This window comes from Bubalus bubalis, chromosome X (genome assembly GCF_019923935.1).
Source record: "Bubalus bubalis isolate 160015118507 breed Murrah chromosome X, NDDB_SH_1, whole genome shotgun sequence".
NCBI lineage: Eukaryota > Metazoa > Chordata > Mammalia > Artiodactyla > Bovidae > Bubalus > Bubalus bubalis.
Window position 1 is genome coordinate 142,396,456 of NC_059181.1, and position 71,195 is coordinate 142,467,650.

Here is a 71,195-nt window from a genome sequence, read left to right on the forward strand (position 1 = left end):
AGGACTTGCTCCATGCTCTTCTCCAGCCAAAGGCACACATCCATGGCAAAGCTCAAGGAGCCGCCTGAGTGATTCCAGGGACCAGCAGCAGAATCCACGGAGGCGCAGATGAGAGGCCCTGGAGCTGGGCCTCCTGTGGCTCTAGCTGCAGAAACTACTCTGGTTTCACAATGAGGACCACTTTTTGCTCTTAGGAGTTGGGGTCAAACGCAGACTATCTTGGCCGGGAAACCATCCAAAACAGCTGGTGAAGGCACCTGGCGCCCCATGCAACAATACACAAAATCTGCAGGAGTCAGCGTATCCCTGGTGCCAAGTCCCAGTCCATGAGCCCAACTCCAGCTCAGACAGAGCTGTTTGAAGTGCTTTGGCCTCTGTGGGTTCGGGATGGTGGGGTGCCTGCCTCGTCTAGCTTCCACCAGCGCCTCTGGGAGGCACAGTTGCTGGCAGCTCTTTTCCTCTCTGTCTTGGACCAACACCAAAGTTTGGCGTCCAAAGACACACACACACACACACACACACACATACATCCCTAGCCCAGGTCAAATGTGAGGACACACACACAAACTAGCTCGGGCCAAATGTGAGGACTACATCTTCCGGATGACATCATTGCCTCTGGCCTGGCCAAAACACCGCTGACCACCCAGAAGTGAAAATTTGATTCCGGAGGCGGGAACAGCGAAAGACCAATTGGAAGACAAGAGGAGGGGCCATGTTGGCGACCTAAAGATCCAAGAGCTCTCTGGTGGCGGCCGAAATCAGAGAGGCTTATCAGTCCTGAATATTCATTGGAAAGACTGATGCTGAAGCTGAAACTCCAATACTTTGGCCACCTGATGCGAAGAACTGACTCATTTGAAAAGACCCTAATGCTGGGAAAGATTGAAGGCGGGAGGAAAAGGGGACGACAGAGGATGAGATGGTTGGATGGCATCACCGACTCAATGCACATGAGTTTGAGTAAACTCCGGCAGTTGGTGATGGACAGGGAGGCCTGGCGTGCTACAGTCCATGGGGTCGCAGAGTCGGACACGACTGAGCGACTGAACAGAACTGAACTGAACTTCGTCAAATCCTAGTTCTTTAAGAGGACAATACAAAGATAGCTCAAGGGCACTATGATGCGGAAGGGAAAGATCAGGGTCATTATCCCCAGGAAAGCTTATTAAAATGCGAATCCTCCAGCTCACGCGAGATCCAATGCGTACGGGTGTCGGGGGAGAGCCCAGAAAGCTGAATTTTTAACAGGTCCTCACAAGAAATTCTTCCTAAAAAGAGGTTTGAGAAGCACTGATCCAGTCATAACAGATTTCAGGAAGTCCCCAGCCGCTCCAGTTACTCTAGGGCTGATGGGAGAGAAGCCAGCGCTAGGATCTAGAACAGCAGCATGCCCCACCCAATCCCCAGGAATTTACAGGCGTTTAAGACCGGAAATGGGATCGCTTCCAAAGCGGCCTCAGGACCGAGGGAGGCCAAGGAAAATCCCAGCCTCCCGCGTCAACATCCTTCGAGACTGAGATCGCTGGGCGAGTGTTGTGGAGCCTGCCGGGAGTTGTAGTCCGCAGCGCGGCCGCGCGCCTGCGCCATGGGCAGCTGGACCCGGTGAGCCTGGGAGAGCCGCGGGCGCTGAGGCGGTGAGTCCCGGAGCGGCCAGAGGGCGTGGCCGTCCCTGGGGCGCGGGCGCGGGGAGCCGGGCTCCCATCTCGCTCGGTCTGAGCTAACCCGCCGTCTCCAGTCCCGATCGGGCGGCGGGCGTGGGAAGGAGCGACAGGCGGAGGGCCCATGTCCGGCCCGCGTCCCCGCCGCCGTCCCCTGCGACCCGCCGGGCCTTCCCGGGCTTCTCCCGGGCGGGGAGCGCAACATCCTCCCCGGGGAGCACGCTGCGGCCGCGCCGCGCCGCGGGTACCCGATTTTCAACCTGCATTTTAGCTTGTCCCCCGATCCTTTTCCCGAGTGCCCTCTCTTTACACCCTTATTCATCCACGGGCCCTGTGGGCCCGGGTTCGCTCAGGAGGGTTTGGGGAGGAGCCATCCGCCCCGGGATGGAGTGAAGTTTTTCTCCGGAGGGGCCAACGCGGGGGAAACCCGGAGGGTCAGTTCCCTGGTCGACGTGGTGTAAGGTTTGGGACCGTCGAGGGAGGGCTGCCCAGCTGCGAGGCTGGAGCACGTTCAAGGCACGTTCCTGGATGCCCCCCAGAGACATTTAGGTGCCTTGGCTGGGTGGAGGTTAAATAGAAGCTTCCTAGGAAATGACCTTTCCTGAGCACTTCCTCTGTGCCAAGCATGCTGCTGTTCCCTGCAGTGGGCTCTGCCGAGGGAACTTCTAGGAAAGAAATGCTGTGATTATCTCATGTTAAGGACAGAAGCCCTGGGTGTCAGCATCACACGGCTAGCAGGTTATCACTAGATGGGTCTGACACCAAAACCCAGACTACCATCAAGATAAAGGTGAGATGGGGACTGTGTCCATTTGGGATGATTGGCTGGAATCATGAGTATTTTTTCCTTGTCCCACTCCAAGAAGGAGGACAGGTACATGAGGTGTCCCCAAAAATACAGGCAAAGAAGAGCCACAGTGCCCGGGTGGGTACTAGGGTTGACATCTGTGGAGACATGGATGTGAGGGCCTCTGTGACCTCAGAGATTGCACTGAGAACATTTGGATGTTTTTAGACTTTAGCATTCGGAGAAGGCAATGGCAACCCACTCCAGTACTCTTGCCTGGCAAATCCCATGGACAGAGGAGCCTGGTAGGCTGTAGTCCATGGGGTCGCTGAGGGTTGGACATTACTGAGCGACTTCACTTTCACTTTGCTGCTTTGGAGAAGGAAATGGCAACCCACTCCAGTGTTCTTGCCTGGAGAATCCCAGGGACAGGGGAGCTTGGTGGGCTGCCGTCTCTGGGGTCACATAGAGTCCGACACGACTGAAGCGACTTAGCAGCAGCAGCAGCAGACTTTAGCATTGCAGTAGCAGGTCGATACCAAACTCCTCGCCACTCCCCTCTGGCATTTACCGTGTGACTTGGAGCAAGTTATTCAGTCCTCCTCATCCTTACCTCAGTCTCTCACCTGTGTTCAGGACACGGTACTAGAGCCCACTTCCTGATGTTGAGTAAGGGCTAAATGAACCAATATATGTGGGAGGCATAGAACAGTTCCTGGCACAAGGCGTGAGAAATGTCCTTGGTTATTAATGCAGACCTGATTCCTGCTGGCCTGCCCTGTTGCCATCTATTTTTCTCATGAGAAAGTCACTTAGAATGCTGTTTCAGGGTGAGGGTCATGGTGATGTTGGCTGAACTACAGGTGACCCCTAGCGGGGAGGAATAAGGGATTGGTGGTTTACTGTCTTTGCAAGGCATAAGTCTAGTAGCTAAGATCCCCATGGTTGAAGATGACTAAAGGTTCCTCAAAGGTGGATGAACTTTTAGGGTTCTTCACCATTGTAAATATTGCTTGCCATTTCTTCTGTGGCCTAGCTGTATTCAAAATCACAGGACAGTGGGAATTAGGTTGGAAGTGGGTTCAGAAGCCACTAAATCTGTAGGGGTTCGTTTAAGGGAAGGGTTTCTTTGCTTTAGGTCCATGGAATCCTAGAGCAGAGCTGTCCAATAGAACTTTCTGCAGAGATGTCTCTCCTTTTCTAAAAAAATTTTATTGCGGTATAGTTGATTTACAGTGTTGTGTTAGTTTCAGGTGTACAGCAAAATGGATCAGTTCTACATATATTCACTCTTTTTTAGAGTCTTTCCCCATATAGGCCATTACAGAGTATTGAGTAGAGTTCCCTATACAATAGGTACTTATTAGTTATCTGTTCTGTATATAGTGTGTGTATGTCAATCCCAATGTTCCAGTTTATCCCTCCCCCCTTACCCCCTCATAACCATAAGTTTACTTTCTACATCTGTAACTTTTTATTTTATTGATAAGTCATTTGTATCATTTTTTAAGATTCTGCACATTTGATATCATATGATATTTGTCTTTCTGTGTCTGACTTACTTCACTCAGTATGACAATCTGCAGATCCATACATATTGCTGCAAATGGCAATATTTCATCCTTTTTATGGCTAAGTAATATTCCATTTCATATATGTACCACACAGAGATGTCACTTGAGCACTTGAAATGTGGCTAGTATGAATGAGAAATTGAATTTTTAGTGTAATTAATTTAAACATCCATGTAGGCCTGCTTTTTTCTATTGAAAGTGAAAGTGGGAAAGTCACTCAGTCGTGTCCAGCTGTTTGCAACCCCATGGATTATACAGTCCATGGAATTCTCCAGGCAAGAATACTGGAGTGGGTAACCTTTCCCTTCTCCAGGGGATCTTCTCAGCCCAGGGATTGAACCCAGATCTCCCACATTGCAGGCAGATTCTTTACCAGCTGAGCCACAAGGGAAGCCCAAGAATACTGGAATGGGTAGCCTATCCTTTCTCCATTGGATCTTCCTGACACAGGAATTGAACCGGGGTCTCCTGCATTGCAAGCAGATTCTTTACCAACTGAGCTATCAGGGAAGCCCACTTTTTCTGTTGAGGTGTGGTTAATTTACAATGTTGTGTTATAGGATATTACAAGATATTGAGTATAATTCCCTGTGCTATACAGTAAGTCCTTGTTGTTTACCTATTTTATATATAGTAATGTGTATATGTTAATCCCAGACTCCTAATTTATCTCTCCCCCAACTCACATGGGACTATTGAATACCAGATTGGAGAGTACATTTCTAGAGAATCCATAGATGGTCTTGAAGATTTTATAGCCTTATTGAAATTAAATGCAGAATTTCATGTGATGTGTATTTTTCTAGAAGAGAGTTCATGGCTTTCATCAGATTCTCAATCCCTTCCCGCCCAAGATTGATTTGCTTCCTTAGGGCTTTGGAGAAAAGTAAGCAAGTTAAGGGAGGTAAATCTGCCCCCTGGTAACCACTTCTGTTTCTCTTTTCTCATTTTGTCCCGACCTCAGCGTATACATAGGTGGCTCCACCCGGAGGATAACAGAAGTAAAGAAATTTGAATCTGCCACTTCAAGTTCCATATAAATTGCACATTGCTGGAAGAGGGCGATGGCTGTGGCCCTGGGTTGTGCAATCCAGGCCTCCTTGAATCAGGGCTCGGTGTTTCAAGAGTATGATACTGACTGTGAGGTCTTCCGCCAGCGCTTCCGGCAGTTCCAGTACAAAGAAGCAGCTGGGCCTCATGAAGCTTTCAACAAACTCTGGGAGCTCTGCTGTCAATGGCTGAAGCCAAAGATGCGTTCTAAGGAGCAAATCTTGGAGCTGCTGGTGTTGGAGCAATTCCTAACGATTCTCCCCACAGAGATAGAGACTTGGGTGAGGGAACATTGCCCAGAGAACAGAGAAAGAGTTGTGTCACTGATAGAAGACTTACAGAGAGAACTTGAGATACCAGAGCAGCAGGTGAGAAAAGAGGTTGGGATCTTGGTAATTAGACCCAAAGAAGTGGCAAGGCAGCTGGGACTGGATCAGACCTTCTGACTGGTACCACAGGATTTCCCTGCTGGAGCTTTCCAATTTTTCCTTCTACTGGAATCAGCATAGGTTCCAGACAGTCTCAACTATTAAACCCAACTCCACTTCTATAACAAATATTTGGTAATGTCCCCTTTACTATCCTAAAATGAAATTTATGAATAATATAAATTACATATACAAAATTAGGGAAAAGATCAATATAATAAGTGCCCTGTGGGCCAAATATTACACAAAGCCTATTTTTATACAACCCACGAAATAGTCATGGTTATTACCTTTTTGAAGGATGGTTAAAAAAAGAAGAGACAACAAACCAGTACTCCAGTACTACCCACAAAGCCTAAAATATTTACTGTCTCTTTACGAGAAAATATTGCCAACCCTGAGTTGAGTAGTCTAGAAGGAATATAAAGGAAAAGGATTGTGATTTCTTATGAACTAATAAGCATTTCATTGTGCATGTATTTGGGCTTGACTGTACCAAAACTTTATGGAATTGTCATTTGCTTGAATCTATGCATAGATACACTGGGGATGTGACAGCCAGAACTTCTGAGTGATATGGTCCACTCAGACATTATGAGTGGTGTTGCTGCTGGTCATATGATTTCTCAAAGTGACAAACAACTCTTGGTCAATTGGAACAATAAGTAGTATAGTCTTTCTTTGATTGCCAAAGTAATGCTTTTCTAGAAAATCTAAGTCATGCTAAAATATGCAAAAATATTTTGTGTTTATATAACCAACAGGGTGAGATCCTTGACAGGTTCTTTTTACCTACGTGAGTGTTTGAGGGAACGTTCCTAAATGGTTTGGAAAGTGGAACAATTCTTCCTTGTGAATTATATAGACTCCCATCTGTGGCTTAGAACATTCTGATAGCCACCACCTACCATCCTAGGCAAAATGCCCCATAGAGGTGGTGGCATTAGTCTCTGTTCAGAACCATCGAGTGAAACCCATAGCTGAGCAGAGGCAGAATCTTTGGGAGAAGGCAGGAAGTACTTGTGGATGGGCATTAGGGGCACTCCAGCAGGGGATGTCGATGGGGCTCTGTAGTTAGCCTGCCTGAGCAGGAGTCATCCAAGGTTCCCTGGCCCCTAGGATAGGATGAATTTATGGTTTCCCTTTCTCTGTCTTTCTGGTTTAGCTTAGCATATAAGATTTTATCTTTGTATGGTCTAATCATGCACCACCCAGCACAGTAGCCAATAGCCAGTGTGGCTCTTAAGCCCTTGTAATGTGGCTGTTCCAAATTGAAATATGCTGTAAGTATAACATACACAGCACGTTCTGAAAACTTAATATGAAACAAGAGTAGGTGAAATACCTCACTAACAATTGTTTATACTGATTACATTCTAAAATTATGATATTTTAGATACATTGGGTTAAATACTGTATGTTGTTAAGATTAATTTTATTTCCTTTTTTGTTTCATATGGCCTCTGGTAAATTTAAAAGGACATGGGTAGCTTGCATTATATTGCTACTGGGCAGGGCTGGTTTGGACTTTTAGTGATGGTTCTGGCATTTCCTCCAGCTCGATAGGCAGGAAATGCTCTTGGAAGAACTGGCACCAGTGGGAATGGCACACATACCACCAAACATCCACCTGGAGTCACCCCCACTCCAAGTAATGGGACCTGCCCCGGAAGTCCCAGTGGCAGAGGCATGGATCCCACAAGCTGGGCCGCAGGAGCTGAGCTTCAGTGCTGCTGGGGAAGGCCAGCCCTTTCTCGACCCTGGTAAGGCAAGGGTTTGCTTTCCTTTCTTTGGTTTCTGTTTTGAGAGCTCAAGAGCTCTCTAGGGTTGGGGAATGCCTGATGGAAATGGGCCTCTCTGATCAAGAGTAGAAGGAGGAAATATCTCTCTGGGAATAGCTGGTCATAAAGCACCTTAGATCGAGTGGGATTGAAAATCCCTTAAGCTAATGACCCTGCTCAGGAAGCCTATTGTTCTCTTTTCAATTTTGTTTTTATCATGATAAAATACCCACAACCTAAGATTTACAACCTCAACCATTTTTATGTGTACAGGTCAGAGGTATTAAATACATTTGTAATTTTGTGGAGCTATTCCAACATCCATCTCCATAACTGTTTTTATCTTGTAAAATTGAAACTCTATACCCATTTATACAACTTCTCATTTCTACATTCCACACCCTGCCCCCCACCCCATCACCAGCTCCTGGTTACCACCATTCAACTTTCTGTTTTAATGAATTTGACTACTCTGTGTACCTCATGTAAAATAATGCAGTGCTTGTCTTTTCGTGACTGGCTTATTTCACTTAGCACAATGTCCTCAGGGTTCATTCATGTTGTGGCATATGTCAGAATTTCCATCCCTTTAAAGGCTGAATAATAATCCTTTGTATGTATATATCACATTTAGCATATCCATTTTCCATAAATGTGTACTTGGGTTGCTTCTATATTTTCAGTTCAGTTCAGTCGCTCAGTCGTGTCTGACTCTTTGCCACCTCATGGACTGCAGCACGCCAGGCTTCCTGTCCTTCACCATCTTTCAGAACTTGCTCAAACTCATGTCCATTGAGTCAGTGATGCCATCCAACCATCTCATTCTCTGTTGCTCCCTTCTTCTCCTGCCTTCAGTCTTTTCCAGTATCAGGGTTTTTCTAATGAGTCGGCTCTTCACATCAGGTGGCCAAAGTATTGGAGCTTCAGCTTCAGCATCAGTCCTTCCAATGAATAGTCAGGATTGATTTCCTTTAGGAGTGACTGGTTTGATCTCTTTGCAGTCCAAGGGACTCTCAAGAGTCTTCTCCTACACCACAGTTCAAAATCATCAGTTCTTTGGTGCTCAGCTTTCTTTATGGTCCAACTCTCACATCCATACATGACTCCTGAAAAAACCATAGCTCTGACTATATGGGCCTTTGTTGGCAAAGTAATGTCTGCTTTTTAAGATGCTATCTAGGTTTGTCATAGCTTTTCTTCCAAGGAGCACGTGTCTTTTAATTTCATGGCTGCAGTCACTAGACAATGGGAACTCAGGTCAGAAGGGTGGGAGACAGGTCAAGGGGAATGGTTAGTGGCCTCCACTGACATGGGCTTTGAGCATAGGTTGGGGAATACAAACTGGTGATAGTGTCAGAAGCAGGGCTTTGAGAGTCCAGGAGGAGGAGACTGACTGCACCAGAGGCATAAGGATCTGTGTGTTATGCAGGATAATGGAGGTGGGTAGGGGCGGAGTTGGTATATAATTAAAAATTGCATGAAGTTAACATTCAGGAAGAAGCTCAAGTTTGAGCACACATTTCCTGTCTGCATCCAGGGTATGGTGTAAGGTGTAAAGTTAGGTTATTGAGATTTTTCTTCCTTTTTAATATAGGCATTCATAGCTATAAATTTCCCTCTAACTAAGCACTGGTTTTACCTCCCAAAGTTTTCATTTTCATTTACCTCAGAGTATTTCTAATTTCCCTTTTGATTTCTTCTTTGACTGATGGGTTACTTAGGAATGTGTTGTTCAATTTCTTTATATTTGTGACATTCCCAATTTTCTTTCTGTTACTTATTTATAATGTCATTTTAGTGGGGGAATGTACTTTGTAATTGTGATCCTTTAACATTTTTGAACATTTGTTTTATGGTATAGCATCTCGACTGTCCTGTAGAATTTTCTCTGCACCTAAGAAGCATGTATATTCTGCTGTTGTTTGCTGTGGAGTGTTATCTGTAAATGTCTGTGATGTTTAGTTGGTCTCTGGTATTTTTAAGTCTTTTATTGTTGATATTCTGCCTAAATTTTCTATCTAGTAGTGCAAAGAGGTGTTGAAGTCCACAACTATTGTTATCAATTGTCTATTTCTTTTTACATTTTTTTCTTCATATATTTTGCACTGTGTTATTTAAGTGCACATATGTTTATAATTGTTACATCTTCCTAGTGGATTGATCCTGTTATCATTATGAAGTGATTCTCTTGTTCTACTATCTATTTTGTCTGATATTAATATAGTCATTCTGGCTGTCCTATGGTTGCTTGCTGCTTGCATGACATATCTTCTTCTGTTCCTTTACATTCAGTCTGTTTGTATCTTTGAATCTGAAGTGTGTTTCCTTGGACAGCATATAGTTGGATTTTTAAAAATCCAGTCTGATGATCTCTGCCTTTTAATTGAGTTGTTTAATTCATACCATTTAATCTTATCTTTGATATGGTTGGATTTATATCTGCTATTTTAGTTTTCATTTTTGGATAGGTCTCATATCTTTTTTGTCCCTCTATCTGTCATCTACTGCTTTCTTTGACACCAAGTAAATATTTTAAATGTAACATTTTACTGACTTTAATGAATTTTCACAATTTTTAAAGTTATTTCCTTAGTGGTTACTCTAGAGTTAACATGTACATCTTGACTTATAATCAGCTTCAGATTTATATTGACTTAATGTCAGTGAGATGTAGAAATATTTCTCGTATGTAACTCTATTCCATTTTACCCCTTCTGGGGGTATTAAAAATAGATGTTTCTTAATTTTCTAGACTTTAAATGTTTCTTGTATTATTTTTAATAATTTTCACCAGTTAAACTGGGAAATAGGTCTAAGAGCTCCTCATGGTATCATACTGGAAGTCTGTCTCCCTTCCTGCATTTAGGTTATACGTCAGTATTTCACACGTAGGCCTTTGCTACTCTCTCTGCTTATTTCAAGTTTCAGTTTGCTTCCATTTTTAATACATAATGGCAGCTTTCCTTTGACCTGTGACCTCCAGTTTATTTGACCTTGGTCTCATTGCCCTGTCATCCTATTCTTAGCTTTGAAACCCAAACAAAAGCAATATAGTGAATTTAAACAGAATTTTATATGAAGCACATTTTTGTTTCTTAATCTTAAAAGATCTTTTTTTCCATGAAAATATAAAATAAGATATTTTAGTCCACTTCCTATGTTTTGATATAATGGTTAAAATTCATCAAATTAACCTGCTAATATTATGTTAATGGTGCTAATATTTAAACATCATGCTGCATTTCTGTCTCAAATGAGCTACTTCCAACCCACACTTGATGATGGACCAGTTAACTTGGGCAGAGCAGAGAAGGCAAGGAAGGGGTGTGGAGAGAGACTGTGAGCCAGAGAGGCTCTCAGTAAGGAGAGGGTAATAGGGCACAGTGAGGGGGGCACTGAATGGAGAAATTTCTTTGGTTGTTCTTAGCCTGACAGTGTGGAGAAGGCAATGGCAGCCCATTCCAGTACTCTTGCCTGGAGAATCCCATGGACGGAGGAGCCTGGTAGGCTGCAGTCCACGGGGTTGCTAAGAATCAGACATGACTGAGCGACTTCACTTTCACTTTTCACTTTCCTGCATTGGAGAAAGAAATGGCAACCCACTCCAGTGTTCTTGCCTGGAGAATCCCATGGACAGAAGAGCCTGTTGGGCTACAGTCCATGGGGTCACAAAGGGTCAGACACAACTGAGTGACTAACACTTTCACTTCACTTTCTTGGCTCTAACCTAAATAAATCTATTATCAAAATAGATAAAGTAGCAATTTAGTGTATTGATTTCAGCGCAGAATTGATTCACTCCCTTCCATAGGTTAGAGGAAGAGTGCCTTAAGTTGAACACAATGGTTGTTCTCTCATTTTTTGCTCTTATTTTTTAAAAAAAAGACTCTTGCAAGAGATTCCAGGTGATGTAATAGTAATTGAGGAGGAAGTGAATATTAAGCAGCCACATGTCCAAGATATCAGGCTGAACTCTGTAAAAACCTTTGATGACCCAAACTATTATGCTTCTCATCTTTCTTCTGGCAAGGATACCCAATACCAAAACTTGACGTGAGCTTTCCATTGGAGCATAGAGAAGAGGCATGGGTGAAGGAACTGCAAGATTCCAAAGAAATTAAGCAATTACTTGATTCCAAGTTAGGTAAGTAATTGTTCATTGATACCACACAAGAAAGAAAAGAAAAAAATCAACCTTGATCAGGGTAAAGAGTTTTGGATTCTACTAAGGAACATCTCTTATTTCTATGAATGGTTTAATATAAACTCTTCATTTTCCCTCATGTTCTTTTCCATGTGGGACATGGTGAGATCTGTATTCTGTTTCTTCTCTCAGGTTTTGAGATTGGAATAGAAAATGAAGAAGATACTTCAGAAAAACAGAAAAAACTGGAGAATATGTATCCATTTATTGTTACTTTAGAGGGGAATGCTCTTCATGGCCCCATTTTGCAAAAAGACTATGTACAGCTAGAAAATCAATGGGAAACCCCTCCAGAGGATTTACAGGGAGATTTAACAAAACTTGTAGAGCATCAGAACCCCTCAGCAGGAGAGAAACCTGAGAGCTCCAACTTGGAAGAACCTCTCAACCCAAGACCCCATAAGAAGAAGAGTCCGGGTGACAAACCTCACCGATGTTCTCAGTGTGGGAAATGTTTTGCTCGAAAGTCACAACTTACAGGGCACCAGAGAATTCATTCAGGAGAGGAACCTCATAAGTGCCCTGAATGTGGAAAGAGATTCCTCCGTAGTTCAGACCTTTACAGACACCAACGACTTCACACAGGGGAGAGACCCTATGAATGCACTGTGTGTAAAAAGCGCTTCACTCGGCGGTCACACCTTATAGGGCACCAGAGAACCCATTCCGAAGAAGAAACATATAAATGTCTTGAGTGTGGGAAAAGCTTTTGTCATGGATCAAGTCTTAAAAGACATCTGAAAACTCATTCGGGTGAGAAACCTCATAGGTGTCATAATTGTGGGAAGAGTTTTAGTAGGCTGACAGCTCTTACTTTGCACCAGAGAACACACACTGAAGAGAGACCTTTCAAATGTAATTATTGTGGGAAAAGCTTTAGACAGAGACCAAGCCTTGTTATTCATTTAAGAATTCATACAGGGGAGAAGCCATACAAGTGTAGTCATTGTTCTAAAAGCTTCAGACAGAGAGCAGGCCTTATTATGCACCAAGTCACTCACTTCAGAGGACTTCTTTAAGGATTATTAAAGGAAATGAATCCTACAGAGATTGATAACTAACCCCAAAACAAAATCTTAAACATGCAGCAGCCTGTTTGTCTTGGAAGAATTCTTTTGTTTGAGCTTGTAAGAAAAGAAAAGCTTTTTTTTCTACTTTAAAAACCCATCTTCCAAGTTATATGAATTCTAGAGTATCTACCTACTCTTGCAGTTTTCATAGATTTGATTTATTCTGTCTCTGCAACTCATTTTTTATTACATTGACAATTTTTGTGAACCAAGCCAACCGTATCGTAAATGTCAGCATAAAAATAATGGCAATCCTTTTCAGGGTAGGGTCAACATAATGGATTATCATATTTATCTGGCATATCTATTACAGTATTACCATAATTATTCTGCTGTCATTATTAAAGGTGATTATATTAGTTTAAAACTTTATATGTGTCCCAGGTGGCAACAAAGGAGACAGTGTATTTTATGAAATAATAAAAATATGTTAGGAACACATGGATGAAGAGGATTTCGTTTGCCTGCTGTGAACTGGGTTCTTTCCATTGAAAATTTTGTTTTTTAAGAAATTAGAATTTTAATCTTTACTTTTGAATTTTGCAAAGTTGACTAATCTGCTTAGTTGGCAGTCTGGGGTGATGCTGCTCAGAGCTGAGTATTGGTTTGATGATTTATTTTGTTCCCAGGATAAGTCAACTCTTAGTGGAAGAACCCATTTGCCAGTTGAAGACATACAAGTAGACTCTAATTTAATTTACACTGACTGAGGAACCAGTATCCATTGCTTTTCACTCTCCTTTGCTATTCAACTGTGTGTCTCTCAGTGCTTTCAAATTTTATCCATTCTTTAATTCAGTGTCTCCCTAAGTGTGTCATAGAACACCTATTTCTGTAAGATAGTTTGCAAATAAGTTTGGGAATCCCTTCCTGCTGTTTCTGCTTTGTAGATTCACAGTGCACTTCAGCCTATGAGGATTATGAGAGGTCCTCTCATGAAGGTGGAAAAAGTACCTCTTTTGGCTCACTGTTTTGCAATCCTGTTTGACCCCAGAACCCGTTTCCATGTATACCCAATAATAACCCACAGAGCTCTTATTCTGAAAATATTCTTGGAACACACTGCCTTTAACACATGTTTCTATAGCTATCTGTATAGCCTGATTGTTCTCAAGCCTAGCTATTTCCAGTTGCTTCAAGCGTGTTATGAAAAAGTCTTTACACTTATTTTTTTTATGTAACATACACACATCATTTAAGGAGGATCAGTAATTCAGATATTTATGTGTTGCTCAGTGATTTGTAACCTCTTTTAATTTTACTTATAATCACACACACACTTTGCTACTTATATAAATGTTCTCATATACTAGTGGTTATGACTCAAGTTCCTATAGCAAAGGAAGAACTCTCTTTGTCAGTTAAAGCTGTTAATACATGAAAATATTCGTTCAGCCTAGTTCCTTGTTAAAAAATACAAGCAATAGGACATTCAAATATTTTCCTTTGTGAGGATACCAGTCATCCTTTCCTTAAACTAGAATTAGGGAAAGTATATTTTTTTCTATTCCATTAAAGTTCTTGCAACTGATATTTAATACAAGCATTGTGGGGGTATGTACTATGTGCCTAACTAGTCCTGTTCTAGGCTTAATGGAAACTATTAAAAATTAATTCATAAAGAGTTTATAATATCTTTAGTTAAACAAGAGTTGGGAAACAAATGGCGAGCAGTGCAAGAGAGTTTGTAGTTAAGTGTCAGTTCATACCAAGTACTAGAGCCAGGATGTGTCCTTCATTTTTGTCATCCAGGTCCCAGTATGATGCTGCTATAAGTTTGGGGATAAAATTGAGATCCCAGTAGCAATAAACATGGAACAGGGGAGGAGTCTGAATGTAGAGGTAAATAATACTGAATGTAATGGCTTCTCTTTTCTCTCTTGTGGAATTGCATTCAAACCAGGACAGTGCCTTAGAATGGATGAGCCCAACTGCTCTGTATCTATGCAATATTTTAATAAAGTGAAAACGTATGTGCTCTTCCTGCTTTGATCACATTAACTAATTGTTTGAACTTAGAGATGCTTCCCTGAGCAGTGGCAACAAGCACCACAATGGACTCCTGCCCCGACTTCAGTTGGAATCTTTATTCTCTGCAACCATGGGTTTATGTATCCGTTTTAGCATTTAATGCAATCAATTTTAGCTAGTAGAGTTAGTTGCAGTCATAAAAGGAGCTTTATCATCTACATCATGAACACACATGACTGGATTTTATAGGGTAGAGAACATCTATTCTTATCTCTTTGTCATAGTATCCTGTGTATAATAAGCACTAATAAATATTTGTGGCATCAGATCAAGGATTATATGAAGTAGTTCTTAGAAACATGTCATAGTTAGAACATGGTATGGATGTGCCTAATTATACTTCTGAGCATTTCAAATAGGGCAAAACATAGTACCCACCTCCTAAGTACTATGAAGATGAAATATATTTTGTTCAGGCCCTGCACAGTGTACACTTGCAATAAATATCCAGCATATTGTATCTTAAGTATTTGTTGTTTAATGATAAAGCATTTTAAGGCTATGAATTTTCCTTTAAATATGGCTTTGGTCACATTCCATACATTTTATATATAATGCTTGTATTAGCCAGGATTCTCCAGAGAAATAGGGAGGATGGATAGATGGAAATGTATACATAAAATTTGTATATACATAATATATATTTTTATATATAATTAGATTTATTATAGAAATTCACCCATATAGTTACGAAGCTTAAGTCCCATAATCTGCTGTCTGCAAGCAGATGAAAAAGGAAAGCTGGTGGTGTAATCCAGTCCAGGTATGAAGATGTAAGAACCAAGGGAGCCAATGGTTTATCTCTCAGTCCAAAGCCAAAAGCCTGAGAATGGAGATGGGGGGAGGCAAGGCAAGGGGAGCTGCAGGTGTAGGTCCCTGAGTCTGAAAGCCAGAAAAGCAGGAGCTCCAGTGTTCAAGGGCAGGAAAAGATGGACATTCCAGCTGAAGAGGGAATTCGCCCTTCCTCTGCCTTTTTGTTCTATTCAGCCCCTCAACAGATTGGATGATGCCTACACATATCAATGAAGGTGGAACTCAGTTCACTGAATGAGTGCAAATCTTTTCTGAAAATACTCACAGACATGCCCAGAAATCATGTTGTACCAGCAATCTGGGCATCCTTTAGTTCAGCCAAATTGCACATAAAATTAACCATCACCATGTTATTATTGATGTTTTCAAACTTATCACAGTTTTCATTATAATTTCTCTTTGACCCAAGAACTGTACAGCATTGCCATTTTCCTCTTAATTTTTGGTTTTCCTGCACTGTGATTAGAAAATGAGGTTCACTTTATTTCTACTTTTAAAGTTCATTTAGGTTTTTTTAAAGGCACATATTTAATAAAATTTGCAAAGTGTCCTTAGACCCAAGAGAATCCGGATTCTCCTCATTCTTTTCTAGTCTTCTGTAACAAATATGGAACAGATGAGAAGACAACTCATCTCCTAGTCTTTCCTCAGGATTAATAATCAGTTTACTGAATCCCCTAATTCTGGAATTTTAACTACTGGTATCGAGGAGTGATGTATAAGTTAGTCTCTATCTAGCCTTTTCCAGGTTGCATTGTTAGACAGGACTTCTCAGAGGTCTAGCATGACCTAAGTTCACATTTTTTAAGGATTAACAGGTATTAAAATATTACATATCCTTCGTCTGAGTGAGTGAAATCCATTACAATCCTCAACATGATACAAAAACAATATTTTATCTCCAAGGAGTACCTGGAAACCTGATTTATATATTAGAGAACCACTTTACATTCAAAAGATATATAACTCCTGAGTCACTGAAGAATTCCCTTAGAAGTTTATTACAAATAAACAATGTTAGTAGTCTGCGTGGATTGTATGCAACAACTTCCTGCTGCACTGAGTTTTCTTTCAACATGATGATGATGAGTCTGTCCATGGTCTTCTCTCTCTTGCATACTCCTACTGCTATCGTCACCTTTCAATGTGGCCTTCATTTTGAAGTGCTTAGTACTAAAAGGAGTGTTATCAAACTCAGGTTTGGCTGCTCACCACTCAAAAAGTCAATATTCGAGAGACAAGTGTTGGTTGGAAAGGAAAAGTTGCTTTCATCAGGAAACCAGCTACTCAGAGTGAGGGTGGATTCATACTCCAAAATCAACCCCAGATTCAGCTTAGACATGAAAACTTTTAAAGGGATAAAGGGGAAACAATCTCGGTTAATCATCAGGGTAGGGGGACTGGATTCTGTCTTTTTTCTGTTGTGTGTGGATCTGCTGATTCATGCTCTTCCTTTGAATGCTATCTTGCCCACATGGTCCACCTGCAAATTTGTGAAGGGGGATACTAGGGGTAGAAAGTCAGTCATTCCTCAACTATTTAATTCTTCATTCTTACTCCTTATAATCCGGGAAGGGACTCACCAAGTTAGGGAAGGCATTGTGTACATTCAGTAGAGCATAAGTCAGGAGTTAGGTTAAATGTTACCCAGTGATCTCATTTTTCTAATTAAGTTCTGCGGGGTGACAGAAAAGGGGCAAAAGAGCTGCTTACAAGAAGACTGTGCAGGATGAATAATATTCTGTACTTCACACCACACTTTATAGCCCTTAAACTTCTTGCTTCTTCACACTCCCTTTGAAAATAGCATTGTAAATTATCTATGCTTCAATTAAAAAAAAAAGGAAGCATGAAGATGACCACTGGATTAAGCTTACATTTTAGCATATATATGGCCACAAGATGATGATGAATGCTGATAGAAGGCAATTATTCATTTCTCTGACTCCTACATAAACTGACCCAGAATGGATGCTCCTAGAGACTTCAAAAGCATGAAATAGAGAAACTATACCACCCTTCTTCATGCAACTTCAAGCTTATCCTTCAATTCCAGCTACAGAAGAACTAAAGAAGTTAAACTCTTTGTGTCGTGTCTGCAGCATGAATATGACAACTTCAAAGGAGTATACTGCAGTATGAGACTAGATTCCCACTGCAATAAGGTCAAGTTTCAGTGTAAGACAACCAGCATGATGCTGCCAGCTGGAAAATGTAAGTTCAGTGTCCTAAACAACAGGCTAACAAGAAGAGTCATGGCTCCTGGAATACAGTCACCGGTCAATGTGGACAGTAAACATGATGTTGACCACTTGTGTAAGGATAGTGTTCAGTGTGAGACAAAAAGCATGCTGATGCCTACTGAAATAAGGTTAAGATTCAATGTGAAATAACCAACATGACAATGAAAACTAGGATCAGGTGAAGGTTCAGTGTAATGTAATAAGCATGAAGATGGCTACTGGAATGATTTCTAAGTTCATTGTGGGGCTATGAACAAGAGGGTGGCTGCTGGAGAAGTGTAAGATTCAGTGTGTGACAAGCAGGAAAATGTCAGCAATAAGCTGTGACTTCAAATATGATCATGAATGCTGGAATAATCAATCCATCTATAGAGATGGAGATAGAAGTATTAATAGTACTTATAGGATGTTTGAGAAGATTAAATGAGATAGATGAAAAAAGCTGAGCACAGATCTTGGTCCTAGTAAGCTTTAAGTCATCATTTTCTTAGGATCATCACCTCCACCCCCACCAATAGCACCATCACAGTGGTTAGTGCCAGCAAACTGGTGCCTCTTTCAAAATGACTGTTGCTGCCTGCGTTCCTCTATTGGCTGGATTTAACAAGAACCCTTCTTTTAGGAAAGTAGACACACAGTTACATTGTTTTCAGTGGCTACTGACTCCCATCTGTGGACAGAATTTAGGCTCCAGAGAAACAACACAGTCCCTGGGAGGACTGAAGATGGCATTCAAGTTGGGAAGGAGAGGCATGAAGTTTCCAACAGCGGGTGAGGGTAGGGTAAGGTACATTTTCCCTATCTGTAATTTTTTTTTTTCCAATTAAGGCCTCTCCCTCCACCTGCAATGCAGGAGACCCCAGTTCAATTCCTGGGTTTGGAAGATCCCCTGGAGAAGGGAAAGGCTACCCACTCCAGTATTCTTGGGCTTCCCTGGTGACTCAGGTGGTAAAGAATCTACTTGTAACGTGGGAGACCTGGGTTCGATCCCTGGGTAGGGAAGATCCCTGGAAACGGGAACGGCTATCCACTCCAGTATTCTGGCCTGGATGGACTAGGACTAATAGTCATGGACTATTCCATGGGGTCACAAAGAGTCAGATACGACTCAGTGACTTTCACTTTCACTTTCTGTTGCTCACACATACACAAATCCTGACTTTACAAGGATCCTGAGAGAGGCAGACACTGAGCAGCCAACAGTTAAAACGATAAATTGGGTCTGTTGTGTACACAGTACATTTAGACAAGGAAAAAAGCTACGGTCTGAGTGGGAGGCTGCACAGAGTCCTTTGTGCAGTATGAATAGTCCTGCTTCTCTCACTACTCCTTTCCCACCGTGCTTCCAGCTGACATGTCTTACCTGTCTCCTTTAGTGAAGTTGTTGCCCAGACATCAGTCACTGTCATCAGATGGAGAAGAATACAAGCCAGGTTGGACTGGAAGAAAAGCTCCAGCAGAAGCTCACAGCTCTGCTCTTTGGAAATCTAGCAGTTCCCAGGCTAGTCTGTGCCACTTTATACAACAGTACAGCAGAGACAACTAGACCTTCTTTGTCTAGTCAGGGAGTTAGGAAAACCTAACAAGAATACACTAAAATGCTAACAGTGGGTGTAATTCTAGGTGGATGGATTTTTTGGTGATTTGAAATGTCATTATACACTTCCGAAATCTCTAGACCTTTCACATAAGCACATATTTCATCTATAGTTAGACAAGTGGTTTCAAAAAGAATAAAAATTGAACACATCCAGCCTTTTTTGTATGTTCTGCTTTTTCAAGTACTAGCAAAATTGCATTCTACATGGATAATCCATAGAGTTGAAGTCAATGGCTTTGCCCCAAATTGGCAAAAATCTTCACCTGATCTTCAACTAATTAATCACTGCCTGGAAAAGAAGTAACTTTTATATAGAAAGAGAGTAGAGACCTTTCTGGCACTGCCAGGTAACAGGCACCCTCTGGCCTGCACAGAGTTCACACCCGAAGTGACTCACAGGTGCAGATATGAAGCCATGTCAGCCTCCACATGAGGTGTCTGAGTGGACCAGAGCAGAATGTTGCTCCCAGCAAGGAAAAGCCTGGAGTCCTGGGCTGCCTCTTGCTTCACAGCAGGACTAAAGACATGTGATTTCCAAAGAGAAGCCCATGTAATCTCTGAGGAAATTTGCTGCTCTGGGAAAGAAAAACAATGAAAGGAAATGACAAATAAGTCCAGAAAGCTTGGAAGGAAGTGGGGAGAGGGATGAGGGATGGGAAGACAATCAGGGAGGAAGAAATGCTAAAACAAGCCCCAGAATGTTCTGCTCCAAAATAAGGATATGGCGTACTAATCCCTTGAGCATCTCCTGTGTGCTGAGCACTTTACAAAGATAATCACACTTGATCCTCAGGACATCACTGATGGCAAAGTATGGTTCCCATCTTGTGGCTGAGGAAACTCAGGCTTGAAGATTAGATTTAGTGAGAGTGAGCCAAAGGTCCTTCTATTACCAAAACTTGGGGGGTCTGGCTGCTCGCTGCTCAAAAACCAATAAAAAGGACAGGTGGGTAGAAAGGGAAGTTTGATTTATTTTGGATGCTGTCAATGGGAGGTGGGAGGTGGGGAGATAGGCGAGTGGGGGAGGTGGGAGTGGGGGGAGGGTTGATATCTGTCTGTCCAAAGGCTGACTTTCCCCCACTGACAACCACTGGGCAAGAGCTTTTATAGTTGGAGAGAGGGAGCTACATGCAGAAACAGCACAGTCAGCTCTGATGATCATCTTGAAATTGGCCATGCAGTGGTCTGACCAGCATCATCTTGATTGTTTTAAGTATAATTAATCTTTAGTTTCACGCTTCCCAGGTGACTCTAGTGGTAAAGAACCCACCTGACAATGCAGGAGACATAAAAGATGCTGGTTCGATCCCTGGGTGGGGAAGATCCCCTGGAGAAGGGAATGGGTTCTCACTCAAGTATTCTTGCCTGGAGAAACCCATGGACAGAGGAGCCTGGTGGGCTACAGTCCATAGTGTCACAAAGAGTTGGACACGACTGAAGTGACTTGGCATGCAATCTTCAGTTCCAGGGTCGATTTATTCCCATTTCCTCAAGGCCATTTCTCAGACCTGTGGCAGCTTATGTTATGAACCCATGGAGGAGGGTGTGGCAAACCACTCCAGTGGCAACACTCCAGTATTCTTGCCTGGAGAATCCCATGGACAGAGGAGCCTGGAGGGCTACAGTCCATAGTGTCACAAAAAGTTGGACACGACTGAAATTACTTAGCACACAATCTTCAGTTCCAGGGTTGATTTGTTCCCATTTCCTTGAGGCCATTTCTCAGACCTGTGGCAGCTTGTTATGAACCCATGGAGGAGGGTGTGGCAAACCACTTCAGTATTCTTGCCTGGAGAATCCCATGGACAGAGGAGCCTGGCGGGCTACAGTCCATAGTGTCACAAAGAGTCGGACATGGCTGAAGGGACTTTGCACGCACATGCTATGGTTATAGTATGGTCATCATGTAGTTAACTTCTTCCACCTCCTGGGAGTTCCAGTAGCTACAAGACAGTTCACAGGATATGGCTCAGAATATTATCTATAGCCCTTGAGAAGGAACTAAAGATCCTTGACTTTGTTTACTGACAAACTGCTATTGCTCTGTCCTGTTTGACTGTTTTTCTTTGCTTCTGTATTTTCTCACCTCTCTGATTAAACGTATTCTTTGGCTAAAGTTGTTTCACAGACAAAAGGCAGGTGGAATACATGGGGAGAAGGACCATAGGGTACTGCTCTGTTTCATTTCCGACTCAGATAATGGAGACTCATGGATGGACATGGTTTGTGATCTCAACAATGTCTGCAAAGCAAGAATGGACAACAGTGTATCAGAGGTAAAGATGTAGAGTAATACTGATGTATATATTACTTTGATTGTTGGTCTGTGCCTTCAGGACTCCAACCACATGCCTACCACACCATTGCAGGGGGAGACTTGCAGAGCACGGTCCCCACTCCCCACTAGGTGCATGGCTCCCATCTTCCCCCTTTTCTATGGATAGCACTGGTTTTAAATAACATTTAGGCAGGTCTCTGGTGATCCAATGGTTAAGACTTTGCCTTCCAATGCAGGAGATGTGGATTCGATCCCCAGTCAGAGAGCTAAGATTTCACATGCCTTGCAGCCAAAAATCCAAAACATAAAACAGAAGCAATATTGTAACAAATTCAAAAAAGTCTTTAAAAATGAAAAAAAGACTATGGTCCACATCAAAAAATTCTTTTTTTGTTAATCGATTAATTTAATTGGATTTTAAATTTAATTAATTTTAATTGCTTTACAATATGGTGGTTTTTGCATACATCGACATGAATCAGTCACATGTACAGATGCGTTTCCCCATCCTGAACCCCCTTCCCTCCTCCCTTCCCATCCCATCCCTCTGGGCTGTCCCACATCACTGGCTTGGAGTGCCCAGCTTCATGCACTGAACTTGCACTGGTCATCCATTTTACATATGGTAATATACATTTTTCAATGCTATGCTCTCAAATCATCTCACCCTTGCCTTCTCCCATAGTCCAAAAGTCTGTTCTTTACATCTGTGTCCCTCTCAAAGATGCCCTGCATATGGGATCATCGTTACCATCTTTCTAAATTCCAATTATGCGTCAATATGCTGTATTGGTGTTTCTCTTTCTGACTTCTCTCTTTATAATAGGCTCCAGTTTCATCCACCTCATTAGAACTGACTCAAATGCATTCTTTTTTTATAGCTGAGTAATATTCCGTTGTGTATATGGACCAAAATTTTCTTATCCATTCGTCTGCCAATGGACATCTAAATTGCTTCCATGTCCGAGCTATTATAAACAGTGCTGCGATGAACATTGGGGAACACGTGTCTCTTTCAATTCTGGTTTCCTTGGTGTGTATGCCCAGCAGTGGGATTGCTGGGTCATATGGCAGTCCTATTTCCAGTTTTTAAAGGAATCTCCACACTGTTCTCCATAGTGGCTGTACCAGTTTGCATTCCCACCAACAGTGTAAGAGGGTTACACTTTCTCCACACCCTCTCCAACATTTATTGTTTGTAAATTTATTGATGGCAGCCATTCTGACCAGTGTGATATGGTACCTCAGTGTGGTTTTGATTTGCATTTCTCTGATAATGAGTGAGGTAGAGCATCTTTTTTCATGTGTTTATTAGCCATCTGTATGTCTTCTTTGGAGAAATGTCTGTTTAGTTCTTTGGCCCACTTTTTGATTGGGACGTTCGTTTTTCTGGTATTGAGCTGCATGAGCTGCTTGTATATTTTGGAGATTAATTCTTTGTCAGTTGTTTCATTTGCTAGTATTTTCTCCCATTCTGAAGGTTGCCTTTTCATCTTTCTTATAGTTTCCTTCATTGTGCAAAAGCTTTTAAGTTTAATTAGATCCCATTGGTTTATTTTTGTTTTTATTTCCATTACTCTGGGAGGTGGACCATAGAGGATTATGCTGTGATTTATGTCAGAAAGTGTCCTGCCTATGTTTTCCTCTAAGAGTTTTATAGTTTCTGGTCTTACATTTAGATATTTAATCCATTTTGAGTTTATTTATTTATTTAATTATTTTTTTAAAAGTTAGTGCTTTTTTATTGTGGTAAAAAGCACACAATATATGAAACCATCCTCTTAACAAAACTTTTTTCTTTGTTTTTTAATTTATTTATTTTTAAAATTTCTTTATTTTTTAATTGAAGGATAATTGCTTTACATAATTTTGTTTTCTGTCATACCTCAACATGAATCAGCCATAGGTATACATATACCCCCTCCATTTTGAACCTCCCTCCAATCTCCCTCCCTATCCCACCCCTCTAGGTTTATACAGAGTCCCTGTTTCAGTTTCCTGAGCCATACAGCAAATTCCCATTGGCTATCTATTTTACATATGGTAATGTAAGTTTCCACGTTACTCTCTCCATACACGTCACCTTCTCCTCTCCTCTTACCATGTCCATAAGTCTATTACACATGTATCCCATTGTTCATTGCAGCACTATTTGCAATAGCCAGAACATAGAAGCAATGTAGATGTCCATTGACAGATGAATAGATAAAGAAGTTGTGGTACATATACACAATGGAATATTACTCAGCCATAAAAAGGAACACATTTGAGTCAGTTCTGATAAGGTGGATGAACCTAGAACCTATTATACAGGGTGAAGTGATTCAGAAAGAGAAAGATAAATATTGTATTCTAACACACATATATGGAATCTAGAAAAATGGTTCTGAAGAATTTATTTACAGGGCTGCAGTGAAAAAACAGACATAGAGAATAGACTTATGGACATAGGGGGAGGGGAGGAGAGGGTGAGATGAATGGAAAGAGTAACATGGAAACTTACATTACCATGTGTAAAATAGATAGTCAACGGGAATTTGCTGTATGGCTCAGGAAACTCAAACAGGGGCTCTGAATCAACCTAGAGGGGTGGAATGGGGACGGAGATGGGAGGGAGGTTCAAAAGGGATGAGATATATGTATACCTATGGCTGATTCATGTTGAGGTTTGACAGAAAACAACAAAATTAAAAAAAAGAATGCATTTTAGTCAGTTCTAATGAGGTGGATGAACCTAGAGCCTATTATACAGAGTGAAGTAAGTCAGTAAGAGAAATATAAAATCATATACTAATGCATATGTGCAGAATATAGAAAAATGATACTTAAGAATTTATTTGCAGGGCAGCAATGGAGAAACAGACATTTTGAATTTATTTTTGTGTATGGTGTTAGAAAGTGTTTTAGTTTCATTCTTTTACACTTGATTGACCAGTTCTCCCAGTACCACTTATTGAAGAGATTGTCTTTCTCCATTGTATATTTTTGCCTCCTTTGTCAAAGATAAGGTGTCCATAGATATGTGGATTTATCTCTGTGCTTTCTATTTTGTTCCATTGATCTATATTTCTGTCTTTGTCCCAGTACCATACTGTCTTGATGACTGTGGCTTTGTAGTATAGTCTGAAGTGAGGAAGGTTGATTTATCCAGTTCCATTCTTCTTTCTCAAGATTGCTTTGGTTATTCGAGGTTTTATCTGTTACCATACAAATTGTCAAATTATTTGTTCCAGTTCTGTAAAAAATACCATTGGTAGCTTGATAGGGATTGTGTTGAATCTATAGATTCCTTTGGGGGTACTCATTTTCACTATATGGATTATTCCAATCCACAAACATAGTATGTTTGTCCATCTATTTGTGTCATCTTTGATTTTTTCACCAGTGTTTTATAATTTTCTATATATAGGTCTTTTGTTTCTTTATGTAAATTTATTCCTAAGTATTTTATTCTTTTGGTTGCAATGGTGAATGGGATTATTTCCTTAATTTCTCTTTCTGTTTTTTCCTTTGCTAGTGTATAGGAATGCAAGGAATTTCTGTGTATTAATTTTATATCCTGCAACTTTACTATATTCATTGATTAGCTCTAGTAATTTTCTGATGGTGTCTTTAGAGTTTTCAATGTAGAGGATCATGTCATCTGCAAGTGGTGAGAGTTTTACTTCTTCTTTTCCAATCTGGATTCCTTTTATTTCTTTTTCTTCTCTGATTGCTGTGGCTAGGACTTCTAAAACTATGTTGAATAGTAGTGGTGAGAGTGGGCACCCTTGTCTTATTCCTGATTTTAGAGGAAATGCTTTCAATCTTTCACCATTGAGGATAATGTTTGCTGTGGGTTTGTCATATATGTTTTTTATTATGTTGAGTTATGTTCCTTCTATGCCTGCTTTCTGGAGAGTTTTTATCATAAATGGGTGTTAAATTTTGTCAAAGGCTTTCTTGGCAACTATTGAGATAATCATATGGCTTTCTCTTTCAATTTGTTAATATTGAAGAACATGTGTATCACATTGATTGATTTGTAAATATTGAAGAACACTTGCATTCCTGGGATAAAACCCACTTGGCCATGATATATGATCTTTTTATTATGTTGTTGGATTCTGTTTGCTAGAATTTTGTTGAGAATTTTTGCATCTATGTTCATCAGTGATATTGGCCTGTGGTTTTCTTTTCTGTGGCATCTTTGTCTAGTTTTGGTATTAGGGTGATGGTGGCCTCATAGAATGAGTTTGGCAGTTTATCTTCCTCTGCAATTTTCTGGAAGAGTTTGAGTAGGATAGGTGTTAGCTCTTCTCTAAATTTTTGATAGAATTCACCTGTGAAGCCGTCTGTTCCTGGGCTTTTGTTTGTTGGAACATTTTTTATTACAATTCTGATTTCTGTGCTCGTGATGGGTCTGTTAAGATTTTCTATTTCTTCCTGGTTCAGCTTTTAAAGGTTATACTTTCCTAAGAATTCCATTTTTTCCAAGTTGTCCATTTTATTGGCATATAATTGTTAATGGTAGTCTCTTATGATCTTTTGTATTTCTCTGTTGTCTGTTGTGATTTCTCCATTTTCATTTCTAATTTTATTGATTTGATTCTTCTCCCTTTTTTTCTTGATGAGTCTGACTGTTTGTCTATTTTATTTATCTTCTTAAATAACCAGCTTTTAGTTTTGTTGATTTTTGCTATAGTCTCCTTCATTTCTTTTTCATTTATTTCTGCTCTTATTTATGATTTCTTTCCTTCTACTAGCTTTGGGGTCTTTCTTTTCTTCTTTTTCTAGTTGCTTTACATGTAAAGTTAGGTTGTTTATTCGATGTTTCTCTTCATTCTTGAGGTAGGCGTGTATTGCTATGAACCTCCCTCTTAGCACTGCTTTTACTGAATCCCATAGGTTTTGGATTGTTGAGTTTTCATTTTCATTTGTTTCTGTGTATATTTTGATTTCCTTTTTGATTTCTTCTGTGATCTGTTGGTTATTCAGAAGTGTGTTGTTTAGCCTCCATATGTTTGTATTTTTAATAGTTTTTTTTTCCCCCTGTAGTTGACATCTAATCTTACTGCACTGTGATCAGAAAAGATGCTTGAAATGATTTCAATTTTTTAAAATTTACCAAAGCTATATTTGTGGCCCAATATGTAATCTATCCTTGAGAATGTTCCCTGTGCACTTGAGAAAAAGGTGAAATCCATTGTTTTGGGGTTAAGTGCCCTGTAGATATCAATTAGGTCTAACTGGTCCATTGTATCATTTAAAGCTAGTGTTTCCTGGCTAATTTTCTGTTTGGTTGATCTATCCATAGGTGCGAGGGGGGTATTAAAATCTCTCACTGTTATTGTGTTACTGTTAATTTCCCCTTTCATACTTATTACCATTTGTCTTACATATTGAGGTACTCCTATGTTGGCTGCATATGTGTTTATAATTGTTATATCTAATTCTTGGATTGATCCCTTGATCATTATGTTATGTCCCTCTTTGTCTCTTATCACGGTCTTTATTTCCAAGTCTGTGTTATCTGATATGGGTATTGCTACTCCTGCTTTCTTTTGGTCTCCATTTGCATGAAATATCTTTTTCCAGCTCCTCACTTTCAGCATGTATGTGTCCTTAAGTTTGAGGTGGGTCTCTTGTAGACAGCATATATAGGGGTCTTGTTTTTGTATCCTTTCGGCCAGTCTTTGTCTTTTGGTTGGTGCATTTAACCATTTACATTTAAGGTAATTATTGAAAAATATGATCCAATTACCATTTACTTTGTTGTTTTGGGTTTGATCTTATAAACCCTTTCTGTGTTTCCTGTCTAGAGAAGATCCTTTAGCATTTGTTGAAGAGCTGGTTTGTTGGTACTAAATTCTCAGCTTTTGCTTGTCTGTAAAGCTTTTGATGAAAAAGCAATAATACACAGAAGAACTGTACAAAAAAGATCTTTATGACCCAGATAATCATGATGGTGTGATCACTCACCTAGAACCAGACATCCTGGAATGTGAAGTCAAGTGGGCCTTAGAAAACATCACTACAAACAAAGCTAGTGGAGGTGATGGAATTCCAGTTGAGCTATTTCAAATCCTGAAAGATGATGCTGTGAAAGTGCTGCACTCAATATGCCAGCCAATTTGGAAAACTCAGCAGTGGCTACAGGACTGGGAAAGGTCCGTTTTCATTCCAATCCCAAAGAAAGGCAATGCCAAAGAATGCTCAAACTACCGCACAATTGTACTCATCTCACATGCTAGTAAAGTAATGCTCAAAATTCTCCAAGCCAGGCTTCAGCAATACGTGAACTGTGAACTTCCAGATGTTCAAGCTGGTTTTAGAAAAGGCAGAGGAACCAGAGATCAAATTGCCAACATCCACTGGATCATGGAAAAAGCAAGAGAGTTCCAGAAAAACATCTATTTCTGCTTTCTTGACAATGCCAAAGCCTTTGACTGCATGGATCACAATAAACTGTGGAAAAATTCTGAAAGAGATGGGAATACCAGACCACCTGATCTGCCTCTTGAGAAATCTGTATGGAGGTCAGGAAGCAACAGTTAGAACTGGACATGGAACAACAGACTGGTTCCAAATAGGAAAAGGAGTACGTCAGGGCTATACATTGTCACCGTGCTTATTTAACTTCTATGCAGAGTACATCATGAGAAATATTGGGCTGGATGAAGCACAAGCTGGAAACAAGATTGACGGGAGAAATATCAATAACCTCAGATATGCAGATGACACCACCCTTATGGCAGAAAGTGAATAGGAACTAAAGACCTTCTTGATGAAAGTGAAAGTGGAGAGTGAAAAAGTTGACTTAAAGCTCAACATTCAGAAAACTAAGATCATGGCATCTGGTCCCATCACTTCATGGGAAATAGATGGAGAAAACAGTGGAAACAGTGTCAGACTTTATTTTTTTGGGCTCCAAAATCACTGCAGATGATGACTGCAGCAATGAAATAAAGACACTTACTCCTTGGAAGGAAAGTTATGACCAACCTAGATAGCATATTAAAAAGCAGAGACATTACTTTGCCAACAAAGGTCCATCTAGTTAAGGCTATGGGTTTTCCAGTAGTCATGTATGGATGTGAGAGTTGGACTATAAAGAAAGCTGAGCGCTGAAGAATTGATGCTTTTGAACTGTGGTTTTGGAGAAGACTCTTGAGAGGCCCTTGAACTGCAAGAAGATCCAACCAGTCCGTCCTAAAGTAAATCAGTCCTGAATGTTCATTGGAAGGATAGATGTTCAAGCTGAGACTCCAATCCTTTGGCCACCTGATGTGAAGAGCTGACTTATTTGAAAAGACCCTGATGCTGGGAAAGATTGAAGGTGAGAGAAGAAGGGGATGACAGAGGATGAGATGGTTGGATGACATCACGGACTCAATGGACATGAGTTTGAGTAAACTCTGGGAGTTGGTGATGGACAGGGAGGCCTGACGTGCTGCAGTCCATGGGGTCACAAAGAGTCAGACATGACTGAGCAACTGAACTGAACTGAAAGCTTTTGATTTATCCTTCATATCTGAATGAGACCATTGCTGGGTAGAGTAATCTTGGTTTTAGGTTTTTCTCCTTCATCACTTTATGTCCTGCTGTTCCCTTCTGGCCTGAAGAGTTTCTATTGAAAGATCAACTATTATACTTATAGGGATTCCCTCATGTGTTATTTTCTGCTTTTGCCTTGCTGCTTTTAATATTTGCTCTTTGTGTTTGATCTTTGTTAGTTTGATTAATATGTGATGTGTCTTGTGGTGTTTTGCCTTGGGTTTCTCCTGTTTGGGACTCTCTGGGTTTCTTGGACTTGGGTGGCTATTTCCTTCACCATTTTAGGAAAGTTTTCAACTATTATCTCCTCAAGTATTTTCTCATGCCCTTTCTTTTTTTCTTCTTCTTCTGGGACACCTATGATTCAAAAATTGGGGTATTTAACGTTGTCCCAGAGGCCTCTGAGGTTGTCTTCATTTTTTTTTTCATTCCTTTTTCTTTTTTCCTCTCTTTTTCATTTATTTCCACCATTCTATTTCCACCTCACTTATCCTCTTTTCTGCCTCAGTTATTCTACTGTCGGTTCCCTACAGAGTGTTATTAATCTCAGTTATTGCATTGTTCATTATTGAATGGCTCTTTATTTTTTCTAGGTCCTTGTTAAACATTTATTGCATTGTCTCAATCCTTGTCTCTAGTATATTTATCTGTAACTCCATTTTGTTTTCAAGATTTTGGACAATCTGTACTATCATTATTCTGAATTCTTTTTCAGGTAGATTCCATATCTCCTCCTTATTTGTTTGGTTTGGTCGGTTTTTATCATGTTCCTCCACTTGCTGAATATTTCTCTGCCTTTTCATTTTGTTTAGATTGCTGTGTTTGGGGTGCCCTTTTTGCAGGCTGGAAGTTCGTGGTCCCTTTTAATTGTGGAGTCTGCTCCCTGTGGGTAGGATTGGACCAGTGGCTTTTCAAGGTTTCCTGGTTGGGGGAACTTCTGTCTGTGTACTGGTGAGTGGAGTTGGATCTATTCTCTCTGGAATGCAATGAAGTGCCAAGTAGTGAGTTTGAGGGTGTCTATGGGTTTGGTTTGTTTTGTGTCGTGTTCCTGTTTTGCTGGAGAATTAACCTGGTGTGTCTTGCACTGGAACTTGTTGGCTCTTGAGTGGGGCTTGGTTGCGGTGTAGGTATGGAGACTTTTGGGTGAGCTCTTGTTTATTAATGTTCCCTGGAGTCAGGAGTTCTCTGATGTTCTAAAGTTCTGGAGTTGGGCCTCCTGCCTCTGGGTTTTGGTCCTCCTCTTACAGTAGCCTCCAGACTTCTCTATCCATACAGCACAGAAGATAAAACCCCTAGGTTAATGGTGAAACAACTCTCCACAGCCAGGAATACCCAGAGATTCACAGAGTTATATAGAGAAGAGAAGAGGGAGGAGGGAGATAGAAGTGATCATGAGGAGAAAAGGGAGAGTCAAGAGTGGAGAGAGCAATCAAGCCAGTAATCATATCCCTAAGTGAAAATGAATACTGAAGATTAGATTCTTAAGGGTACAAAATTGATAACAAATATCAAAAAGCAAAGTTTAAAAACCTAGAAGTTAGACTCTCAAAAACACAATATAAAAACTACAAAACAAAATCAATCACAAAAAATGAAAAATACATATGGAATTGATCTTAAAAAATAGGTTTTTTTAAAAAAAGAAAGGTAATAGAAGGCTATAAAAATGAAAGTTAAAAGAGTAATAACCAAATTTTTTAAAAATCAAAAAATGATCATAGTAAAAATATATCTAGGCATTTCTCTGGACCTTTTATGGGCAGTGTGGGGTCAGTTCATTGTCAGTTCAGTTCAGTTCAGTCACTCAGTCGTGTCCGACTCTTTGCAACCCCATGAATCACAGCACGCCAGGCCTCCCTGTCCATCACCAACTCCCGGAGTTCACTCAGACTCACGTCCATCGAGTCAGAGATGCCATCCAGCCATCTCATCCAATGTCGTCCCCTTCTTCTCCTGCCCCCAATCCCTTCCAGCATCAGAGTCTTTTCCAATGAGTCAACTCTTAACATGAGGTGGCCAAAGTACTGGAGTTTCAGCTTTAGCATCAGTCCTTCCAAAGAAATCCCAGGGCTGATCTCCTTCAGAATGGACTGGTTGGATCTCCTTGCAGTCCAAGGGACTCTCAAGAGTCTTCTCCAACACCACAGTTCAAAAGTATCAATTCTTCGGTGCTCAGCCTTCTTCACAGTCCAACTCTCACATGCATACATGACCACAGGAAAAACCATAGCCTTGACTAGACGAACCTTTGTTGGCAAAGTAATGTCTCTGCTTTTGAATACGCTATCTAGGTTGGTCATAACTTTCCTTCCAAGGAGTAAGCGTCTTTTAATTTCATGGCTGCAGTCACCATCTGCAGTGATTTTGGAGCCCCCCAAAACTAAAATCTGACCCTGTTTCCACTGTTTCCCCATCTATTTCCCATGAAGTGATGGTACCAGATGCCATGATCTTCGTTTTCTGAATGTTGAGCTTTAAGCCTACTTTTTCACTCTCCACTTTCACTTTCATCAAGAGGCTTTTTAGTTCCTCTTCACTTTCTGCCATAAGAGTGGTGTCATCTGCATATCTGAGGTTATTGATATTTCTCCCGGCAATCTTGATTCCAGCTTGTGCTTCTTCCAGTCAGCATTTCTCATGATGTACTCTGCATATAAGTTAAATAAGCAGGGTGACAATATACAGCCTTGACGTACTCCTTTTCCTATTTGGAACCAGTCAGATAACCCCTTATTCTGGCTTGTATATCTGGCATATGTATCTTATATATATTCTGGCTTATCTCTGGCTTGAGACCTTGTTTTCAAGGTCTATAGGTGCCTCTCAAGTGCACGGTCTCAACATTAACTGCAGGGTTTTAATCTGTTGCACTTGTCACTTCCATAGTAGTTCCCCCTTCTTTGTTTATTTTGACTTCCTCTGTTTTCAGTTCTCTTCCATGTCTAATTTCTGCCCTGATACAAGGGGGCGAAGGTGGCCACTTATTTAGGCTCACTTGTTTAGTTGTGTTGTGGGGAGGGAGGGACACCGCAAACAAACACCACTGGCCTGTGTGGGGAGTGCTTGCAGTGGATGGACCACACTGGGTTTGCCACAGCCCAAGGCGGCGTGTACTCCCTGGGTCCACCCTGCTCAGGCTCCAGGGTGCTCTGCAAGGGCATTGTCCCAAGTGGGCCCTGCATTTTGTGCACTTCCCAGGTCTAGGCTGCTCAGGTTCTGGGGTGCTCTGCAGGGGCACAGACCCAGATGGGCTGTGAGTTTTGTGCCTTTCCCAGCTCTGAGTGACTCTGGTAACTGGGTGCTTGGTGAGTGCACTGTCCCAGGTGGGCCATGCATCTTATGCACCCCCCGGTCCTGGCCTCTTGGTTTCCTAGGTGCACTGTGACGGCCTCAGGTGTCCTATGTATCTCCTCTGGGGAGCTGACCTCAGGTTGTGACACTCCTGGCAGATGTGAACTGTCCAGGATCCCAGGAAGACATGATTAGCAACTGGGAGCCTGCTCAGTTTGATAGAAGATGCAGTCCCTGGGGCCAAGACTGCAGCAGCCCCTTGCCTTCCGGCTCTGGCTGTCACACAGCTGCCTCTCTGGCACTGGGGAGGGAGGGCCCTAAATGGCAGCTGGCTTGCTCTCATTTGGTAGTCGCTCAATCCTTTGTTCTGTGAGCACACCAGGGGTCATCGTGTGGCATTAGAGCCTTTCACAGGAAAGGTTTCTTTCTTTTTTTTTCATCTCTCTAGCAATCCCACGGTTTAGGTTGCTATCTCACATTGGCTTCCTCAGATTGTCCTCAGGGCATTCAGGCCCGGGCCTTACCGTAAGGACCGATGATGCAGCCTGTGCCTCCCAGTCCAGCCCCCACCTGCTGCTGGTGGAAGAGTGTGTCTGTGCCACTTCTCCATCTCTGCTTGTAGTTGTGGTTAGGCGCATATTCTGTAGGGTATGCCCCCGTCCTGTTATGTTGCCCGCTGAGATCCCAAAACTCCCCACAGACACACCTATGAAAGGCTTTTCTACAATGTGGAAACTTCTCCTTCACGACTCCCTTTCCAGGACGGGTCTCTGTCCCTAAATCTTTTGTCTGTTTTCATCTTTTATATTTTGTCCTACCTCCTTTTGAATAGATTGGGCTGCTTTTCTGCGTGCCTGGTGTCCTCTGCAAGTGTTCAGAAATTGTTTTGTGGAAGTTGTTCAACATTCAGATGATCTTTTGATGAATTTGGGGGTGAGAAAGTGGTCTCCCTATCCTTTTCCTCCACCATCTTGGGACCACCCCCCTTCTCTTTCTCATCTTGCCCATATCAAAACTGTCTGTGCTGGATGGCTGCTCCTGTACCTGAAGGTCATGGACACACAACACCCACAAGGCTTTGTGATGTCCTTCAAGAATTCCACATGCAGATGGCGCTGCCCCACTAAGTTTTCCAGTTATATAAGTATCTACAGTCTCACATTGAGATTTACTCCCCCTACTTTCTTCCTGTACCCCAAGACCTCTCTTCTCTTTCTTATCTTGCTCTTCTGAAGACTGGGTGTGCAGGAGGAACTGTCCCTGTGCCTGAAGGCCTTGGCAACACAATACCCGCAGGCTTTTCTGATTTAGTTCAACAAATCCACTAGCAGATGGGGCTGCTCCACTACATTTCCTGAATTCTGCCTGGCTCTACAGCCTCACATTGACATTTACTCTCCCACTCCCTTCCTGTGCCCCGAGACCTGTCTTTTCTTTCTTCTCTTGCCCTTATCAAACGTGACTGTGCAGGCGTGACTCTCCCTGTCGCTGAAAGCCTTGTTGACACAACACCTCCATGGCTCTCAGATGTAGTTCAAGGCATACACCATCAGAAGGCACTGATTCACTAGCTCTTCGAGTTCTACTTGGCTCCACAGTCTCACAATGATATCTACTCCCACTCCCTTCCTGTGCCTCAAGACCTCTCTTCTCTTTCTTCTTTTGTCCATATCAAAATTGTGCGAGGGTGACTGTCTCTGTGTCTGAAGACCTTAGCAACACAATACTCCAAGGGACTTCTGATGTAATTCAAGGAATCCACCAGCAGATGGCTCTTCTCCACTAGCATAGAAATCGGAAGCACATAATCAGTTAATAGGTTCCTTTTTTTTATTTATGTATTTATTTGACTGTGATGGGTCATCCTTGCTTCAGTGGGCTTTTATCTAGCTGCAGCGATCCAGGGCTTCTCTTGGGTCAATTTTATGAGCTTCTCATTGCTGTGACTTGTTTCCTAGCACAGGCCCTGGTGATGGCTTCAATAGTTGTGGCGCCCTGGCTTAGTTCCCCCTTGGCATGCGGGGTCTTCCTGTACCAGAAATTGAACCTCTGTCCCCTGCACTGGCAGGTGGAATCTTAACCACTGGGACCCCAAGGGAAGACCTGGAAGGTGAAGTCTTGACTGGACCACTGTGGAAGTTCCCCCAGGTCATAGATTTAGATGCAGACATATGACGGGAGCTTGGTCCAAGAAACAAAGCATGAACAGGGTGCACCTGACCAAAAGCGTGAAGAAATGCCTGAGCTGAAAATCAAGCAATCTGGCTGCTAACCTTGAATCTCCCACCCCTAGTTCTGTGGCTTTTGTACATCATTGTGAGTCTTTTTAAACTCACTTAAAATACAGTTCACTTATGTTAACCTCTCGGTCCTCAAGCTACCAGGGAGTAGTGCTTCTCAAACTTTAATGTGCATGGAATCACCAGGCATATTATGAAAGTGCAAGTCCTGGTTCAATAGGCCTGTGATGGAGGCCTGAGTCAGAAATTCCCAGGTGATGCTAATGCTGCTGGTCCCTAGACCACACTTTGAGTAGCAAGCGAGCATATACTACAGAAGTGGCCTAAGGGCTCTCACTGCTGGTGTGGATGGAAGGTCAGAGGCAGAACTTTAGTCATCACGCCCTCGCAAGCTTCAGCCAGTGCCTTGCCTTTTGAGGTCCTGAGACTGTGGAGCTCGTCTGATCAGCTCTGAATCAAGCTGATCACTAACAAAGATTTATCCTGGAGGATAGACTGCTTCCACGTGGTCAATGTTCCTCTTGGTCAGTGTTCATTGATTGATGTAAAATGAGTGGCCAACACATCCCCAGGGCTTTCTGATGTAGTTCATGAGATCCACCAGCAGATGGTAGGTTATTGAGTTATACTAGGCTCTACGGCCTCACATTGACATCCGCTCCTCCCACTCCTATGCTGTGCCCCAAGACCTCACTTCTCTTTCTCCTCTTGCCCTTATCAAAACTGGCTCTTCTCAGGTGACTGTTCCTGTTGTTGAGGCCTTAGGAACACATCTCCCCTGGACCTTTCTGATGCAGTTCAAGGAATCCACCAGTAGAAGACGCTGCTCAAATATATTTTCGAGTTATACAAGATTCTATAAGCTCACGTTGACATCCACCACCACCCCCACTCCCTTCCTGCGCCCCAAAAGCTATCTTCTCTTTCTTCTCTTGACCTTATCAAAAAAGGCTGTGCAGCAGTGACTGTGTCTGTGGTGAAGCCTTTGGCAACACAACACCCCAAGGGCTTTCTGATATAGTTCAAGGAATCAACCAGCAGATGGTGATGCTCCACTAACATAGATATCAGAACCACATAATCAGTTCACAGGTTCTTTATAATTTTTTATTTATATATTTACTTTGGCTGTGCTGGGTCTTTGGAGAAGGCAATGGCACCCCACTCCAGTACTCTTGCCTGGAGAAGCCCATGGATGGAGGAGCCTGGTGGGCTGCAGTCCATGGGGTCGCTAAGAGTTGGACATGACTGAGCGACTTCACTTTCACTTTTCACTTTCATGCATTGGAAAAGGAAATGGCAACCCACTCCAGTGTTCTTGCCTGGCGAATCCCAGGGATGGGGGAGCCTGCTGGGATGGACACGACTGAAGCGACTTAGCAGCAGCAGCAGCAGCAGCTGGGTCTTTGTTGCTGTGGTGGGCCTTTCTCTAGTTGCGGTGAGCCAGGGGTAGTTTTTTTTGCAGCGTTCAGACTTCTCATTGCCCTGACTTCTCTTGTTTCAGAGCACAGGACCTAGGGCACCAGGGCTTCCACAGTTGTGGAGCCCAGCTTCGTTGCTCCATGCAAAGTGGAATCTTCCCGGACCAGGGATCGAAGCCACGTGTCATGCACTGGCAGGCTGATTCTCAACCAATGAACCACCTGGGGAGCCCCCGAGGCTGAAATCTTAACTACTGGACCTCCAGGGAAGTCCCACAAGTCATGGATTTAGATGCAAGGACATGTGACAGGGGCTTTGTCCCAGAAACAAGGCATGAACTTGTCCTCTGGGATCAGAGGGAATCTGCCACAGGGTGCAACTGACCAGAATAGTGCAGAAAAGCCTAAGCCGAAAGTCAGGAAACCTGGCTGCTACCTTGGATCTCCCACCCACTAGTTGTGTAGCTTTGGGCACATCATTATGAATCTCCCTTAGTTTGTTTGTAAAACACAGTTCACTGACGTCAACCTCTTGGCCCTCAAGCTTCCAGGGAGTAGTGCTTCTCAGTACTGCAGTACTTTGCAGGTGGCATGTATTTTGGTTTTGTCTCATGATATCTAGTTAATTTTTGTATGTTATGTGAGTTTGTTTTTAAAGATGTGCTTTTCCAATGTTTCCAGTATTTTGCTGAAAATGTTATTTTTCTCTGTTGTACTGCATTTACATCTCAGTCAGAAGGCAACAGTCTTTCTGACTTACTTCACTCTGAAAGTTTCATCCACCTCGTCATTAGCCTCCAATTAAAATAAATTAAAAAAAAAGGCAATCGTCCATATAGTTTTGAGTATATTGTGAACTCTGTTCTGATCCATTGATCTGTAAATCTATCTTTATACCAAGATCACACTGAATTAGTTGATCTATATCATTTTGAAATGAAGTAGTATAAATCCTGCATCTTTGTTCTTTTTCAAAAATTTTGGCTCTCCTTAGCCTTTTGTATTTCTATGGAAAGGTGGAATCACTTTGTCAATTTATTTTAAAAGTCCTCCTGTTGCTTCATTGGGAATGCATTGAATCTATAGGTCAGTTTTCTAGAGCTCCCATCCAGCAATATTGAGTGTTCAAATCTGTGAGCATGATATATCAATTTGTTTGTAGTATGTAATTCCTTCTGTAATTTTCAGTGTACAGGTCTTCCAGAAGTTGTCAAATTTATCCCAAAGTACTGATATTTCTGCAAAGAAAACATATAAATGGCTACCAAACAAATGAACAGATGCTCCACATCATTCAAAGTTGAAAGTGTCGTCAGCTGCTCAGTCATGTCCAACTCTTGCAATTCCAGGGACTGTAGCCCACCAGGCTCCTCTGTCCATGAAATTCTCCAGGCAAGAATACTGGAGTGGGTAGCCATTGCTTTCTCCAGGGGATCTTCCCAACCTAGGGATCAAACCCTGGTCTCCTGCACTGCAGGCAGATTCTTTACTGTCTGAGCCACCAGGAAGTCCAATTTCACATCATTAGCCTTAGGGAAATGCAAATGAAAACTGCTTCACACATACTAGGATAACCGCAAATTAGAAGAGAAAAATAACAACTGTTGGAGAGTGTGGAATCATCATACACTACTAAGTGGGACTGTAAATGGTGCAGCCTCTATGTAAATCAGTTTGGTGAGTTCTTCTGTTAGTTAAACATAGAATTAACATGTTATCCAGCAATTCTCCTCCTAGTTGTGGACCCCCAAAATTGAAATCAGGTGTTCAAACAAAACTTGTACTTGAATGTCCATAGTAACCCTATTCACAATGGCAAAAAGGTAGAAGCAACACAAATGTCCACAAACATATGACTGGATAAATAAAATGTCATATATCCATAAAATGGAATATTATTCTCCCATTAAAAGGAACATACAATAATGTGAATGAATTACAGATAATGTGAATGAACTACAAAATATTACACTAAGAAGCTAGGTATAAAAGGTTACATGTCATATGATTCCATTTGTATGAAATACCCATAAAAAGTATATACCTAGAGACAGAAAGCATATTTGGATTTGCCAAGGAGCCAGGGTAGGGAGGTAATGAAGACTGACAATGCACATGGTGTTCTCATCTGTGGTGATGGAAATATTCTAGAATTAGATAACGGTGATGGTTACATATTGGGGATGTACTTCATGCTACTGAATTTGATACTTTAAAATGGTTAAAATGGCAACATTTGTTGTGTATTTTGCCGTAATAGAAGACCCATCTCATCATAAATTTAAGCATTTGTCCATACTTTCTCAATCTGTTCCACTGATCTACGTGACTATCTTTGTACAAGATTCATACTGTTTTGATTACTGTGGCTTTATGACTTCTGGGAATAGGTATGATAAATCCTTCAACTCTTTTCCTTTTTCAAAATGTTTTGGCTATTTAAGGTGATATAAATGTATATTCCACATACATTGTAAGATCAGCTTGTCAATTTCTACAGGAAATTCAGCTGATTTTGATAGATATTGGGCTCAATCTACAGATAAACTTGGGGAAGGTTGCCATATCGAGTCTCCCAATCCCTGAACTATCTTTACTAAGTTTAAATTTTCTCAGCTATGTCTTATAATTTTTAAGTGATTTTTAGTTTGCAGGTCTTCTTCATATTTTATGGGATCTATCCCTAATGTTTTATTCTTTTGAAGGCTATTGTGTATCCAGTTGCTTTCTTAATTTCATTTTTGGAATTTTTGGTGCTAGTATGTACACATATAAGCGATATTTTGATGTTGATATTGTGTCCTGTTGGCCTTGCTAAATTTGTTTATGGGTCTAGTGGCTTTTTTGTGTCTGTGCTTTACTTGTTATTTTCTCCATACAGGATGATCTGTGAATAAATAAAGCTTTATTTCTTCCTTCCCAATTAGGATGGATTTGTCAGGGTAGGGGGCTTATTCCATTTGCTCAAGCTTCCACTACAATGATGAATAGAAATGGCAATAGTAGACACCATGCATTGTTCCCAATATTAGGAACATTCTTTCACCATTAAATATTATGCACACTGAGGTTTTTTATAGACTATTTGCCAGAAGAATGAGTTCCTAACAATTTCAATGTTCTTAAAAGATTTTAAAATCATGAATGGGTATTGAATTTCACCAAATCCATTTTTTAAATCTTTTGGAATGATTATGTATTACCCCGTTGTTCTGTTAATATGAAGTATAACATTCACTGGTTTCCTGCCATGACCCCACCCAATTATAGTCCTCAGGATGCTCCCCTCCCCCAGCTTCTGGCCACCAGAGTGGGGTGAGCTCACCAACAGACCCTCTCCTCCAAGGGGGCACCACACCAGAAACAAGAGGCCTCTGTGTTTTGTTTTTTTTTTTTTATTGAACTCAAATAATTTTTTTTATTAACTTAGATAGACACAAGATTTGACAACACTGAAAACAAGAACATTTCTCTGACCAGGCTGTGCTGACTGGTGAAGAGTTCATCACACACAGAAAAGGGAAAGCTGTCTTATTCAAGTCGGTGATGGCGTAGAACCTCCACTGCCTGAAAAAGAGATTGTAAATAAATAAAGTGCATAGAGAGGAGAGCAGCAGAGGCCTAGTGAGATGAGGAAGAGGCGGGAGAGCAGCAGCAGCAAACTACTCAAGATCAAAACGGTAAGAAAAATAGTGGCAGGAGCACGTGCTGAGGACGTGTGCCCGCCCCTCCCACAGCCAATACCTTCGGGGGCAGACAGCCCCAGCCAGAGCCCCAAGGGGAGGGGGGATTCTCTGCAGGTGATGATGGGTCTCTGAGCCCGGGTCCCCTGAATCTCCAACATACTTTCTCCACTTTGGGAAGCGGCCTCCCAGGGCCCAGGCAGCTCCAACAGAGCTGGGAGCCTGGGGAGGACAGGATGCCCGTCCCCCAGAGCACACCCACTAAACAGCTCAGCACCTTCTGCAACGCACAGCCACTCATGTGTGCATAAACACTCACACACACGCATTCACACATGCACACTGACATGTATATTCACACCCACACACACACTCTCACACCCGTACCTTCACACACACACATCAGTACACTCATGCATCTGCACTCATCCCATACACTCATCCACCCACACACACATGCCCATGCTCACACACTCGGGCCCTCATGCATCAAATGCAAATTCGCACACACATCCCCACACTCACACATGCACTCAACATGCGCACTCACACACACATTCACGCACATATTAAGTAAAGACCCTCCCTAGTGCCCTCCCCAGGTCCTCTCAGGCTGGCCCAGAAGAGGCTGTGGCTGGGGATCCAGACACACAGAGCCTGAGACCCAAACTTGAAAAGGGCACATTTACGCATCAGCCCCAAGGAGGCCCCTGGTCCTCCGCTCCTCTCCTCCCCTGCAGCCCATGTCACAGTCTCTCAGAACTCCAGGGATGCAGTCCAAAGGCTGGCAGTCTCCCGGAAGTGGTCCTGGAGGGACACAGTTGGGGTGGAGGAGAGGCCACCAGGACCAGGGGTTTCCAGGCAACGTGGCACAAGGGAGGAAGCCACCAGCGCCCTTCCGTCTGTGGGAATCTGCGGGGGGCATGTGGTAGCCCGGGTGCAGCCTCAGGCCTCGGGGTGAGGCAGGCAGAGCTCTTCAGCTGGGACCTGGGTGGCTGAGAAGGGCACATGGTGTGAGGCTCAGCCCCTCTGCCCCAGGGGCAACCAGGCTGCTGTGGTTCTTAGTCCCAGGAACTGAGGACCAGGACCGCAAGCAATCAGTGAGGGGGCAGATGTGGATCTGGGATGGGGATGAGGCCCCCCCCATCAGTGCAGCTCCTGGTGCACCAGTCAGCAGCTCAGCCAGGACCGCTGCAGGCCCATCCAGAGCAGATGCTCCTGTGTGATCCTAGCAGGAGGGGCAGCCTGGAGACAGAGACATGGGGTCATGCATGGGTCTCAACTCCACCCCACCCACATGTATCCCTTCCCTCCTACTACACTCGGCCCCAGGAGCCAGCCAACACCCCCACCCAAGCTGAGAGGCCTATGCCACTCAACACCAAGGAACCCCTGGTTAAGCCTTGGGTGGGGCTTGGGTTGGGGTGGGGAGGTTTGTGTGTAAGGACCTTGCTCCCCAAGGGGGTTCTGGGACTCATCTCTCCTGTGACCATCTCAGCTCAGACTGTCCCCCAGTTCTTCCCTGTGACTTGCTCTCATCTTCCCGGCCACGGGCCTCTCTCTCTCTCTAGATGTCTTGGGAGCCTGTGCTCCCCTCCCCCATCCCACTGTGCCAGGTCTCCCAGAGACTGGGGGGCAGGTAGGCAGTGCAGACCCAGAGGCAGGTTCAGCTCCCCCACTTCTGATCTATGTGACAAGGGCAAATGTCTCCCTTCCCAGAGCCCAGCAGGTGGGGAGAACCTGCTCCACCGGAGTGTCTCTAATTCCATCCTTCCTTCCCCATGCTAGTACTGGATCACCAGGCCACCCCTCCCCTAGGGCTCTCCACCTGGAAGCCCTGCCTCTCCTCGAGGGGTCAGGCCCTTCTCTCGGGTGCTCCCCAGGCAACTCTAGGGTCAGGGGTGCCCCAGGCAGGGATTTGATTCTCTTAACCACAGAAGGGGCAGTTCACCACCTCTAACACCAGTTTCTGCAAGAACAACACGGGATTTGAGAGTTGCCTCTTCACCCAGAGATGTCCCCGTCTCCCCAGTTGTTGCCTAACCTACAAGGCTCTTCTCCATCTGCTCTCCCACCCCGGCCTGATAGCTGCCCTCCACTCAAGGAGACTCCCACTTTCCTAAATCCTTTGGGGGCACAGGGGCTGCTGGAGGCTGTCCAGGACTGGAGCAGCGCATTCTGTGGCACCAGGAGGGCACTGATAGGAGGTGGAGGGAGCGTGCTTGAGATGAGGCAGGGCTGGGAGGAACACGTCTTTCCCACTCTTCCCTGTCCCCTGATGCAAAGCTTTGGAGGGTGGAGAGGAGCAAGAGAGACAGCAGGAGCAGGCAGAGAGCAGTCCCAGAGACCTGCCAGGAGGAAGTCTTGTGAAGGGCTGAGAAAGCGACAGACCTGGGCTTGGGCCAAGAACACAACCATCCGTCCAGGCTGCCTCTCGAGGCGTGGAGGACAAGGGGGCCAGCATCCGCTCTCTTCTAGGGCTTTCCGGGCCTCTCCAGGGCCGTTTCCCTCCATTCCCCCGTGTTCAGGTGACATTACCGGGGCCATGGGCCGAGGTGATGGGCTGACCCTCGGAGATGCCCAGGAAGCCACCTCTCATCCCCAAGTTGTAAATATGACAAGGTTGTCCAGAGGGCCTGCGTGCACCCTGCCTTGCCTGCTCTTGGCTCGGCAGCTTTCCAGGCTGGCTTCCACGGGTCCCTTCCTCTCCCAAGCCGCCCAGGGGCTGGATATGTAGATGCCATGGCAACAGCCTCCCTCCAGCCCGCACGTCCAACCTCTGGCCTCCTACCTTAAGGTCAGGGTCAATCATTCATGTTTCTAATGAAGCATTTCTTCCTTCTGCTCCCTCCTTTGGCTAAAGTGAAACAACAGGTTGGCTGCACTCAGATAATTTTCTTGAGTTTGATGGAAAGGGCCCGTTTTGAGAGTTTTAGTGCAGTTCATCACCAGCCACAAAGTGGCTGGCCAGAGCTGGGGCTTCGGGACTGCGAGGTCGTTTCCGTACCCTGAATGTATCACCGTGATTTACATTGCCCACTGTTGTCTCAGCGTCTTTCATGGTGGCCTTTCTTAATACTTCGCATCCTGATGGTTGTATCTCTAATGTAGGAAGAGATACAGGTGGGTCATTTCCAGTGTCATTTTTGAGGTTTAACCCTGTTGGAATAAACAGAAGAATCAGCCATCTGTTTCCCAGAACAAGAAAACTGTAGGCATGGAAGAAAAATCAATGCTGACAGCTTTTTAAAAATACAGGAACAAGGGATTTTTGGTCCAATCTGGACAAAATGGCACAGACCCATTTTTCCCTGGTCTTCCTTTCTGGGCACAACTACAAATCCATTCAAGAATGCAAGATACAATGAACAGAGAATTCTGTAAAGTGGTAAGAGGAAGGCAAAATGGTTTGGGACTCTAGGACTAGAAGAGTAACACAGTAGGTATCTTACATCCCCACATCCAAAAATGTAGGCAACCCAGATCTCGTGTTTTCCAAATCTCAACTGAGCAACAGAAGGCTACCTGAATAGGCTCACTCCATCCGCAATCGGAAACGGGAAACCGTCTGACAACATCAGAACTCCAATCGGAGACATCAGATTTGTCATGCAGAACTAGCAAGATGGACCTAGCTAACCAGCCACTAGCAGCCGGCCCCAGGAAGCCTCTCCATCCCTACGGGTCAGAGATTGCCACTGAGAGACACTCTAGCCTAAGTAAAGATCTTCCTCATTCCTCACTCTCTGGCAGCATGAGCAGGAGCACATGGGAATCCCAGCAGTACCACATAAATCGAGGAGACCAAAATAATACCATAAAGGCTCTGAAAATTAAGCTGTCACTAGACACATATTCCACAAAGTAGAAAAGAACTTACATGCTAAACTAAAACAGAGTGACTGCCCATTAAAATATTTAAATAGGACTCAGACTCTCCTAACATAATAGACAAAATGATCAGGATACAAAAAAATAAATCACACAGCACACCTAGAACCAAAAAAAAAAAAACCAAAGAAAAAAACCACAACTTGAGTGAGAAAAGGCAATCTGGCAAAAATGGAATCAGATTGATAATCAAAACCAGAAAGACAACAGAAAAATTTTAAATATATGGGAACAAATGGAAATATACTTCTAAATAATCCATGATTCAAAGAGAAAGTCTCAAGGGAAATTTAAAAATACATACTTAAATGAAAATGAAATTATATAATATAATCAAAGTATATGGAATGCAGCTATAGGAATGCTCAGAGGAAAATGTATAGCCCTAAAAGGCACACAACAGAAAAGAGGAAAGCTCTCAAATAAATAATCTAAGTTTCTACCTCAAGAAACTAGAAAAAAGGGAAAATAAAAATTGAAGGAATAATAAAGATCACAGCAGAAATTAAACAAAAAACTTGCTCCTCAAAAAATTAATAGAACTGATAAACCTGTATTAACTTAGGCAAAAATGAAAGAAGATGCAAACCATCCATATCAGGAAGGAACTGGGTCTATCACTACACATTCTGCAGCAATTAAAGAGATAATAAGGGAATACTATCACCAACTTATGTTCACAAATGTTAAAAGTTAGGGGAAAATGGGTAAATTTCTCAAAATCTACAAACTACCAGAATTCAACCAGTGTGAAATAGATAATCTGAACAGCACTCTGAAAATTAAAACGAATTCATAATTAAAAAGCTGCCAAAACAGACATCTCCAGATTCATATAGTGTTACTGGAGCGTTCTACAAAATATCTGTACAATTAACACCACTTTCATATCATCTCTTCCAGAAAAGAAGAACTATTACCCAAATCATTTCATAAGGCCAGTAATTACCCTGGTAAGAAAATCACACAAAGACAGTACTCAGAAGGAAAACTACAGACTAACATCTCCCATGAACTTCAACACGAAAATCCTCAACAAAATATTGGCAAGCTGAATGTAACAGTATGTAAGCATTATATACCGTGATCAAGTAGGATTTCCATATTTGAAATCAATCAACATAACCCACCATATATCAACCAGCTTTGAAAGATCATAATCCCATTAACTGACACAGAAAAGTATTTGACAAACCCTACATCCATAAACGATAAAAAAAAAAAAAACTCAAGAGGGACTTCCCTGGTGGACCAGTGGCTAAGACTCCACATTCCCAATACAAGGGGCCCAGGTTCAATTCCTGGTCAGGGAACTAGATACCGAAAGGACGTAACTAAGAATTTGTACGCCACAACTAAGAGTTCACACACTTCAACTAAAAAGATCCCGAGGGCTGCAATGAAGACCCAGCACAGCCAAAAATAAATAAATAAAACCCTAGGAAAGTTAGGAATTATTATCAACCTGATAAAGTATCAATAAAAACCCTGCACTAACATCACAGGTAAAAGTGAAAGACGTAACGTTTCCATGATAAAATTCAGAAGAAGGCAAGGATGTTTGCTCTCACCATTCTTATTCAACATTGTACCAGAAGTTGGACCTACTGCAACAAGGCAACAAATAAAGAAAGAAATAAAAAGCACTGTAGATCATGTGACTATGTATAAAAACCCCAAGAAATTTACCAAAAAAAACCTTCATAGAACTCATAAGCAAGTTCAGTAGGGTCAAAGGATAAAAGAAGAAAACATAAAATTAGAGGCAGACCTATATAAAAACACTGAACATTTGTTTTAACAAAAATTTAAAATAATACCATTTACAGTTGTGCCAATGAAAATTAAATGCTCCTGCATATACTTGGCAAACATGTAGAGGATCTGCACACTGAAAATTATAAAAAGTAGATGAACAACTATACGCCAACAAAAACATAGATAAAATAAATTTTTTTCTCTATCAAAAAGTTGGTGATGGGACTTCCCTGGTGGTCCAGTGGTTAAGAATCCACCTTCCAATGCAGGGGACTCAGGTCTGATCCCTGGTTGGGGAACGAAAATCCCACATGCCCCAGGGCAATGAAGCTAGCACCCTGCAACTAGCAAGAGCCCTGGAGCTGTAACTAGGGAAGCCTGCACACCACAGTAAAGACCCAGTGTAGCCAAAATAGATAAGTAGATAGCATTTTTTAAATGATGAAAGAAATCAAAGAAAACTTGAAAAACATACTGTGTTCATTGTTTGGAAAAATCAACACAGTAAAGATATCATTCCTCCTCAAATTCACATATAGCTTAATGATATTTCTAGCAAAATTCCAAAAAAGTTTCTTATAGATAAGCGTATTCTAAACTTTACATGGAAAGGCACAGGCCCTAGCATAGCTTAAAATAAAATTTATCTTGACAAAAGAATAAAGTGGGAAGAAAGCCTCTATTTGATTCGGGCTTTCTATACTGTATAGCTACAGTAATCAAGACAGCGCAATATTGGCAGAGGGAGAGACACATAACTCGATGGAACAAAACAGATACACGAGTATGCCCAACTGATTTTGACCAAAGTGCAAAAGCAATTCAATGGAGGAAGGCCAGCCTTTTCAATAAACAAGGCTGAAGCAACTGGACCTACACAGGCAGAAAAACAAATGCGCTTCAATCTGAATTTCGTATCTTATATAGAATCTACTCAATATGAATCACAGACTTAAATGCAAACTTAAAAAACTTGTAGGAAAAACATAGAAAATTTTAGGGATCTATGGCTTGCCCTGATAGCAAAAATACAATCGGTAAAAAGAAAAGTGAAAAATTGGGCATCAAAATAAAAAACTTACTCTGTGGAAACCCATGGGAAGGGGATAAAAAGAAAAATATACAGACTTGGGGAAACTACTTGCAAACCATATACACAAGAAAGCACTACAATCTATAAAAGAACTCTCAAAATTCAACAGTTAAAAAACAACCTAATGAAAACCATGGCAAAGGCCGTTTCACTGAAGATAATGTAAAGATGGCAAATAAGCACATGAAAAACTACATCATCATCAGCTATTAGCGAAATGCAAGTCCAAGCCACAATGAGATAACATTACATACTTAACAGAAAGCCAAAAAAATTTTTTTAAATGGTAATACTATTAAACAATGGCAAGAATGTGGAGAAACGATCACATCCATTGCTGGCTAGGAAGGTCGAATGATGCAGCCCCTCTCAAAACCAGTTTAGCATTAAGCATCTAATTACCATATGAAACGGCAATTTCACTCTCTCTCTCTAAAACTTACCATCTCTACACAAAATTCTGTACAGGAATGTTCATGGCAGTTTTATTCACAATAGCCCAAGACTGAGGACAGCAAAAATACCTTTCAATGGTTTATCAATATTACGGAACACTTCTCAGCAGTAAAAATGAATGAACTACTGATACACACAGTAACTCAGATGAATTTCCAGGGAATTATTGTGAAGGAGAAAAGTTAATCTCCCAAAGCTGTATTTTTGAAATGACAAAATTTTTAAAAACTGTAAGCAGATCAGTGGTTGGCACAGGTTGGTGACGAGGTAGGGTGTGGGAGGGAAGGGTGTGTTGTTATATGGATAAAAGGGCAACAGGAAGGATCCTTGTGGTAATGGATCTTGATTGGGGTGGTGAATATACAAACCTCCACATGTGATCAAACCTTATATAACTAAATACATACACACCCACAAATGAATACAAGGAAAAATGGAACTATGAAAAAGGTCAGTGGACTGTACCCATTTTATTATCCTGGTTGTGACATCATATACGTTTGCAAAAGTTATCACTGAGGGAAAATGGGTAAAGTGTATATGGGTTCTTTGTATTACATTTTAAATATGCATGTGAATCTACAAATAAGTCAATAAAGAGGTTAATTTTTAAAAATATATAGGAACAAAATCTTAAAATTGTTAAGCCTTTATAAAGGCTCCTATTAAGGAATTTTCTCCTCTTCCTATATGTACATTTACCTCAAAGAGACTCTCCAAGAATGTCCTCGAACTCTTAGGGACATTGGGTCTATGGTTCTTGCCCTTGTGCTAAACACATGACTTTAAGTTTAGGGTGCAATGATAATGCTCTGAGAATAAAACTTGGAGGTCATGGACTGCCATCTAAATTCCAGACTATTTTCAGAAAAAGTGAATAACTCTCTATACTTTTATTTACTCCAAACATTTAAATGGGCGGAATCTTAAACTCAGTATCTTCTTTATATTCTACTGTGGCTGTGGCTGGATGTGCCATGAGGAAGCTAGGAACTAACCCTAAGGACACATGGAAACGTCGTGGGACAGGAGTCCTGTGGTATTCCAGCAGACCTGGTTAGAGATGAAGCGGTGGAGACCAGGATGGTAAGAGCAGAAGAGGTTGAGACATGGTTGTTTTCAGGACCTATTTTGAAGACGGAGTTAAGAGTACTTGCTCCCTGATTGGCTGGGGGGTAGGGTATAACAAAAGGACTGGAAAAAAGGATAACTGGAGGTTCGGGGCCTGAACAACTGGGTAAACTGTGCTTTCTACTGACATGGAAAAGATCTGGCAAGAGTGGGCTTGCAGGGTAGGGCAAGAGGATGATAGATCACGCAGTCTACTTAGGAGAAAGATGTGTATCTGTAAAAAGCTCTCCAGGTGATCTGGATCTGCCTTCCCTCTCCCTCACACCATCAAGCTGAGAACCAACCCACTGCTGGGACACTGGGACACTCTCACAGGTGTGCATTTTCCATGAACTGAGGATGTAACAGATTGCTCAATTGCTGTACAAAGGAAAGGAAGACTCTTTACCTAGAAAGGCGACATCCTCATAGATACCCTGCATTATATCAAGGTAGAGGGTCTTCTGATCAGGGGTCATTATTTTCCATTCTTCCTCCGAAAAATACAAGGCCACATCTTCAAATGTCAATGGACTCTAGAGAAGAGAGGAAGTTGTAGTTCAGTATACTCGCTACAACAGAAGCCGTCCTATCACTCATTTCTGAATTACATGGGAGGCCAGTTACCAAAAAAGTTAAGAGAAGATTCAAGGGAAAAGAAGTGAGATGACAGAAAAGGTGCCCAAGAGATCAGGACACAGCTTGGGAGGTGCCCAATCCCACAGCGCCAATTCTAGTTGCCTAGGGAACACCCGGGGCTAATGTGCCTCAGAGCATCTGCTGTGTAAGGCAGGATCATGGGCTGCAGAGAAAAGCAGACAAGGCCATATTCAGGCTGCCTGAAAACGCTTGTAAAGTACAGCTCACCTGGGACTTAGGCAAGGTGCGCTCAGATGCCAACTTCCACCTTGGGGAAAAGGTTGGACTCTCTTTAGCAGGCACAGCTGTGGGGAAGGAGCCAGAAAAAAAGTATATTTTCTGTTTATGAATACCCCAAACCAACTTCTACAGTTTTAAGACTCCTTCAGTAAAGACAGCTCAGCTTCACGTGTGTGTGTGCACACGCGAGCTCACACATGTGCACCCGAAGTGGCCTTCTCCTTATAAACTAGAACCAAAAAGCCACCACTCCATAGAACTGGTTCCCAGTTTTCATTAAATGAAAGGAAATCCACTGCTTTTCCTCTCATTAAAGAAAACGTTCACTGAGCTAGGCAAGCATTAGAGGTGTTTGAAAACTAAAACCTTGGTGGGAAACATGGGCGATTTATCCCTTTTTTCCTGGTGTACAATTCTCTTCCCACTCTGCCACTGACAGCCCATTTCTGATCCCAATTTCTCCTCTAACTTCTAACGGTGAGATGACCCCCCACCTTGTCCCTGCTCTACCTTCTTCTCCCCTCTCAAATTTCCATAGAGGAAGGTCCACATTGTGAATACCAGGGTTCTGTGGTTTGGATGCTTCTGTACCCCAGAATGGCCTTCACCTTCACTCACCACTGACCTACTACTGTACTCCCACTAGAAAGACATCCTAACTGAAAGCATGACTGGGCACCTGGAAAATTCCCACGGAATGCTCCCTGAACCAATTACTATCACAGCTCCCAGGAGAAGATAATTATGATGAAACTCCTCACCTCCTTCATCCACAGGCTGGCTTTCTTTCTGAGTATTCCAGCCCGGCTCCTGCAGTACCTGGTATATATTCGAACATTCTTCCTGGAACACACCCATTGGTTGGGGCTCTGCTGGCTTCCACTTAAAGACTGGGGCCACTTCTGTTCCTCCCAAGAGCGCTGTGTCATTTCCCAGTTCATGGGCTGTGACCTACAAATAACCCCCATCCTCATTAGAAAAGAGCTTTTGGTTTTGGGGTGGTGATGGAAGAACAAACAAGAGTCGAGTCCAGGTTTGGGGAGTGTGTAAGGAAATTTTTAAAAATGAAGAGATATATTGCGCCATGATTCTCTCACAAGGAACTGTACACATGATCTGGGAAAATCAGATTAAAATGAGAGAAGCTATGACTGTTGCTTGCCTCCACAGCTCCTTGGACAGCCACAGCTCAGGCCACGAGCAGGGTAGGGGCAGGCTGCCTGTTCTCTCACTGCCTCCAAGCTCTTGCTTTCTAGACTTGGATCCTTGATTTAGTGGACTTTTATTTTCTAGTTTCCTCTAAAGAATAAGAAAATGAATAAAAGAGGGTTTTCTGTCAGTTGGATTTTCCAATCCTCCCACGTCCAGGGAACAATTTCATGGAGAAAGGGGATGCAGCAGAGGAAAAAATGGGGGAAGAGCTGGATTCAACTTTCCGCCATACACTTCAGGTGTATAAGACACTTGTGCTCAAGGCGGGCTCTCAAGGAGAAGTACGCTGCCATCTCCCCAGGGCAGGCCTGGTTACCCACTCACCAGCAAGGCCAAGCCAAAGCATGAAGGCAGGCCACGGAGACGCTTTTCTCCTGGCCCTGAGATGTGTGTTCCCAGCCCAGAGAGCACCACCCCTTAGCATTCAGATTTTCTCCATTTTACTGTTAGCCTTTTTCTTCTTTCTGATCCTTGTTTGCCTTTTCTCTTTCCATTTCTTCTCTTTCTTTGCAGTCTCCCCAGAAAGGTTTGATTTACACTTTGGCTGCTACCCTCTCCTGCCTTTGACCTTTAAAACCCTGCATTTGGAGGTTTTTTTTCTCCCTTCCTAGCATTTTCTTGCCTTTTATTTCTTGGCTGCTAAGTCCTGTCTCCCTGGCCATGCTAGGCCAGGCCCACCACCTTCACTTCACCCTGGCCCTAAAGAGGGCAAAACGCATTTCTTTTTCTAAGGCCAGGAAAAGACTCTCAGGAACTCCCAAACCTGGAAGCTGTCACTGCAAGCCTGTGATTTCAGATTGCACTTAGTTATTCTAAAGGAACAACAGAAGAGGGACTTAATCCATCTCATTCTCCAATTATTGACCCCACTCTCACCCTCTTTCACAGTGTACATGTAAGGAATCTTTCTGCTCACCTCATTGCTTATTCCACCAGATTCTCTCTGAAAGCGGTCTACCAGGGCCACAGCCTCTTTGACGTTCTGTGGATGATACTTCTGCACCCAGTTCTGGATATGACTGGGCAGAACGTCCAGGAACTGCTCCAGCACCAGCAATTCCAAGATTTGCTCTTTTGAGTGGATCTCTGGCCTCAGCCACTGAGAGCATAATTCCTGCAGTTGGCTGACGGCCTCATACGGTCCAGGTGCGTCATGATAACAGAAGCTCCGGAAGTGCTGGCGAGCACTCTCAGGATTAAGACTGCCCATCTGTGGGCTGGATTTCTTACTCTTATTGGAACTCTCTTTCACAGACCTCTTAGTCCCCTGTAAAACCTCCACATGTGGGTACAAGCATGCAGGTGCCTTCACAGGGCTCATCATTATTTGCTCTGGAAACAGCTTTTCTCCTGCTTGTGACATCCTCCTGGGCCACCTGATAACTGAGGCCTTGTCAGGTTTGGTACAAAACCAATGAGTGGATCTTCTCCCCAAGGGCACTGAGAGAGGGGAGGAAAAAAAAAGTACACATCAAGAAGAAAGCCACATGACGCACATTTACTACTTATAGTTATCAGTGAAGAACAGAAAGTTATCAGAAAAGGAGGAACAGAAAGTAACCGTTCTGCCTCCTCTTTAAAATTAACTGCCACTCGAGAAGGCCCAAGACTCAGGACATGTTTTGAACCTTTCCTCTGTTACCCAACTTTGAAACAAATATACAACTCTGGAAAGACAAATGTTAGTTCATCACTTTTTCTTTAAGGTTGAGGGATGAAAAAACTTCCATGCATTTGCTAAAAGGAGCTTTGAAGTTATCCAATACTTAATCTGTGCACTTCCTGTCCCACCTTTATAAACGGGGGTATTTAACTTTCTCTACATTTTAATAGATCATTCCAGTTTCTTATGCTCAGTGAGATGAGGGACAACTGCTCTGTCCTTCAACTTCTTATGCAGACTGATTCCTTTACTTCATGGAACATCTACATTCTCTTCTCCATCATATTAATACTTGAAGGGAAACTGAGACACCCAGATCAGAAAAAAATTAGAGAAAAAGTAACCTTCTTCCTATCACCAAGTTTCCCCTACTAATATATCAGATGGAATTAACACTGCTTCTTTGGCACCTCCTGGGAACACATATGAATGTTACGGTGCCCCTTTTACAGAGAAGGCAATGGCACCCCACTCCAGTACTCTTGCCTGGAGAAGCCCATGGACGGAGGAGCCTGGCGGGCTGCCGTCCGTGGGGTCCCACAGAGTCGGACACGACTGAGGCGACCTCGCAGCAGCAGCCCCTTTCTACCTGTGTATGAAAATTTCTGCTCACTTTACTAGAAAAACTGACAGCTGGCTTTGTTTCCAAGAGAGCCAAACGTCACACTCTTAAAACAAACAAACAAACAAACGGAGAAACAGGGACGATTGAGGTTCTTCAGAAACAAGAAAGGTCCTAGAAAAGGTAACCCTTGTCTTGACTTGACATTTCCTCAGGGTCAGAGAGATTTTTAAGCAAGGCTGACGATGGCCTTGAGAGTCTGATTTTCTCAGAGGTGACCCAAGAGAAACAACAACAAAGCTCTTGCAAGGAAGCCACAGGTGTTCAAAGAAATGGCTCGAGAGGTACACGGACACTTCCTGCATTTCTCTGTCAGCAGAAACTAGTCTTGGAGGCTGAAACGACCGCTTTCTCGGAGCTTCCCCGCTAGCTCAGTTTTAGTCAAGAATCCGCCTGCAACGCAACGCAACGCAACGCAGGAGGCCCCAGTTCGATTCCCAGGCCGCGAAGATCTGCTGGAGAAGGGATAGGCTCCCCACACGCCAGTATTCTCGGGACTTCCCCCTTGTGGCTCAGGTGGTAAAGAATCCGCCCACAATGTGGCAGACCTAGGTTCGACCCCGGGGTTGGGAAGATCCCCTGCAGGCGGGAAACGCTACCCACTCCAGGGTTCTGGCCTGGAGAATTTCCATGGACTGTATCCGCAAAGAGTTGGACACCACTGCGCGACTTTCAAATTCACCAGCAATACGCTCGTAAGCCAGCAGAAACGGGCAAGTTTCGCTGGGTGCACTGGTAGGCCTTTCGGCCCTATGGCCCACCTACACCTTCTGGGTCCAGACTACCAAAAGCTCTCAACACACCAGCAGCCTCCGAGTCTACTTCCGCAGCAACCCTGGGTTTGGTTTCCACACGGTGTACCAAAGGTTGCTTCCGCAGGTTAGATATGACTGTAGGTGCCTGCCTGAGGACCGGCCTCCTCGAGAACAGGTATCGCCGGGTCTCAGACCCACCCGCCGCCGGGCCAAGCAGCCACAGCGGAAACGAAAAGGCCGCCCGCCCCGGCTAACTTCCGGCCTTCCCGCCACCCGCGCTGGCTCCTGAGGTATCTCTAAGGGTATGGCTCGTTATTTCTCGAGGCTCTCCTGACCACACCCCGAAGGAAAATCAGCTTCTCGATTACCTCCACCCAGCTCTGGCTTCCCTGGACGCCAATTCCCTCTTCCTGGGCTCGGCTATGCAGTCACCACACCTCGCGCCGTCGCGGGGAGGAAGGCAGGTCCGGGTTCCCGCGCCCAGGCGGCGGTGCCGGGAAGGCGCGAGGCCCCGGGCGCGCGCGGACCTTGGAAGTTCCGTCCCCGGCGCGACCCCTCTAGCGCCTCGAGACCGTACCCCGGCTCGCCATTTTGGGGTCTCGCGCTGTGGGCCGGGCGCCCACCGGAAAAGAAAGGATGGCTTCCGGGGGCTGCGTTATAGCCACGCCCATCACCGCCCCCCCCCCCCCCCCAACCCGCGTATTCGCGCCCGCGGGAGTCAGTAAGTGTCCCGCAGGTCTGCCCCATCCTGGGGTCGGCCCCGGATGCAGACAAAAAGCACAGTTCAGGTCACCGAGTCTCGGGCTCACGAGAGTCCCAGCGGCGCCGCGAAGGAGGCTGTCTCCTGCGAGCGTCCTCGATCTCGGACCCCGTCCCCCCCACACCCCCCCCCCACCCCCGACTTGCCGCGTGTCTTGCGTCCAGATTACTGCTGAATCGCCTTCCAACAGACGGTGGCCTTTTCTACCGGGAAGTTCGCCTGGCGAGGACCCCTATCTCCGAAAGTCATCACTAGGATTGTCCCGGGGACTCGAGTTAAGAGGCTTTTGGTCCTCCTCCTTGCCAGACCCCCTCGCTGGATGGGGAGAAGCAGTCCCTGATATTTTTAACATCCTTTTCTGGTTTGCAGGCACGTGCTGCCCAACTATTATTGTTTATTCTTGCTGCTGCTGCTGCCGCCAAGTCGCTTCAGTCGTGTCCGACTCTGTGCGACCCCATGGACGGCAGCCCACCAGGCTCCCCCGGTCCCTGGGAGTCTCCAGGCAAGAACACCGGAGTGGGTTGCCATTTTCTTCTCCAACGCATGAAAGTGAAAAGGGAAAGTGAAGTCGCTCAGTCGTGTCCGACCCTCAGCGACCCCACGGACTGCAGCCTTCCAGGCTCCTCCGTCCATGGGATTTTCCAGGCAAGAGTACTGGAGTGGGGTGCCATTGCCTTCTCCGTTATTCTTGTGAGGTAGGTTTAACCTCGTGGTGTCCCTTCCGTTTACATTTCTCTTTGACATCTAAAGAAATTCAGATACAGGACGCGGCGTCCACAGAGTCACGTGGATTACAGGCGGCAGATTTTAGACCAATTGTAGGTCTCCTGTTGTCATACCCCATGCTTTTGCTCCTGTATTCTGCGTCCCTGAAGGACAGGACTCTTGTTTCATCTTACACGTCCTGTAGTGCTTAGCATAGCTCTTTGGAGAAGGCATCTTTCTAAGAACCCGGATATCTCAGGGTGTCAGTGTCTCCCAATTCTCATCGTTTACCTAAGTATTGAGCCATTTGGCGGAGAAGGCAATGGCACCCCACTCCAGCACTCGTGCCTGGAGAAGCCCATGGACGGAGGAGCCTGGCGGGCTGCCGTCCGTGGGGTCCCACAGAGTCGGACACGACTGAGGCGACCTCGCAGCAGCAGCCCCTTTCTACCTGTGTATGAAAATTTCTGCTCACTTTACTAGAAAAACTGACAGCTGGCTTTGTTTCCAAGAGAGCCAAACGTCACACTCTTAAAACAAACAAACAAACAAACAAACAAACAAACGGAGAAACAGGGACGATTGAGGTTCTTCAGAAACAAGAAAGGTCCTAGAAAAGGTAACCCTTGTCTTGACTTGACATTTCCTCAGGGTCAGAGAGATTTTTAAGCAAGGCTGACGATGGCCTTGTGAGTCTGATTTTCTCAGAGGTGACCCAAGAGAAACAACAACAAAGCTCTTTCAAGGAAGCCACAGGTGTTCAAAGAAATGGCTCGAGAGGTACACGGACACTTCCTGCATTTCTCTGTCAGCAGAAACTAGTCTTGGAGGCTGAAACGACCGCTTTCTCGGAGCTTCCCCGCTAGCTCAGTTTTAGTAAAGAATCCGCCTGCAACGCAACGCAGGAGACCCCAGTTCGATTCCCAGGCCGCGAAGATCTGCTGGAGAAGGGATAGGCTACCCACACGCCAGTATTCTCGGGACTTCCCCCTTGTGGCTCAGGTGGTAAAGAATCCGCCCACAATGTGGCAGACCTAGGTTCGACCCCGGGGTTGGGAAGATCCCCTGCAGGCGGGAAACGCTACCCACTCCAGGGTTCTGGCCTGGAGAATTTCCATGGACTGTATCCGCAAAGAGTTGGACACCACTGCGCGACTTTCAAATTCACCAGCAATACGCTCGTAAGCCAGCAGAAACGGGCAAGTTTCGCTGGGTGCACTGGTAGGCCTTTCGGCCCTATGGCCCACCTACACCTTCTGGGTCCAGACTACCAAAAGCTCTCAACACACCAGCAGCCTCCGAGTCTACTTCCGCAGCAACCCTGGGTTTGGTTTCCACACGGTGTACCAAAGGTTGCTTCCGCAGGTAAGATATGACTGTAGGTGCCTGCCTGAGGACCGGCCTCCTCGAGAACAGGTATCGCCGGGTCTCAGACCCACCCGCCGCCGGGCCAAGCAGCCACAGCGGAAACGAAAAGGCCGCCCGCCCCGGCTAACTTCCGGCCTTCCCGCCACCCGCGCTGGCTCCTGAGGTATCTCTAAGGGTATGGCTCGTTATTTCTCGAGGCTCTCCTGACCACACCCCGAAGGAAAATCAGCTTCTCGATTACCTCCACCCAGCTCTGGCTTCCCTGGACGCCAATTCCCTCTTCCTGGGCTCGGCTATGCAGTCACCACACCTCGCGCCGGTGCGGGGAGGAAGGCAGGTCCGGGTTCCCGCGCCCAGGCGGCGGTGCCGGGAAGGCGCGAGGCCCCGGGCGCGCGCGGACCTTGGAAGTTCCGTCCCCGGCGCGACCCCTCTAGCGCCTCGAGACCGTACCCCGGCTCGCCATTTTGGGGTCTCGCGCTGTGGGCCGGGCGCCCACCGGAAAAGAAAGGATGGCTTCCGGGGGCTGCGTTATAGCCACGCCCATCACCGCCCCCACCCTCCCCCCCCCCCTCCCCCCCCCCCCCCCCCCAACTCGCGTATTCGCGCCCGCGGGAGTCAGTAAGTGTCCCGCAGGTCTGCCCCATCCTGGGGTCGGCCCCGGATGCAGACAAAAAGCACAGTTCAGGTCACCGAGTCTCGGGCTCACGAGAGTCCCAGCGGCGCCGCGAAGGAGGCTGTCTCCTGCGAGCGTCCTCGGTCTCGGACCCCGCCCCCCCCAACCCCCCTACCCCCCACCCCCCGACTTGCCGCGTGTCTTGCGTCCAGATTACTGCTGAATCGCCTTCCAACAGACGGTGGCCTTTTCTACCGGGAAGTTCGCCTGGCGAGGACCCCTATCTCCGAAACTCATCACTAGGATTGTCCCGGGGACTCGAGTTAAGAGACTTTTGGTCGTCCTGGCCAGACCCCTCGCTGGATCAGGAGCAGCAGTCCCTGGTATTTTTAAAATCCTTTTCTGGTTTGCAGGCACATACCTCGCAACTGTTGTTGTTTATTCTTGTTAGGTAGGTTTTAACCTCATGGTGTCCCTTCCATTTATATTTCTCTTTGACATATAAAGAAATTCAGATACAGGACGTGTTGTCCGCAGTCACGTGGATTACAGGCGGCAGATTTTAGACCAATGTAGGTCTCCAGTTGTAATACCCCATGCTTTTGCTAGTATATTATACGTCCCTGAAGGACAGGACTCTTGTTTCATCTTACACGTCCTGTAGTGCTTAGCATAGTTCTTTGGAGAAGGCATCTTTCTAAGAACCCGGATATCTCAGATTGTCAGTGTCTCCAAATTTTCATTGTTTACCTAGTATTTAGCCATTTGGTGGAGAAGGCAATTGCACCCCACTCCAGTACTCTTGCCTGGAAAATCCCATGGATGGAGGAGCCTGGTAGGCTGCAGTCCATGGGGTCGCTAAGAGTCAGAGAAGACTGAGCGACTTCACTTTCACTTTTCACTTTCATGCACTGGAGAATTAAATGGCAACCCACTCCAGTATTCTTGCCTGGAGAATCCCAGGGACGTGAGAGACTGTTGGGCTGCCGTCTATGGGGTCGCACAGTCTCAGACACGACAGAAGCGATTTAGCAGCAGCAGAGCCATTTGGACAAAAGTTATCTATAAGAATCGAAGAGGAAAAACTATGTGTAGCTCAGTGGTACAGTGGAGATGAAACTGAGGTTAGTGTGAAAAATAAGTGTGAGAAACTACTCTGGCAAGGATACCAGAGATCTGCACGCCAAGGAGGAAAATAAACAAGGAGCGCCTGTCCGCCTTTTAACATGCAAACTAAGATTACACTCAGAAGATAGGGTTAATCCTTATTTGCAGAGCAAAGCTGCCCAAAAGTGTGAGAGGACACAGAGCATTATCTGTGATTGTAAAACTAGTAAACATGTTTGCTTCACCAGGGAGTCGTTTTCAGAATGATTCTTTCAAAGCTGTGTTCCTGAGGTCAGGCATTTTCAACCGAATGTTTTATGACAATGGAAGAAAAGTCAGAGCATTGTTGCTTCTGGATAATTCCAGGCTTACCTTTCAGCTGGGTCACTAACCAGTGAGGATGGTCAGATAAAGGCATTTTCTTTTTCCTCTTTTTTAAATAGTGAGATTTGTAAACCATGTGAATTTAATATTAATCTGCTCAAAGTTATTCCTTATAATTGTCTTCAATAGAAATTAGATTATACAGTTAGCCATTTAGAATGAATATGGAAATAAGTATAATGATCTCTTCAGTTTTCCTTATTACCTACTATGGCTTATATGCTTCAAAGAAAAGAAAAAAAAAATTTTAAATGACTAGAGTCTCCAGGAATACAGGTTGTAATTCACTTAAATTTCATTACATATTATTAATATGATTAGTGGTTTAAGCATACATTGACCCATGTTTTCCGTTATAAAACTCTGCATAATGAAAGGTTTATAGTTTACTTATAATTTAAATCCATAACGCCCAGATCCCTTCCATACTTATGTTTTGGGTAATATGTTTGAAACACTAAGTAAAAAAGAGAAGGTATGCAAAATCTGTGTAAAAAGGATTTTCTTTCCTCTAAACACTTCAACTTTGAGTCACCCAAGGAATCAAGATGCGATCCTGAGCAGCAAACAACTTTATAGGTGGACGGAAGAATACTGGAGTGGGTTACCATGTCCTCTTCCAGGGGATCGTCTTGACCCAGGGATGGAACCCGTGTCTCTTACATCTCCTGCATTGGCAGACGGGTTCTTTACCACTAGTGAAAGCTTACCAGAAGGGGGGCTGAACTGGGGACTAGGTGAAGACCCCTGTTGGAATGCCTTTTTAGTGCCTAAGAGCAATTACATGGGCCTCCTCTTAGCTCCGGCGTCAAGGGAAACATTCCAAGTAGGAGCAACGTCAGTCTGGTGACATCATAAGATCTGTATGGGGGCTCTTACAGTGGCTGCAGTGGGGAGAGGGTACATCCTTATGAGACTTACCATTCACGTCAATTACCATCTTACCCAGGCAGAACTGCACGCTCACTGGTTCCGGTTTTGTTCCCTGTGACTTCTGCACTGATGTTCTGCAGAACCGTGCTGGTCACCCTAACTTTGCCTCACTCTACCAGGAACTGCCCAACACGCCCACGATATCTGAACATGTATTGTGGCTCTCATGTAGTAGGCAAAAGGATCACTTCACATAGGAAGGTGTCAGATTACCTACCACCTTTCTTACCTTAACCAGGGGAGAACTTCAATTCCGGCCTGGAGACCCCTCCCCCTGCCACCCACCACCTCTCATCAAAGCCCAGATTAGGGAGCCCAGAGTCCCACTCAGTACCTGGTGTGATGCACACCCAGAGCCATATCTTCATCGATCACGCTTGTAGTCATCACAAATAATAACATCTACAAGTGGGAGCTTTTTCAACATACATATCTTACTGAAAAACATAAGCATTTTACAAATGCTTCTGCCAGCTGGGTTTGTCTCCTCCAAAACACTTGGGAAAGGTATCTTTTCAAGCTACCATTTTTCTTTTTCTTTTGTGATATGTACCCAGGAGTGGAATTGCTGGATCATATGGTAGCTCTATTTTTTTGTTTGTTTGTTTCTGAGGAACATCCATACTGTTTTCCATAGTGGCTGCACCAATTACATTTCCACCAGTGGTGTCGGAAGATTCATATTTCTTCACATTTTTGTCAATACTTGTTATAGCTCATCTTTTTCATAATGGCCATTCTAACAAGTGTGACGTGATATCACATTATCATTTTGCTTTGCATTTCCCTCATGGTTAAGAGCATAGTGCATCTTTTCTTTCTATTTATTTTTTAATTAAAAGATAATTGCTTTACAGAATTTTGTTGTTTTCTGTCAAACCTCAAAATGAATCAGCCATAGGTATATATATGTCCCCTACTTCTTGAACCTCCCTCCTATCTCCCTCCCCATCCCATCCCTCTACTCTAGGTTGTGGGTCTCAAACAGAGACCCTGTTTGATTTCCCTGAAACATACAGCAAATTCCCATTGCCTAGCTATTTTACATATGGTAACTTAAGTTTCCATGTTACTCTCTCCATACATTTCACCCTCTTCTCCCCTCTCCCTGTGTCCATTAGTCTGTTCTCTATGTCTGTTTCTCCACTGCTGTCCTGCAAATAAATTCTTTGTTACCATCGTTCTAGATTTCAGGTATATGCATTCAGTTCAATCGCTCAGTCGTGTTCGACTGTTTCCCATCCCATGGACTGCAGCATGCCAGGCTTCCCTGTGCATCACCAACTCCCGGAGTTTACTCAAATTCATGTCCATTGAGTCAGTGATGCCATCCAACCATCTCATCCTCTGTCATCCCCTTCTCCTCCCGCCTTCAATCTTTCCCAGCATCAGGGTGTTTTCCAATGAGTCAGTTCTTTGCATCGGGCGGCCAAAGTATTGGAGTTTCATCATCAGCATCAGTCAGTGAATATTCAGGACTGACTTCCTTTAGGATTGACTGGTTAGATCTCCTTCCAGTCCAAGAGACTCTGAGGAGTCTCCTCCAACACCACAGTTCAAAAGCATCAATTCTTCAGTGCTCAGCTTTCTTTATAGTCCAACTCTCACATCCATACACGACTACTGGAAAAACCATAGCTTTGATTAGATGGACCTTTGTTGGCAAAGTAATGTCTCTGCTTTTTAACATGCTGTCTAGGTTGGTCATAGCTTTTCTTCCATGGAGCAAGCGTCTTTTAATTTCATGGCTGCAATCACCATCTGCAGTGATTTTGGAGCCCAAGAAAATAAAGTCTGTCACTGTGTCCATTGTTTCCCCATCTATTTGCCATGAAGTGATGGGACCAGATGCCACAGTTTCCTGAATGTTGAGTTTTAAGCCAGCTTTTTCTTCCTCCTCTTTCACTTTTACCAAGAGGCTCTTTAGTTCTTCCTCGCTCTCTGCCATAAAGGTGGTGTCATCTGCATATCTGAGGTTATTAAGATTTCTCCCGGCAATCTTGATTCCAGCTTGTGCTTCATCCAGCCTGGCATTTCTCATGATGTATTCTGCATAGAAGTTAAATAAGCAGGGTGACAATATACAGCCTTGACATGCTCCTTTCCTGCTTTGGAACCAGTCTATTGTTCCATGTACAGTTCTAACTGTTGCTTCTTGACCTTAACCCTCTTGATATATGCATTAGTGTACGACATTTATCTTTCTCTTTCTATTTACTTCACTCTGATAGGCTCTAGTTTCATCCACCTCATTAGAACGGACTCAAATGCATTCCTTTTATGGCTGAGTAATATTCCATTGTGTATATGTACCACAACTTCTTTATCCATTCATCTGTCAATGGACATCTAGGTTGCTTCCATGTTCTAGCTATTGTAAATAGTGGTGCAGTGAACAGTGGAGTACATGTGTCTTTTTCAATTTTGGTTTCCTCAGGGTATATGCCTCTGAGTGGGATTGCTTGGTCATACGGTGGTTTTATTCCTGATTTTTTAAGTAATCTCCATACCATCTTCCATAGTGGCTGTATCAATTTTCATTCCCACCAACAGCACAGGAGGGTTCCTTTTTCTCCACATTTATTGTTTGTAGACTTTTTGATGAGGGCCATTCTGACTGGTGTGAGGTGATATCTCATTGTAGTTTTGACTTGCATTTCTCCAATACTAAGCGATGTTGAGCATCTTCTCATGTACTTGTTAGCCATCTGTATGTCTTTGGAGAAATGTCTATTTAGGTCTTTTCCCCACTTTTTGATTGGGTTGTTTGTTTTTCTGGTATTGAGTTGTATGAGCTGCTTATATATTTTGCAAATTAATCCTCTGTCAGTTGTTTCACTTGCTATTATTTTCTCCCATTCTGAGGGTTGTCTTTTCACCTTGTTTATAGTTTCCTTTGCTGTGCAAAAGCTTTTAAGTTTAATCAGGTCCCACTTGTTTACTCTTGTTTTTATTTCTATTACTCTAGGAGGTGGATCATAGAGGATCTTGTTTTGATTTATGTCTTCAATTGTTCTGCCTATGTTTTCCTCTAAGAGTTTTATAGTTTCTGGTCTTACGTGTATGTCTTTAATCCTTTTTGAGTTTATCTTTGTGTGTGGTGTTAGGAAATGTTCTAATGTCATTCTGTACATGTAGCTGTCCAGTTTTCCCAGCACCACTTATTGAAGAGGCTATCTTTGCCCCATTGTATATTCTTACCTGCTTTGTCAAAAATAAGGTATGGATAGACGCATGAATTTACTTCTGGATCTTTTTCCATTGGTCTATATTTCTGGTTTTGTGCCAGTACCATGCTGTCTTGATGACTGTAGCTTTGTAGTATTATCTGAAGAGAGGAAGGGTGATTCCTCCAGCTCCATTCTTCTTTCTCAAGACTGCTTTGGCTATTCGGGGTCTTTTGTGTTTCCAAATGAATTGTGAAATTTTTGTTCTAGTTCTGTGAAAAATGCCATTGGTAATTCGATAGGGATCACATGGAATCTGTATATTGCATCTGGTAGAATAGTCATTTTCACAATATTGATTCTTCCTACCCAGGAACATGGAATATCTCTCCACCTGTTTTTTTAATCTTTGATTTCTTTCATCAGTGTCTTATAATTTTCTGTATACAGGATACAGTTCTTTTGTCTCCTTGGGTAGGTTTATTCCTATATATTTTATTCTTTTTGTTGCAGTGGTGAATAGGATTGATTCCTTAATTTCTTTTCCTGATTTTTCATTGTTCGTGTATAGGGATGCAAGTGATTTCTGTGTATTGATTTTGTATCCTGCAACATTGCTAAATTCACTGATTAGCTCTAGTAATTTTCTGATAGTATCTTTAGGGTTTTCTATGTATAGTATCATGTCATCTGCAAACAGTGAGAGCTTTACTTCTTCTTTTCCAGTCTGGATTCCTTTTATTTCTTTTTCTTCTCTGATTGCTGTAGCTAGGACTTCCAAAACTGTGTTGAATAATAGTGGTGAGAGCATCTTTTAATGTACCTGTTGGCCATCTGGGCTTCCCTGGTGGCTCAGAAGTAAAGAATCTGCCTGCGATGTGAGAGACCTGGGTTTGATCCTTAGGTTGGGAAGATCCGCTGGAGAAGGGAATGGCAACCCACTCCAGTATTCTTGCCTGGAGAAGTCCATGGACAGAGAAGCCTGGCCAGCTACAGTCCATGGAGTCTGCAAAGAGTCAGACACAAGTGAGCGAGTAACACTGGTCATCTGTATGTCTTTGGGGAAATTTCTATTCGGATCCTCTGCCCAGTTTTAATGGCACTATTCACTTTTCTGCTCTTGAGTTGTATGAGGTTTTTATATATATTCTATTTCTTCCTTCAGGTGATCTTCCCTACCCAGGGGTCAAACCTGGGTCTCCTGAGTTTCAGGCAGATTCTTTACCATCTGAGCCACCAGGGAAGTTCCCATATTTTTTTTTGGATATTAGCCCCTTCTCAGATATATGACATGCATGTATTTTCACCCATTTAATAGTTGCCTTTTCATTTCATTGATGGTTTCCTTTGCTGGGCAGAGGCCTTTTAGTTTAATATAGCCCTTCTTGCTTATTTTTTGCTTTTGTTCCTTTGCTTTTGGTGTCAGAACCTCCTGACTTCTTCTGTGACCATGCATAGGAGCATACCAATCACTCTAATTCTGCCTTACCTTAGCAGGGTCAGGAGATTTCCTTAAACATTCTTATAGTCCTCAAATATGTATGTGTGGCCTTTGTGTTGTGGCCCAAAGGATAATTTCTCATAGGGATCTATTTATTTACCTACTCTCTTTCTTTCCTTAATGAACTGTTAAGCCTCAGAAATCACCAGTTATGCAGGGCAGCTTGAGAGACCTGGTATCTCACAGTGGGGCATTTAGTCATCTAGTATCAGGGAGGCAATGAAAAGATGAAGAGAGCATGCAGTTCCTCTAGTATATGCCAGGAAGACTCTCATCTATTGGCTTGACATAGGCTTCTTACAGCCACCTGATATGCCATACAGCACCATCACGCACCACACCACATGGCCTAGTACACTCACTTGCATCGGCTGGAGTCACCTGCAGAAGTTTCTTTTCCTATAAGGCTGTATATTGTTCATGGACCTAGAAACTCAAAACATTATTCCTGCATCGGGGATGTCTGAATTATGTCACAAGCCAATAAAATGGAGGAATACAGATCCAAAAATTGGTTATTTAGTGTTATTCATAAGGCCTTCCAGTTCACCTTTGAAAGCAATTTCCTGTACGTACTCATATAGGGTTGATTTTGAATTAATTGCATGGTGGTAGGAAAGAGACGGAGAAGGCAATGGCACCCCACTCCAGTACTCTTGCCTGGAAAATCCCATGGACAGAGGAGCCTGGTAGGCTGCAGTCCATGGGGTCGCTGAGGGTCGGGCACAACTGAACGACTTCACTTTCACTTTTCACTTTCCCGCTTTGGAGAAGGAAATGGCAACCCACTCCAGTGTTCTTGCCTGGAGAAACCCAGGGATAGGGGAGCCTGCTGGGCTGCCCTCTGTGGGGTCGCACAGAGTCGGACACAACTGAAGTGACTTAGCAGCAGCAGCAGGAAAGAGAAGGGGGCAGAGATCGATTCTGATTGCGTATGGGTTGATACTTATTGCTCATAGATGATGAGAACATGCAGTATCTCTGTATTATTTTTCAACTTCCATGTGTTTTGATCATTGTCATGAAGTTTGTGAAATGCAATCTGTTTGGCGAGAAGCTACAAGGTCAGGCCCTTGTGCACATGAAGTGCTCTTTTAGCTCATTAGTCTCTGGAGAGCAAGAAAACAAACCTCATAGTGCACAATGTGCATCAGCGAGACGGGGTCAGAGGTGCTCTGGAGATGCAGTTTCATCCTAAACTTTGGAATTTGTTGAAAGATATTGAGAGAAGAATGGAATGGCTATATTTATGAACCACATTATCTAGGAGAAGGAGGGTGAACTTGGCATTGGTTGGGGTGGGGCTGAAAACCTGGGAGTGGGTAGACAGTGACAGGAAACTTGTAGAGAGTCAACAGCAACATAAGTTGTATCTAAACCAAAGCAAGGCTGATGGGGGATGGATTCAAGAAACAACAGGAAGTGGAGTCTTACTAACTGGATGCATGAGGGAGAAGGACACAGCCAGTAAAGAGACGACTCCTGATTTTGGAGTGGATGGTGGTGACACCACACAAGATAGGGAACCAAAAAAGAAAAGAAGGTATTTTGGGTTTTTAGAAAAGACAAATTCAACTTGGAACAGTTTGACTATGAACACTTGAGTGTGCCAAAAGCAGCTAGATCTCTGATGAGAATCTGCTTGGTTACCACTAAGGGTTGGTTCTTGATATTGCAGGGTAATGAACTCATTTTTGCAAGAGTCAAAAATTAAGATATACTCACCAGAGACTGATATCCTGATATACTCACCATTCTACAAGCTAGAATGCCAATCAGAACTACAGTGGGAACTACAATGGTCAGGGTAAAATACCAACACGAATTAGAAAGCAGAAAGTATTCTTGAGGGATAGTGATGCCAGAACAGATGTATTTTAACTGGGGACCTCAGAAGCCCCAGGTGAAAAATAATAGTCTGCAGTTTCATAAATCTTCCAGAGGAAAACAATGTGGCTGACTTTGCAGGTTTAAGTCCTCTGTGGCATAAAAGGCTGAGCAAATCCGTATGCTCCATGGAGCACACAGGTGATGGAAAAGCATAGATAGGGATTGGTGGAGGCAGAGGGCAGAACCGAGGGAGGGCAGGAATCTAGCGCAGCTCTCAGCCTTCAGTTGCCCTCCCAGCGGCCCCCCTCGCCGCACCTGGGAGGAGAGGCAGTAGCACCAACTGGCTTGCTCCTGTGGCTGCTGGAGGCCAAAGGTTCAGGTACACCAAAGAGACAGCATGGGGAGGCTGTGAGGGGGTTCAGCTGTAGTACACCCTGAAAGTCGCAGGGTGGCTTTGTCTTTCCCAAATCCAGGGAAGGTTGATGAATAGAATCCCTTCCATTTCCTGTGTTCTTTTTTGTTCCTTTGGATCTCGGCTACCCGCTCTGTGCAGCTGAGGGCAAGCAGATGAGAACTGGGTGAAGGAGCTACAGATGAGGCAGAAGGAGTGAGTTGTTTCCGGATGGTGCGCAGTGGAGGCGCCCCCGCAGCCGGGTTCACACAGAAGCTGCCACCCACCGAACCCGTCCCAGGACAAGCCAGGCCCTTACCCATGCTCGCGGCCGCACGGATCCACGACAGTCGCCAGGTGGGTGCTACCCACGCCAATCTGACCAGTCACGAAGCTGCGGCTCAGAAAGGCCGAGTGGCCTGCCCTGGTTAAGTGGTAGAGCTGCTGTGTCTAAATAGAGAGTTTATGCCCTTGACCCTGATGCGGTGCTGCGTTTTGACGTCTTGAGACTAAGCAGCTCTTCTGACCAGCTCAGAATCAAGCTGATCACTAACGAGACGGGTCCTCATGGATAGACCGCTTCTGCGTTTCAGCCACTGTGCTCAGTGTCCACTGATTGATGAGATGTGGATGGCCAACACAACACCCCCTGGTTTTCTGATATAATTCAAAGAATCCACCAGTAGATGGCGCAGCTCCACTGGGTTTTCGAGTTATACGAGGCTCTGCACACTCACGTTGACATATATTCCTCCCACGCCCTTCGTGTGTCCCAAGGCCTCTCTTCTCTTTCTTATCTTGCCCTTATCAAAACTGGCTGTGCACGGATGACTGTCCCTGTCGCTGAAGGCCTTGGCAACACAACACCTTTAGGGCTTTCTGATGTAGTTCAAGGAATCAACCAGCAGGAGGCGCTGCTCCACGCAGAAATCGGAAGAATGTAATCGCTTCCTGCTGCTGCTGCTGCTGCTAAGTCGCTTCAGTCGTGTCCGACTCTGTGCGACCCCATAGATGGCAGCCCACCAGGCCCCGCCGTCCCTGGGATTCTCCAGGCAAGAACACTGGAGTGGGTTGCCATTTCCTCCTCCAGTGCATGAAAGTGAAAAGTGAAAGTGAAGTCGCTCAGTCGTGTCCGACTCTTAGCGACCCCATGGACTGCAGCCTACCAGGCTCCTCCGTCCATGGGATTTTCCAGGCAAGAGTACTGGTGTGGGGTGCCATTGCGGTTCTTAAGTTATTTATTTTGGCTGTGCTGGGTCTTTTCTCTGGCTACAGCCAGCCAGGGCTACTCTTGGTTTCAGTACGTGGGCTTTTCATTGCCGTGGCTTCTCTTGTTTCGAAGCACAGGCTCTAGGGCCAGAAAACTTCAACAGTTGTGGCTACCTGGCTTCGTTGCTCTGTGGCAAGTGGGATCTTCCTGGACCAGAGATGGAAGCCTTGTGCAGTGAACTGGCAGGATAATTCTCAACTACTGAACCATCAAGGCAGCACTGGAAGGTGAAATCTTAACTGCTGGATAACCAAGGAAGTCTCACAAGTCATGGATTTACATGCAAGGACATATGACAGGGGCTTGGTTGCAGAAACAAGACATGAACTTGTCCCCTGGGACCAGAGGGGAATCTGCCACAGGGTGCAACTGATCAGAATCGTGCAGAAAAGCCTGAGCTGAAAGTCAGGAAACCTAGATGCTAATCTTGGCTCTCCCACCCACTAGTTTTATGGTTTCTGGGTACATCACTGTAAGTTCATTTAAAATACAGTTTACTTATGTCAACCTCTCGACTCTCAAGATATCAGGGAGTAGTGCTTTTCAAACTCTAATGTGCACTGGAATCACCAGTTATTATGAAAGTGTAAGTCCTAATTCAATAGGCCTGTGGTGGAGGCCTCAGAGTGACAAGTTCCGAGGTGATACTCATGCTGCTGGTCCCTGGACCACACTTTGAGTAGCAGGCAAGCGTCCACTATGGAAGGGGCTCAAGGGCTCTCACTGCTGGTGTGGAGGCCAGAGGCAGGACTCTAGTCACCAGCCCCTCCCCAGCTTCAGCAAGAGCAGCTTGTCTTTTGATGTCCTGAGACTGAGCAGCTCTTCTGACCAGCTCTGAATCAAGCTGATCACTAACAAAGACGGGGTCTTGTGTACAGACCACTTCCACGAGTCAGTCACCGTGCTCAGTGTTCAGTGATTGATGTGTATTGGTTCACATGTTCCTCAGAGAACCACGGAATTACTCACTGTCTCGCAGATGAAGTGAACGACAGAGAATCTGAATGTGCTCAGTCGCTCAGTCCTGTCTTACCCTTTATGACCCCCCATGGACCATAGCCCGCTAGGCTCCTCTGTCCTTGAAATTCTCCAGGCAAGAATGCTGGAGTGGGTAGCCATTCCCTTCTCCAGGGGATTTTCCTGACCCAGGGATCGAACCCACCTCTCAAGTGGGTTTCAAGCAGATTCTTTACCACTCAGCCACCAGGGAAGCCCAGAGAGTCTGAAGGACCTGGCCAAAGTGACTCTGCTCAAGAGTCTGGGTTCGAACCCAGCTAGTTTCCCCTCCCAAGTCTGCTCCAAGCACCATGTGCCTGGTGTATAAAAGGTAATGACAATTTCCAGTACCGCTGGTGTTCTGAAAAGTCCCTGGTGACTTAAGAGGGTACCCTGCATCGCAGATGTATTTGCAAATCTTGTGGTGTGCATAGAAATCTGAAGCACATAGTCAGTTCATAGATTCTTATTTGCTCAGGATCTTGCACCTCCTATAACTCGAAAACCTGTATATCTCGTCCTCATGGTTTGTTCATTACAGAAAGCAAATTCTGCCAAAACTTGGTGAAGGCTCCATGCTCCAGTCCAAGGCTGGCCAGTGCTGGTGGCTCCCTTGAACTATATCACAAACCCTGTGGGTATTGTGTGACCAAGAACTTCACTGACAGAAGCAGTCATGCATATACAGTCAGTTTTGTTTTTTAAATTGAAGTACAGCTGATATACAATATTGCATTAGTTTTAGGAGCAGAGCAAAGTGATTCGGTTTTATATATGTATATTCTTTTTAAAATTTTTCTGAGTTATTAGAAAATAGTGAATATCGTTCCCTATGCTTTACAGTAAATCCTTGTTTATTTTATGTATAGTAGTGTGTATACGGGAGAAGGCGATGGCACCCCACTCCAGTACTCTTGCCTGGAAAATCCCATGGATGGAGGAGCCTAGTAGGCTGCAGTCCATGGGGTCACGAAGAGTCGGACACAACTGAGGGACTTCACCTTCACTTTTCACTTTCATGCATTGGAGAAGGAAATGGCAACCCACTCCAGTGTTCTTGCCTGGAGAATCCCAGGGACGGCGGGGCCTGGTGGGCTGCCATCTATGGGGTCGCACAGAGTCGGACACGACTGAAGCGACTTAGCAGCAGCAGCAGTGTGTATACATTAATACCATACTCCTAATTTATCAAGGGTTTAATTTCCAAAATATACAAACAAATCAGGAAACTCAATATAAGAAAATGAAAAAAATGGGCAGAAAAGCTAAACAGACATTTCTAAAAAAAAAGACATAGATGCTAAGGGGATGAGAAGAGAGGCCTTGGGGCACAGAAAGGGAGTTGGAGGAAAGGGTGTCAAGATGAGGTTGTAGAGCCTCTGCTTTAGCCATAAGACTGGGATTCCCAGGGTGACAGAGACTGGCTTTCTGTTAAATTTGACCTTGGGGAAAGGGCGCCCGGCAGGGCAAGGTCAAACTGCAGTATTTCGCAGGCGGCATGTACATGGAGAGTTGCCATCATCATGAAGTCATAGAAAATGAGAAAACAGAAACCTAGAGAAAATAGTCTACTGGTCTCAAAACATCAAAGAGAACTGAGATGTTGCTTCCCTGGGGCCTGCACTACTGTGCCTGTAGGCCAGGAAACGGGTGCAGCGAGGCACGGTGCCATGCCCACATGCCCAGCGCTGGTGATCCGTGGAGCTGGAACCCACCCGGCCGTTCATTCCTGGGCTGGGGCTCTGCCCTCTGTACTCCTGGGTGTAAAACCCTGTGGTAGAGAGAGGTAGGAAAAGCAGGATGGAGAACACTCCACGGGGTCTGGGTTAAGGATGTGCACAACATCTGAATAAAAAATGCTTTAAAAAGTGCTCAGATCTGCCGTGGTATTCATCTGGAAACAACTTTCGATAAGACTTTCCAGAAAAATTGCCTCGAGAACATCGATGGAATTACCTTCCAGTTGTGTCTGGGGCATTCACTGGAATTCCTGCCACATGTGTCCTGACATTTCTTTTTAATCTACACCATGTAAAAATGCAATCTTTGGCTGCCAGTCTCTGGGAACTGGGCAAGTCACCTATGGCTCTGCTGGTCCGGGTGGCCAGGCTGCTCTGAGTTAACCTCGGACCTGGAGCTGGCCGTAGCAACGACACCCCAGATTACTTCCTGGGTACACGAGGGGTCGCATTCCTCCTGACTGAACCCTCCCATGAGCCCTGCACCTATTATGCTCTCACATGGTCTGTGTGGGCTCCTCTGACTGGTCCATGGGTTCGGTGCTCAGGGCCTACTTTGGGGTCGGGCGTGGAGAGGAGCCCAGGAAATATGTCTTGCCAAATGAGCGGCTGAGGGTCTCTGAAGAATCGCCTTCCCTGAGGCCCTCTGGGTGCCACTGTGACCCCATTATCAGGGTGAATGTTAATGAGCTACAGGGGATGTGTGGCATAAATTGGGGTGTGGGAGGCAGGGGCAGGAGGGATTCCTGAGGAGACCTTGGATTTCTGGGTAAGGGGCAGGAGGGATTCCTGAGGAGACCTTGGATTTCTGGGTAAGGGGTGTTGTGGGTGGATGAGCAGTGGCGGTTGCTGCAGATGGACCCTGTGGTGGCCACAGAGAGGGAGGGCTGTCATGGCAGCCACTGAGGGAAGCCTCGAGAAAGGCTTGGTGACCAGGCAAGGGAGAAGCTGGCCTGAGGTAGCCTTGGGGACCGCTCTGCAGAAGAGGCAGAGGCTCCCAGGTTCAGCCTGGTTCCCAGTGCTGAGGTGGAACACAGCCTCAAGGTAATCAGGAGCTTCTGCCACTGTCAGCGGGGCAGTGGGGAGTGAGATTGTCTCTGAGTGCGCAGGGTTGGGGGGGATACCCAGTGCCTTGGTGGGGAGCTGTGGCTCATGGAGGCCTACTGTTTGTGGAGGTTGGGAAAGTCAGTCATAGGCCCCAGGAGGCACTCTGGCCAGAGGGGAAGCCCCACCGTGCTGGCTTTCATGGGTAGGCACTGTCTGGGCATCTTCCTCCTGCCTGGTTGGGTGTGGGGGGCAGC

At 44.1% G+C, this 71,195-nt stretch overlaps 2 protein-coding genes across 9 annotated transcripts; one reads left to right on the plus strand and one right to left on the minus strand.

The window, feature by feature from the left end:
- Window positions 1–985: 985 nt before the first annotated feature.
- ZNF449 (zinc finger protein 449) lies at window positions 986–36,972 on the plus strand. Of its 5 annotated transcripts, XR_003106750.3 has the most exons (6): window positions 988–1,637; window positions 4,987–5,440; window positions 7,059–7,263; window positions 11,312–11,425; window positions 21,360–21,518; window positions 36,092–36,972. XR_003106750.3 is itself a non-coding variant. In XM_006042480.4 (5 exons), exons 2-5 carry the CDS (start codon window positions 5,087–5,089, stop codon window positions 12,502–12,504), a joined length of 1,560 nt encoding a protein of 519 aa, XP_006042542.1. In that variant the 5' UTR covers window positions 986–1,637; window positions 4,987–5,086; the 3' UTR covers window positions 12,505–14,535. The 5 variants fall into 5 exon arrangements, 4 of the variants coding, with proteins under 4 accessions (XP_006042542.1, XP_044792835.1, XP_044792836.1 ...); XM_006042480.4 differs by lacking the exons at window positions 21,360–21,518; window positions 36,092–36,972 and adding an exon at window positions 11,618–14,535 and having other exon boundaries at window positions 986–1,637; XM_044936900.2 differs by lacking the exons at window positions 21,360–21,518; window positions 36,092–36,972 and adding an exon at window positions 11,618–14,535 and having other exon boundaries at window positions 986–1,605.
- A 2,425-nt stretch (window positions 36,973–39,397) lies between these two features.
- On the minus strand, window positions 39,398–56,488 carry LOC112582363 (zinc finger protein 75D). 4 transcript variants are annotated; one of them, XM_045164434.1, is made up of 7 exons: window positions 56,205–56,488; window positions 51,007–51,530; window positions 49,640–49,829; window positions 48,867–48,943; window positions 48,409–48,535; window positions 42,483–42,850; window positions 39,398–39,575 (listed from the first exon to the last, which is right to left on the minus strand). In XM_045164434.1, exons 2-6 carry the CDS (start codon window positions 51,451–51,453, stop codon window positions 42,624–42,626), a joined length of 1,068 nt encoding a protein of 355 aa, XP_045020369.1. In that variant the 5' UTR covers window positions 51,454–51,530; window positions 56,205–56,488; the 3' UTR covers window positions 39,398–39,575; window positions 42,483–42,623. The 4 variants fall into 4 exon arrangements, with proteins under 4 accessions (XP_045020369.1, XP_025133175.3, XP_045020368.1 ...); XM_025277390.3 differs by lacking the exon at window positions 56,205–56,488 and adding an exon at window positions 53,499–53,789 and having other exon boundaries at window positions 42,699–42,850; XM_045164433.1 differs by lacking the exon at window positions 56,205–56,488 and adding an exon at window positions 53,499–53,785.
- Window positions 56,489–71,195: the final 14,707 nt, after the last annotated feature.

Coding starts and splice junctions, on each gene's coding strand:
- ZNF449 (XM_006042480.4), top strand. CDS start 5,087: ATGGCTGTGGCCCTGGGTTGTGCAATCCAGGCCTCCTTGAATCAGGGC. Junction 5,441..7,058: donor TTGAGATACCAGAGCAGCAG/GTGAGAAAAGAG, acceptor CATTTCCTCCAG/CTCGATAGGCAGGAAATGCT. Junction 11,426..11,617: donor ATTACTTGATTCCAAGTTAG/GTAAGTAATTGT, acceptor TTCTTCTCTCAG/GTTTTGAGATTGGAATAGAA.
- LOC112582363 (XM_045164434.1), bottom strand. CDS start 51,453: ATGTCACAAGCAGGAGAAAAGCTGTTTCCAGAGCAAATAATGATGAGC. Junction 49,830..51,006: donor CTGGTGGAATAAGCAATGAG/GTGAGCAGAAAG, acceptor GGTTATTTGTAG/GTCACAGCCCATGAACTGGG. Junction 48,536..48,866: donor GCACCTTGCCTAAGTCCCAG/GTGAGCTGTACT, acceptor TCTCTTCTCTAG/AGTCCATTGACATTTGAAGA.